This window comes from Hevea brasiliensis, chromosome 5 (assembly GCF_030052815.1).
Source record: "Hevea brasiliensis isolate MT/VB/25A 57/8 chromosome 5, ASM3005281v1, whole genome shotgun sequence".
Classification (NCBI taxonomy): domain Eukaryota; kingdom Viridiplantae; phylum Streptophyta; class Magnoliopsida; order Malpighiales; family Euphorbiaceae; genus Hevea; species Hevea brasiliensis.
Window position 1 is genome coordinate 3,068,780 of NC_079497.1, and position 60,948 is coordinate 3,129,727.

Below are 60,948 nucleotides of genomic sequence, written 5' to 3' on the forward strand. Positions count from 1 at the left end.
AATATTGGAAAACTCGGTTCATGCCTCTTCTCAACAATCCAAACAAACCCTACGGGCTTAGTTGACGGCACTACTGCCACCACCACAAAACACAACCCCACCCTTATTCAATGGTAAAATCTATTTTTCAAATGCATAATTTTAATTTTTATTTTTACGTATTTTAAGTATTCTAAAAAAATAATACTTAAATATTATGGACATATTTGAAAATTAAAAATTAGTTAGTTAAATGGTTTGAATAAATTATTATGGCCAAATCAATACATTGCTTGTTTTGTATATCATTCAATCAAATTAAATTTACGTTATAAAATAATTATTATTGTTGTTGTTGTTGGTTTGCAGCATAAAGGGAAGACAACATCCTTTACTGAACCAATGAGATCCATTATGACCTCTCCTGCTGTTTGGTACACTCAAACTCCAGCTGCTGCAGGTGTCTGCATGTTGATTGTGAATTAATGGTATAGTTTGAAGTGCTTCGGTGATCTGTAAGGTCTTAGAAATGGTAAACATATAAGGATTAAAATGAAACTTGAAGTATTTTTTAAAAAAAGAAAAAAGAAAAAAGTTGTTACCACCGACAAAAAAAAGAAAAAAAATTATATATATATATATATATATATATATATATTAACCGTGTTCAATTATTAAGATTTACTCTTGTAAGAATCTGTATTACTAATGGATTAATATTAGTAAAAAGTTTTACTGAAAAAAGGTTATGAATTTATTTTAAAAAATGAAGGTTTATTTATAAAAAAAAGTAAAACCTTACCGCGTTTTAATAATTTTATTTAATCTTTTCAATTTTGGTAGAATAAGTCAAAATTTGAAATTTTAAAAACTTAGTTGCATTTCTATCTAATTTCTTTCAACAAATTCTGGATCCAATCTTATTAATACGCACAATCAACTACTTTCCCACTGAAAGAAAAGTTAGCAATTTTAAAATTTTATAACCCTATGATTTCATGCAACACATAAACAACTTATACTATTATAAAATACTTAGATTTGGTCATAAAACATATATCTTAATTGCTAATAAGTCTAATTACCATTAGGAAAAAAAAAGGCTTAAAATTAACTGAGTTAAAGATTAGGAATTGTACCCATTGGGTGTAGAATCACATCTAAACACCTAATCCAGGAAATAGAGACCACCAATTATTAGCCCTCTAACTTATCCATACAAGCAAGGTGATCAAAGCTCCTTGATTCAACCAAAAACCCCTTGAATCCTTTTCCTTTGATTCGGCCAAGAGCAAAAAAGGAGAGTTGTGGGGTTTTTCTTGGTTCTAGGTTAATGAAAGTATGAAGAAATATTTTTTTAACACTTAATTCAAGAGTAACTACTTCTAAAGTCTCTTGAAATTAAGCAAAAAGCAAGAAAGAAGTTTGGCTATAGAGAAGGAAGATGGTTCGGCCAAAGGAGAAAATGGAAGAAGATAACTTAATTTTGTCTTCTTTCTTCTCCTTTTATTAATTTCAATTTCCTTAATTATAATTAAGCTAACAAGTGTCCATATTTGATTCATCAACCAAATGAGTTTTCTAATCTCCATTAGTCCACTTGTCAAACTAAGATAATTAGGAAAATTAGAATTACAATTAATTAGTATCATTTAATAATTAATTTAATTTTTCTTCTCCTTTTGACCAAGTCAAACTAGTCAAAATTTGATCAAATCAAAATAGTCAAAATTAACCATAATTAATTTCTCACTTAATGGTTAATTAATCAAGTTAATATTTAAACACTTTAAATATTAACTTGAATACTTCTATTGATAAATTTAAGTTCATTACTAATCGCAATGAGAATGATCTTAACTCTTTAATAGTATTGGAACTATTCCAAATTTAAAATAAAATTTTCTTTTCATTTTTAGTTCTCATAAATCATGGTTGACATCTAGCATTATGTACCATAACTACCTAATTAGTTATAATTTAATCCTTAATTCATGAACCTTAATTATACATACCGTGTACTAAAATCTCTCTATTATAAAATCTCGATTCTAACCAGAGTCATGATTTATGTCAAACTCTTATGCTTAGAATCATATGTCCTCATTTTAATTCTAATTCTTGATTAATGAGACTTTCCAGTCAGAAACTCTTTTTTGACTTGGTCTATCTATTCTGTCTAGGAACTTGACTTATCAAGAAAATTGAAATACATATAGGATTTTATCTCTATTTATTTAGGGTAATGGATCTCATCTTGACTAATACCTATCTCTATATATAACTAGTCGGAGCCAACACGTGTCCATCTACTCATACCTAGTACAAGTATGAAAGCAACACAAACTCAAACCACCTATATATAAGATAACTGTATTATATTAGGTCAAGGGATTATATGCGATATTATGATCTATATGACTATGTATTAATAAAAGTAAACTCTATGTACAAATCATATTTAAGTCACTGGTTCAACCTACTTATCTCATAAGTATCCACCATATTTGTCATATGGCATCAAACCCACCATTCCATCCCATTAGTATCCCATACTAATTTATGGAAACAAATAAAGATGACAATCTATCCAGATAAATCATGTCCAATGAGGTATCATAGATTGTGAATCAAAATTTATAACACTTATACTAGAATATTCTGTCACTCATATTCTTAACGCCTTAAGAGTGGAACATCTAACAAGCTGTTAAAGAACATTTTCAATTAAATATAAACAATTTATATTGAAAGAAAATATACATGCCATTAAAAGAGAATAAATATTTACAAGATATAATTTCATGACATGCTCTAAGGCATGTTATTAACACCTATTTCATTTCATATTTATGGAGCATTAAATTTCTTAGTTATTTGATCAAATTAAATGATTTAGTCACGTATTCTTTCTCCTCACTACTACCAAATCTCATCATTATTTGATAATTAATGGTTATCAAAATAAATATGGAAAAGTTGATAAATATGATAATGTTAAATTTTCAATATAAGTCTAAAAATAGAGTTCAAAATTCAATTGGCAAAAATTGAAGAAAATTTTAACAACTTTTAAAAATTTGCCGACTCTATCGGGATTGAAAAGATTGAATAAAATAGACAAAATACGATAAAGTTTGACCTTTTTCTTTTTTTTTTTAAAGAATAGGCAAAAACAAATTATTTGTATATAACTTTTGGAAGAAGATGAAATCCAGCTCTACATCTCTCCACCCTTTAATCTTAAATTCATTATTTAGTCTTCAAAATGTGAAAAAAAAAAAAAACATATCATAATTTAATTTATTTATTTTTTAATGAAAAACAAGTTACTTAGAATAATTTTTTATTAAAATTTATCATTAATAAATTAAAATCCATACATTTCACTTTTTGTAGTAGTTTAATCTTTGTCGCTCTGATATTTATAATAATTTAACTCTCTAAATTTAGAATAATTTAATTCATTAAATTAACTAACAATTAATTTTAATAAAAAATTATTATGTTAATTAAAACATAATTTAAAAATTAATTTATTTATTATTAAAAGTAAATAAATAAATAATAACTTTATCATATTTTAAATATTAAATTATAAAATATTTTAAAACTAAAGTGATGATCGATATTAAACCACTCTAGTTAATATAGGTTTTGTAATGGAATAATTTACAATATAAATATAATTAGTTGTTTATCTATTGTTTATGAAAAGTTGAAACTTATATGAAAATAAATTTTAAAATTATTAAGTTAAATGTTTATATATAAATTAATGTGTTTATTATATATATATTTGAATTAATTTTATATAAATTTTAATATAAATATTTAAATTAATAGTTATTAATCTCATTTTTGTAAGAGACTCGTTCTCATCCAAGTTGACATAGTTAACCAATTTAATTAATTTATATACAGCTTCAACAATATATAAAATTAAAGAAAAAAAAAAGGCTAAATTGAATTGCATGCATGCACGTTCATTATTTTTTATGACAATTTGATGAATATTTGATTAAAATATCAAGTCGGCTTTGTGCCCTAATAAAAACACTCATGTTTTCCAAGAAAAACTAAGGAAAAGAAGCAACTTGCCATATGGGCATATTGCTATGTTGTCAAACGTGGATCCATTTACTATGCCACCGTCTCCGCAATTCAAATATCTTTCTTTTTTAATTACTAAACTCCGTTTTATATAAAAGTAAATTTAATAATTATTAAATTAAATATTTATATAAAAATTTATAGATATTTTCATTAATTTTATATAATTTTAATACTAATGTTTAATTTAATATTTGTTAAATTTATTTTCATATAAAATTAAATTCAGTTATTGCAAAATTATTAGCCGCCTCTAAAATAAAATAAATTCAGGAGCACGTTCGGTTATTAATAATTGTTGGCTGGCTTTATATGAATTTTTTTTTTTTTAGACCAATAAGAAAATCAAATTGAAAAAATATAAACACATACAGTGTGTAATTAAATGTTGACTTTTTTTTTTATTCATTATGTTGACCTGATTTTGTAGGATAGTTATTTGGCTGAGTATCACAGCTCACAGTCACAGCCCCACAGCTCTCACTGGATCCGATCATGATTCAAATTCGGTCTGAAATCAGATCACAAAGTAGGTTTTTATTTTATTTTTAATTTTTAATTTTTAAATAGAAATTTAATTTTAATAATGAGAAGAAATTAATATTTAAAAAATAAATTTTCTATCTATTTTTTTTTAAAGATAGATTTTTTAACAACAAAAAAATGTTTTTTTAATAAAATAAAATAGCAATTTCTTGTCATTTTCTGAATAAAAAGAAAGAAGAGGAAGAAGAAGAAGAAGTGACTAACAAACAAGCAAAGGAAATGGTTATTCTTTTTATAAATATTATCCACTAATAGTTGGCCTCCTCTTCTTCTATTTATAGATTTGATCACACTTCAATGGTGAAGATTCTATAAAATCTTTATTTTTTTTTTGTTTTTTTTTTTAGATTTTCCTATTTAAAAGAGTATTATTAATTGGTGAAGGATCCCATGAGAAATATTTATTTTCTACTGTAAAATAGTTTTTTATGATTTATCTTAGAAATAAAATGTGATTAATAATATAACCCTTTTGTTTAGTTAATTTTAAATGTATATTTGATATTTTTTAATTTTAAAATTATATATATATGAGAAAAAGTTTAGATAAGTCTCTGTACTTTCAATCAAGGTCAAATAAGTTTAAAATAAAATTTTGAGTCAAATAAATTTTTATTCTTTTTAATTAAGGCTAAATAAGTCATATTTAATAAAATATTTTTTTTGTTTTTAATTAATAAAATATTAAAAATAATAATTTTAATATTAAATAATTTTTATTCACCATATTTTTTAAAATTTTATTTTAATTAAAATTAATAAATAATTTTTAATATTTAAAATTAAGAAAATAATAATATCTTATAATAAAAAAATATTTTATTAAATGTGGACTTATTTAACCTCCTAGGAAAGCACCTATTATTCGGGTCAAAACTCAATTTTAAATTTGTTTAACTCATTGTTGTAAGTATAAGAGTTTATTCAGATTTTATATATATATATATATATATATCTTACATCCTGAAAATAGCTGAAGTATTTTAAGCTTTAAAACTCATTGATGTGCATAAAAATTTTTTGAAAGAAGCAAGACAATGTCGTAGAAAAAGTGCTTGAGCTCTGAACTTTTTATAAATACCACATCTATCCAATATTCATGCCGGCATCCCTCCCTCCCTCCTTCCCCCCTTCTCCCTCTCTCTTTCTTTCCCTTTCAGTGGGAGAGCTTGCGAGTCCAACTTTGAATATTTGCCTATTAGGATCTTGTTGTTTCTTTCTGCAAGTTCTCGCTTCTTCTCTGTCATTTTCCCTGATTTTGTTTTTTCCTGTAAGTTCTTCAATGCTCTGTTTCTTGAGAGGAAAATTGGAAAAGAAATGATGCCACAGTTCTCATTTTCCTTGAGAATATGATCATAATTTGGTAGTAGTAACCAATAATAATGTAATAGTGCATATCTATATATATTTGTTCTTTCTTTCTGGGGTGGACTTGGCTGCAGTTGCATCTGCATGCAAAACTATTTTAACTCTTTTCTTTGTATTGCATTATATGGGAATAGCAAAATATGAAATGCTTCGTATTTTCCTTCAATCTTCTTCTTCCACTTTTCACTGTTTGATAGCAGTTTTGAATTGAGTAGTTGTTCAGGTTTTGTGCATATATTCATGAGCATTTCAATGAGTGAAAAAATATGTTGCAAATCCTCTGCCCTGAAATAAGTATTCTGATGCAGTATTCCTGGCCTTGTTCTAGTTACAGAGATGGCTAGAATTCCCATCTTCTTGGCGGGGCTTCTTCTCTTATGGGGAGCCTTTGCAGAAGCAGAATACATAAAATATAAAGATCCAAAGCAACCCATAAATGCTCGAATAAAGGACTTGATGAAAAGGATGACACTAGAGGAAAAAATTGGCCAGATGACTCAGATTGAACGCAGCGTTGCATCTGCTGAAGTGATGAAGAAGTACTTCATTGGTAAGCATCATCATTATTAAATGAAACAACTTAATACAAAAAATGGAAGCAGAGATAAAGAATCTGTTTTTACTTTCGTCAGGGAGTGTATTGAGTGGAGGAGGTAGTGTTCCAGTTAAACAGGCTTCTGCAGAAACTTGGATTAAAATGGTGAATGATTTTCAGAAAGGTTCTTTATCAACCCGACTTGGAATTCCTATGATTTATGGAATTGATGCTGTTCATGGCCACAACAATGTCTACAAGGCAACCATTTTTCCTCATAATGTTGGACTTGGCGCCACCAGGCAAGTAAATTTGACTCTCTGCCAATTTCTGATAAAGCTGTATGCTATTTATTCATTTCTCCCTGCTGGTATTTAGTGCTGGCCTCTAGTTTGTCTTTTTGTTGTTTTGGCTAAAGGGTTTACGGATTTAAGCTTATAAATTTTAAGTACGCTGAGATTCTGTAAAAAGTATGAATTTTTTGGTCTTCTCTGCGATCTCATGAGGATATCAGTCTTGTTAACAATCAGGGACCCTGAACTTGTCAAGAGGATTGGGGCTGCAACAGCACTTGAAGTTAGAGCGACAGGCATTCCTTATGTTTTTGCACCTTGTATTGCGGTAACGGTCCAATCCAAATAATAATAGTTTCCAACTTATCAAGAATCATTATTTCATCACAAAATTCTGATCTATTTCACTAACATTGTACAGGTTTGTAGAGATCCAAGATGGGGTCGATGCTACGAAAGCTTCAGTGAAGATCCTAAGGTCGTTCAAGCAATGACTGAGATAGTACCTGGCTTACAGGGAGAAATCCCTGCTGGATCTAGAAAGGGTGTTCCCTTCGTTGCTGGGAAGTAAGAATTTTGTTTCTTCACAATTTTTAGATGGCAGATGCTAAGTCTTTACCCACTTTCAATTGGTAGACCCAGATTCAAGTTTCCACTACCCTAATCTCCTACTTAAAAAAAAAAATTGAGTGTTGTTTTTCCTAATTGTTAATGATGGGTTTTCACATAATTTTAATAATATGTTTGGATTAGAGGTTCAAGCTTGGTCGACCAACATGTGCTTTGCTCAATGTCTAGATTAATCCCCTGGTTTATTATATGGGATATCTAATATATTCACCCTTATCCCTTCCTGTGTTTATTCTCCTATGCATATCATTAATCAGAAAAAAAGAAAAAGAAAGCCTCACTCTGCTAAGTTTGGTGGGAGTCTGCTGGTCCAATTCCTTGATTTTCTTCAGGATAAGGCAGATTTTATATATTGAGTTCCCCTTCTTCAATTAGATGAATAAATGTCCCATAATGTTATCTATGAAAGCAACTTTTTTGGACTTCTGTGTTAGGTTGAAGACTTTGTTGCAAGGTCCCTGTCTATGTTTTTGAACTTCAATTTGACTAAAAATTTATTGGAAAAATTAAAAAAAAAAAAAAAAACAAATAAGCATAGTGGAGGAAAGTTTTTCTGTCTTGTTAGAATCATTCATCTCATATCAGTTCCACTGAATATCAATTTCCCAGGTTCCAAACAAAATTTACAATTTGCTTGCCCTAATTTAGCTGTTAATTTCTGGCACCTACTTGTCACAGAACAAAAGTTGCTGCTTGCACCAAGCACTATGTTGGTGATGGAGGAACGACAGATGGGATTAATGAGAATAATACAGTAATAAGCAGACATGGTTTGCTTAGCATCCACATGGCTGGTTACTACACCTCTATCATCAAAGGGGTGTCTACTGTTATGGTCTCCTACTCTAGCTGGAATGGTGTTAAAATGCATACTAACCGCGATTTGATCACTGGCTTTCTCAAAAACACTCTTCGCTTCAGGGTAGAAATTTTTTTGAAGTTCGTCATCATTTTCATCTTAACTAGTTTTGAAATTAAGAATTTAAGAGTTGCATGCAAATATTATGGCTTGCTGCAGGGTTTTGTCATCTCAGATTGGCAGGGAATTGACAGGATCACCTCTCCACCCCATGCTAACTACACATATTCCATCCATGCTGGAATCTCTGCTGGAATTGACATGGCAAGTCATTAGTCTGAAAGCTTTTCGCTTTATCTGATTTTCATCAATTTGTGGCAAATTAGATATTCTAATACTTGTTAATCCTGCAGATCATGGTTCCATTCAACTACACAGAATTTATAGATGGCCTAACAGACCAGGTGAAGAAGGGCATTATTCCAATGAGCCGAATTGATGATGCAGTAAAGAGAATTTTGAGAGTAAAGTTCATGATGGGTATATTTGAGAACCCAATTGCAGATGAGAGTCTAGTCAACCAGCTTGGAAGTCAGGTATGGATTGTTCATCTTTCAGTACTATATAATAGGCAATCAGATTCAGAGGACAGAAATGTACTTAACCAACCAACAGGAACACAGAGAACTGGCTAGGGAAGCTGTAAGGAAATCACTTGTGCTGCTAAAGAATGGTGAATCTGCTGATAAACCATTGTTACCCCTTCCCAAGAAAGCTTCAAAAATACTTGTCGCTGGCAGCCACGCGGACAATCTAGGCTATCAGTGTGGTGGATGGACAATTGAGTGGCAAGGACTCGGTGGAAACAACCTCACAAGTGGTAAAAATCTCAACTTTCTCTCATTTGTCTCCTCATTAAATTGGCATCTGAAAGCTTTCCCTAACATCAAGTTTTACCTGACTATTATGATGATGAACAGGTACCACAATCCTGACAGCCATAAAAAATACTGTTGATCCTAGCACCGAAGTTGTGTACAAGGAAAACCCTGATTCACAATTTGTCAAGTCTGGCGAGTTCTCCTATGCTATAGTTGTAGTAGGAGAACACCCATATGCAGAAACACAAGGTGACAGCATGAATCTGACAATAGCTGAACCTGGTCCGAGCACCATTCCGAATGTGTGTGGAACTATCAAATGTGTTGTTGTTATTGTCTCTGGGCGTCCTGTAGTAATCCAACCATATATGAAGTTGATGAATGCTCTTGTTGCTGCTTGGCTTCCTGGAACTGAAGGCCAGGGTATTGCTGATGTTCTATTTGGTGACTATGGTTTCACCGGCAAGCTTTCCCGTACATGGTTCAAGACTGTTGATCAGCTGCCTATGAATGTTGGAGATCGATACTACGACCCTCTTTTCCCATTTGGATTTGGCCTCACCACCCAACCTATCAAGCCTTAGCTTAGATGCTGATGCGAAGGTGCTATTCAAATGAGAAGAACAGCAGCGTTTTAACAAGAAGGATAAAGGGATGCTGACGGTACTTTTTGAAAAGTTAAGAGTAGGCAGTCTTCTTCTTCAATGAACTACTCTGATTCTCTGTAACTCTGAATTATGGAATGAAATAAAACATCTCCTTTTCACATTAATTTGGTTGAATGATAACTTTTCACTATAGGCAATGGTTGCCAAAACAAATCACTTCGTACGCTTCCCTGTCATGCAGAGATAAATTGTCTAACCTGATGGTTAAAGGGATCCTGAAATGCCACAATGATGTTAAGCAGAAGGGGAAATTCCAAACATGGAAAGGAAAATAATCATGGATTGCAAGTATAGATAAACTTATTCAAGTGTTCAAATACAGTATCACTAAATTATGTACAATGTGAGATAACAATAGTGCAGACTGCAGACACAGTGGATCATGAAGTGAATGTACTCTCTGAAATGACTGGCAGTACATATATAGGACTGGAAATAAAAAGCCAATATTACAGTAGCTTTATCCATCACGATTTTATTCACACACCATACATCTGAAAAAACTTATTATTACAACAGCAAAAGTAATCGTTCTCCCATAAAACTGCATATCCATAAAAACACTATATTACAATGGGTGAAGAGAAATGAACTGTATAGCATTATGCCCAAGGGGCTATTTGGCATCAGCTATCTGCGCGTCTTTGTCCTTATCAAGAAACAGAACTCACATTCTCAGCTTCTTTTATCTGCCTCAAAATGTCAGCTTTTTTCTCAAGGAGAGCTTCAATTTTTCCATCAATCTTCTGTAACTTCTTTTTCAGACTGTCAAGGTCCTTGCTTTTACACTTATCACCCTTTTTTCTTTTCTTATCACCATTCTCTTTCTTTTCTTTATCTTTCTCTTCCTCTTTACCGTCCTTTGCCTTATCATTCTCCTCTTCCTCCTCTTCTCTCACTTCTGATTCTATTTGAATCGCCCTTTTGACAACTTCAGCCTCGCTCTTTGACTCAATAACTTCATCCTTGTGTTTCTTACCCTTTTTCTCTTCCTTGTCCTTCTTTTCTTTCTTTTTCTTATTCTTCTTCTCTTCTTTCTGTTCACCTTCCTCTTCTTCTCCCTCCTCTGTTTCATCCTTGTGTTTTTTCTCTTTCTTCTTCTTCTCTTTCTTTTTCTTCTTCTCTTCCCCTTCATCATCTTCTTTTTCCTTGTCTTTCTTTTTCTCTGTTTCTTCCACAAATCCCTCACCTACCTTCTTCTCTTCATCTTTGACCTTATTTTCTTTTTCTTTCTCTTTCTCTTTATCTTTCTTTTCTTTCTTGTCTTTTTTCTTCTCTTCATCCTTCTGCTTGCCCTCCTTTACATGCTTCTTATCTTGCTCTTCCTTAATACCCAAACTTTTATCTTTGATTTCCCTTGTCTCTTTTTCCTCCTCTTCTAAATCTTTATCCTTGTCCTTCTTCCCTTTCTTATCTTTCTTCTTTTTCTCATCTTTCTCCTTGGCCTCCTCTACATGTTCTTCCTTCTTCTTTTTCTTCTCTTCTTTTCCCTTGTCTTCCTTATCTTCTTTCTCTTCTTTTTTCTTAGACTCTCCAGCTTCATTATCTACCTCTGACTCTTCACCTAAACTATCCTCACCATCCTTTTCTTTCTTCTTCTTCTTTTTCTTTTCCTTGTCTTTCTCCTTCTTCTTGTCATCTTCATCATCACCCTTCTTATTCTTCTTATCTTTCTCCTCCTTGTCCTCTTTCTGCTTTGGCTTTTCCTTCTCTACTGATTTGGTCTTCAATTCAAGTTCAACCTCATTTTTCTCTTCCTTCTCATCTTTTGGCTCTTTATCCTTGCTCTTGACTTTGACATGCATTTCCTCCTTTTTAATTCTTTCAGCTACTTCAACAGCAGCTTCAGATTTGCCTTCCATCTCAGGATTTTTGTGAAATACTTGAACAGTAAATGAAAATCCTTTCTTGTTTAAGTTAAGGTTCCCTGAAAAAAAATGCAGACCAATTAGGAAGTGAGACATCAATTCCAAACAACCTATGAGATAACTTTAAATGAATATTCAGCAGCATAGGATAAACAAGACTAATAGATAGATCAAATGAAACTAATCATTTGATGGGATCATTACAAACAAAAAATATGAACCTCACACAAGGACACAGATACTGAGGTTCCCTATTCAACCCAAAAACAGGACCTTGTCATTTTGCCTGCCTCCAATCCAAAACCAAATGACAGGAATTACTGGTTCCCTTTTTCTATTGCATGAGCAACAAGGACAAATGGAAAGATGGTAGAAGGAATATGCAATGGAGAGAAAGAAAAGAAAAAAAAAATTCCAGAAATGCAACCACAAGCCAATAAGAGATTCCTAGTGTCAATCTTTCTCTAATTCAATTTACACTATTTATTAGAAAAAGAAAAACTCATCAACCAGTAATTAAGCAAAAAAATCATCCAAAATGAAAGCAAAACGTTTGTTCTTCTTATCCTCTGTCACTCAATTACCTGAGACAGAGAATGATTCCATATTGATGATTTTTTTTTTTAGACACTCCTCAGAAATTATAATTTCTTAATTTTTTTTTAAAAAAAAGAGAGATGGACATAAATCATATAATCAAAGCAAAACAAGAATCAAGAAATTGGCTAAAGAAACAATCTAATATATTAAGGGATCAAGGGTAATATATATATATATATATATATATATATATATATATATATATATATATATGTAGGAAATGGATCAAATCAAGAAAAACTCAGAAAGCAAAGAACAGAGGGAAGGAATTCGTACCTTACTTTTCTAGAACAGAAAAGAATTCCCCTGGCGGTGGCTTTTAATAAAAGAGAATGATCCAGAGAGTTTCAGAGTTACCCCTTCCTGCATATACGCCAATAACCAAGCGTGGAAACAAGAACCTGTCGCAGACTATTTATATAGAGCTGGAAGTATGAAGCAAGCAGGCACCCATTTGTAATTTCCTCTTCGCCCCTTCTGCCGGTGATTGTTGACCACCTTTGATTGTCTCGCCCTTGGTTAGCACTTAGCATATTCTTTGAAAAAATAACGTTAAAAATATAAAATATAATTAAATCATAATTTTCAGCACAGTACAGATAAATTTACTTTCTTCATTAAAAATGCTATTTTAGGTTTCAACTGCTAAAAATAAAATGAATGAGAGTTGTCATACTTCCTACACATTCTGTCTTTTGAAAAAAAAAAATTAGTCATTTACTCCGCACAATTTATTTGTTTTTTTTGTTTTAATATATAATTTATTATTTATTTTTATAAAATTTTATATTTTAAAATCATAATATAAAATTTATTCTTAGTTAATCATATTAAATACAATTAAAAATTTTATTAAAATTTTAAATAATTATATTCTCATTAAAATTAAATTTAAGTTTTATTTTTAAAATAATTATCAATTATTTTCTTCTCAATATTTCTTCATAAAAATATAACAATATAATATTTTTATAATATAATTGCGTTTAAAAAAAATTATATATTATTAGAAATAGTTTATCCATAATCATTATAATAATAAATATGCTAAAAATAAAATTTTAAATATTATAGTAATATTCAAGAAATAATAATAATAATATATAAAATAATTTCTTAATTTATAATTTACATTTTATTTTTTAAGTCCTAAATTTGTTCTTCTAATTTTGAGTTTTTTATATTTATCAGTAATTATAAATTTTCATTATAAATGAATTTTATTTTAGATAATTTTCTTTTACATTAAATTGTAAATTTAATTTAATTTTTTAACTTTTATTTATGTGTGAAATCAATTATATTAAAAATATTATTTTATATTATTATATTAGTTAATTAATTATGTTAAAGTAATTAGTTGTGAAGTTGAACATTGATCATTTAAATTCTAGAAGGAATATAGACGTTTTACATTATGCGAGAGGCAACTTTCTTTTTTCAGCAGATTAAAGGCAACGGCTACTCCTTACTCCTTAGTCCTTAAGGAAAGATAAATAAAGTTTTTTTTTTTTTTTTTTTTTTAAAAATGCAAATAAGAGTCCATTGCATTATAAGGCCTCTAAAGTCAACAAATACAACCTGAGCCTACAACATAACACATGAAGAAAACTTGTAGGCCCAAAGATCAAGCCCAGCACAAAAACAATCTAAATAAAGAAAAGCATGCTGATGACCAGAGAGAGATTCAGAAGGCAGCCGAACTCCGGGACCACGCCAAAGACATACAACACTCGCTCCGCGTAAACACAATAAGGCTCCAGGAGGATGATGCGGTGGAACTCACTGGCTTCTCAGTCTTGTCTAGCCTTAAGGGACAACTTTTATCAGAGAAGAAGGAGCTTTAAGTTTATAGAGATACCATCACCACTGCACAAAAGTTCCTCCCACCTTGAGCTGAGGATTCGGTTCAACCAAATCGAATTGAACAAAATCATCAAAACTGAATTAATTGAATTATTATATTTTAAAAATCGAATCAAATTAAAATGAATAAAAAATTAAATCAAATTAAACCGTTTTATTTCAATTCGATTCGATTCGAATCGATCGATTTTGAATTTTGATGGGTTTTTTAATTTATACTTAATTTTCAAGTTATTTGGTATGATTTTAACCTTGATTTGAACTTAATAACCCTTAATCAATGAAATTAAATAATTTATATATATATAATTACATATAATTCATTAATTCTCTATAAAAATAAATTAATTTAAAATTTAATAAAGCAATTCAGTTCGATTTGGTTCAACTAATTTTTTTTTTAAAAACCAAACAGAACCAAAATAATTAAAATTTTTAAAATGTAAAATTGAATCAAATTATTTTAAAAATCAAATCAAATCACTGAATTAAAACGATTCAATTCAATTTATTTAATTCAAACCGAATAAAACTCACTTGATTACCCCCTACTCCCACTGAGCAGAGCAAAATATTATGAACTCAAAAAACAAGCCACTCAAAACAAGGCTCCAAACATAGCTCCCTTAAAAATCACCATGAAAAATGAAGTTCTGCAATTCAAAGATCAAGAGCACAAAGCTATAGACAATTGAACTGTGGTGGGAAAGAAAGCCCACAATGGAGCCGAACAAGATGCCTTTCTCTATCGGAAGGTACAGGGGGAAGTTCACCGAAAAGAAACGCACTCAATGAAGACTCGAGAGAACTGAAAACTAAGTAAAACTAGGGAGAAAATTCTCTCTCTAGAAGTATAGAGAGTCTTTTTCTTTGCTTGTAAATGAAGTACAGTCTTCTTTACAATTGGTGTACACATCTAATTAATTTAAAAATATTATATTAACTAAAATTATAATAAAATTTTCTATAAAAAAATATATTATTAATTTTTTATTGATTAAATGCATAGACACCTTAATATAAATAAAAATTTTCTCGAATTTTCAACAATTTTCAACCCAAAAACAAGTGTTATACAAATAGCTGTCGTATATCATTTTCCCAATACTTAATTAATTAAGTCACATTAAGTCGCCAACCATAGAGCCCTCCACCAGCTATACATTGTATCAAATTCCCTAATCCAGCAGCCAGTTTTAACTTAATGATATTATAATTATTTTTTAATTTATAAAAATTTCAAATTTTAATTTTAATTATAGTTAAATAAAAAAAAATTCTGCCAATCCAATAGATAAATAACACATTAAATAAAAAATAGATAAATGCAAATAAAAAAAATAATAATTTTCATTGTATTGATGTATAATGTAAACCCATAAATCTAAATGTCAAATTCATTATAGATAATTTATCTCATCTCAGGATCTGAATAGTTTACAAACTATTAAAAATTTATAATAAGATTTATGTATTGCTTGTAGTTAATAGAATATAAACTCAAGATAGAATGTACTAAGAATTAAATTTTTAATTGTTGAATTATAATTTTTTTTTATTATAATAATAATTCTTATTATAAAACACTCTATTCTTTACATTTTCAAAGATGGATGATTGGTGAATGAGTTGGTTTGACTTGGCATCAACACTAAATGCCACCATTTCTTTAATTTTTTTTTTATTTGATTTATATGGCTAACTAATATTTTATGCCTTAAGTGCTCACCAAGGGTAATTTTGATTTGGTGGAGGAAGGAATCATTTAGGTATGGCTACTAATTATTATTATTATTATTGTGGGAAAATTATATTTTTAAGCATTGATTTTTTTTTAATTATTTATAAATTGAAATGTGGGAAGGTTTGAAAATTGCTTCTGCCACAATTGGGAGAAGCGGAAGGCGTATCAGACATCTCTGTCATCGAACATACCTTTGATATTGATTTAAAAAAAAAAAAAAAAAAAAAAAAAAACTTTGATGTGGCACATATCTTTGATATTATTTGCTAATTTAGTTTATTTTCCTTAGTCTTTTTATTTATTTAAAAATAATTTAAATTTCAAATAATTAGTATTAAATAATTCTTTAATGTTTTTTTATTACAAAAAAAATGTTCGATGGTCTTAAATGTAAAATTCATAATTCACAATTAAATTAAAAAAAGTCCACCGTCTTAATTACCGTTAAAGGGACCCGCAAAGGTTAACGGTTGGATCTGTTTAATTTGTGTGCAGCGTCGCAGACGATTTGGCCCCTAAAAGGGAGCTGCCGGGCTTCGCGGTCTGGTTGTCACCTTTCTATCTCTCTTCTCCCTCTCATTCATTTCAACCCGAAAACAGCTATCAATTTCTCTCTCTACAGTGGAAAGAAGAAGAACCCAAATTAAGAGATTTTCTTTCGTTTTTCTACAAGTTAAGACCTGGTTTATGTTTGCTCTCTGTTTTTTCATAAACCAGGTCCTAACCTTCCCTAATCAATCAATCTACACCTCTTCTCTTCTTCACTTTTTTATCTTTTAAGAAAAAAAAAAGAGGCTTCTTTGAGCTTATTCTTCCACAATGAACGACCTTCTATCGGTAATTTCTCCCTTTTTTTCTTATTTTTGTTGATTTTGTTTGTTTGTTGTTTGTTTTATTGGGTTTGTCTTGATCTAAAGGGTTGTTTCCTTTTTTTGATTCTGATAGCTTTCTGAATTGGACCCATTACCCACGGAGTAAACTGAGGATTCGATTATGTGTTTTGTTAGTTAAAAAGTTTGAATTTCTTTTTTTTTTTTTTCTTTTTTGCTGAGACAGCTGAAAATTTGAACGAAACTCAAAAAATTTATTGTTTGGAACTTCGGAAATGAAACATAGGAGCAAAGCGTTCAAACAGTTTGATATTAAAGATTTGCTTGCATTATTTGATCTGATCTTTTGTAATTTATGAAGATCTTGATTCTATACTTAGCAGCAGTTATGTTTTTCACATTATTTTAAATTGAAATAGTGTTTAGACTGATGTGGGTGCCATACTTACTATTGTGCTTTCAGCTTCTGTACATGTCGGAGTTCACTGTTTATATCTAGACTTGTATTTGCATTACTTGGTATTTTACATCATTATATTGCTCCTGTTTTACTAATAAGGCACACCCGGTGGCTTTTTTGTTAACGATGATCGAGGATTCACAATGCTAATGAATGTGTTAAACCCCTGAAAAGCTAATCATACGCCAGGCTATTTTCTTCACTATTGCGTATTGGCTACCCGTTTACTCTTTCCATGAATGTGATCACTGAGTATCCTTGTTTTGATATTATCAAGTGGTCATGATATTTTGCAGATGGCATTAAGGGCTATGCTAGGTTGAGCTGGATTTTCCTGTAATGACTTGGTTAATTTTGCAGGAATCTTTTGAGATCCCTCGTGGTCAGGGTTCTAGAGGTGGCGATATTGAAATGGGAATGAATTCTGGAGATTTGGGCTTGGAAAATTTCTTTAAAAAGGTGCTCAGTAATTCTCTTTCATTCTTCATGTATTTGGTTGTACGTTATGTGTTCCTGCTAGTATTTATTTATTTATTTTTGATAGTATGATCAATCTGCATGAGGACATCTATTTTTATGTATTTTTACAGGTTCAAGAGATTGAGAAACAAAATGAGAAGTTAGACAAGCTACTTAAAAAGCTCCAGGTACAAGCTTTCTTTATTTTCGTTTCATCTGTTCTGATTTGCACAGTCCTAGTAACTTGAGTAGCCTTTTGGCAAGTTCTGTATCTCTCTATTGCAATGGATGCAACTAACACCTGTTATGATAAATTAAAAAAAAAAAATAGCTTAAACTATGAAATAATAATTGCAGTTTACAGAGTGATTAGCTACATATATGGACACCCTTGCACTGTAGTTGGAACAAAGCTTAGTGTGCACGATCATAAGGCTTTTTCAATTTATGGTTATCTTAAAAATAATCTAAATCTAACTTTGTACTTCTGTATAGATAGTGAGGAAGAGTTGAATCTTGCAAATAATGCCTTAGATGACTGAAAATTTTATCATTATTATCTTTCAAATTTGTTTGCAGGATGCCCATGAAGAGTCAAAGGCTGTGACTAAAGCTCCTGCTATGAAAGGTTACTATCAGTTTGCATTTCCATTGATAATGTTGCATCTGGAATTTTCTTTATAAATGCAGATGTACTACTCCCTTTTGTTTTGCAAACCCAAATCAGTTATCTCCAAGTGTAAAAGGGGCTAGAACCTAGAAAGCCTCGAGTTAGTTGCAGACAACATATGCTGATGTTTGTAAATGCATTCATTAATTTTATGTGTGGATCAATCTTTTCACTCTTACCTTATGATTTATTTTCCTCCTTGTCCGTCTCTTTTGTGGTTTAGTTCCAATGCATCTTCTCATGTTTATCATCAACTTAATATTTATCTGCATTCTTTTGAACCTCAAAAATTAGTAATTGGTCTGGTTTTCATCTGCAGCAATCAAGCAGCGGATGGAGAAAGATGTTGATGAAGTTGGAAAAATTGCTCGTTCAGTAAAGTCCAAAATTGAGGAACTTGACAAAGAGGTAAATGACTTTCTGCTTTTTCTTTATTGATTTATATCCTCCTGATGGCTCACAACATCTTTTTGTGGTTCAGAATTTAGCAAATAGGCAGAAGCCAGGATGTGGAAAAGGAACAGGTGTAGACCGATCAAGAACCTCAACAACTATGTAACTTACATTCTAACTCTGCTTTCCAATAATTTTCTTTTCTTTTCTTTTTTTTTTTCCCTGAGCTGCTCGAATTTTTATTGCCACTTATGACACTGTTCAAAGCTTTTCGATTATCACCATTAGTTTTCAAATATTATGAGAGATTATATGTAAGGATGATATTCATCTCAATTGTCAAAGAGGTATTTTGGGACACAAGGAACATGCATATTTCCTAGTTCAGATTGTCTCTCTCTTTCTTTCTTTTTTTTTTTATATTCTAACCTTTTCTGAACTTCTATTTTAATGAAATCTGAAATATAGCCATACATATGCGCACTCATTTTTCGTGCATTGGTTATTAACCATGGCAATTAAGTAATTCCTCTTTTTTTAAGACTCTAAAAATGGGTTACATTTCGGTTCTTCTTTTGTATGAAACTTGTATGAGACTTAAGAAGTTTCCTGTAAATGCATAATTAGCTGAGACCTGAAACCTATAAAAGAAATGTTGGTTCTTATATTAGGTTGAATGCAGTGAAAAGAGGGCATTTAAACGTTATTTTTTACAGTTCTATAAATTATACTCTCCTTTACAGGAGAACTTTCCAATTAAGTGGGCATAATGGGATTGTTTTGATCAAATAACCTGATCTGACTCTAAATCATTTTGCAGGGCCTTGAAAAAGAAGTTGAAAGACAAGATGGCTGAATTTCAGGTAGCAATATAGGCAGTTAGACACACAAGTGTGTGTGAATTGAGGGTCTTTTACAGTTTCACTTCCCTACCTATTTGTGGTCCCAATTTTTGACTTATTTGTAAATTGTGCAGAATCTAAGGGAAAATATCCATCAAGAGTATCGGGAGGTTGTTGAGAGGCGTGTTTTCACAGGTTTGAACCTTTCACTTGTTCCTCGTCTATGGTTAGTATATCTACAAAATGATGCCTTGTATAATATATGATGGTGACTGTTCCTATTTCTTGGTCTCCTTGGTTTTCAGTGACTGGCACTAGAGCAGATGAAGAGGTGAACTTTTTGTGGTCAAAACATCACAAGCAAAATTCATATTCTTTGTCCTCTTTTTTTCCCTTTTAATATATAAAGAGTAAAGCAGCATTTCTGAAACCTTTGGTATCTGTCCAAACCCTCACATCCACTGCCCACCTGAGCCATGCTTAGGTGCCTGTGACTTCATATTTTAGTAAACTCATATTTTAATTATTGAACATTGGCAGACAATTGACAGATTGATTGAAACTGGAGATAGCGAACAAATTTTCCAGAAAGCAATTCACGAGCAAGGGCGAGGCCAGGTTTGTTGCTTGTTTTTTCCTTTATTAACCTGTTTCTTTATCTCGCATGTTAGCTCTTTGCAAAGGCTAGGGGAGAAAATTCTCTCTTAAAATAACAATTCCTTTGTATTAAGAGCAATCTTTAATGGTGTATAAACAGTTTTGGTGAGGCTTTCTTCCTACTCTAATGCCACTAGTGAGTGGAATACTGAACTGACTCATAAAGACTATTTAAATGGTTCACTTTTTCCTTGTTTCCCATCTTCACTCGTACTCTATGTTTGTTTATTTCTTTTTTTTTTCCCCCAGAAAAAGAAAGAAACATTTTTAGGATGCTAATTATGAATTGTGCGTATGACTTGTGGTTTATCTAAACATCAGATGACTATAAATGTTCATGCCTAATTTCATTTACATATTCTGAGCATGCAGATAATGGATACTCTGGCAGAAATTCAAGAACGCCATGATGCTGTTAGAGATTTGGAGCGTAAGCTTCTGGACTTACAACAGGTATTTCATGATTATAATTTTATGTCTTTGTACTGAATTGTTGTTTTTTTTAAGTCCAATGATGCAGTCTGTTTTGATTTCAACATTAATTTAAATCACACAACAATTTCAACAATTTAATACACACACGCACACAGAGCAAGCGGAACACACCATTCAGTGTTAGGTACTGTTATCAGAATCGGTTGACAGCCTAAAACCTCAACATAAAATAGAAAAAGAAAAAGAAACTAAGAAATAAAGAAGGAAGATTAAAGATGAAATTCCTCAAAATAGGCTCCTACACCAGGCAACAAAGTCTTCTTCTCTCAGAACTCCCATCTTGGCTAGCAATCTGCAACAGAACCAGGAAGGTCTATTAGTTGTGGTCAACTTTTTCAGTAGACCAACTGAGATTTGTGGCATCTTGTAGTATAAAGGTAAAAATTTGAGTTTGCAAAACGTAGTGTTTGTAAGGTCCTACATCATGCATTTTCTTTCTGGTAAGAAGGATATCCACTTAAAATAAAATTGCTAGGATACCCTTGTTTCCATCAATAACTTCACTCCACAAACATATAATTGCTAAAGAGAGGCTTGTCACCAAGTTTCCATAAATAGCCTTTGCTAAAATGGGATCATAACTATGCAACTCCACTCCGAAGATGCATTGAAACTTAGACCTATGTGCTCCTGTTTTCAAGTAGGCATAATACATAAGCATGTTATTGGAGCACTTGCTCCTGTAATTCTAGGAAGGGAATTGTTGAAATGGAGCATTTTTCCTCATTACTATAACTTCTTGGAATAGAATTATCCTTGTGGATGTTTTGGGGAGCTACATGTGTGCATGTGCACAAATCAACGGGCTCTGTTAAAATATGTGAGAGAGAGAGAGAGAGAGAGAGAGAGAGAGAGAGAGTAATTTAGATTTTCTTTTTTAATTCACTCGTTGTGCAGGTTTTTCTGGATATGGCAGTTTTGGTGGATGCACAAGGGGAAATGTTAGACAACATAGAATCACAGGTAATTGCACTCGCTTTTATTGCCCAACAGCTTTGACAAGTGAAGAAAGTAAAAGAAATTCTTAGAAACATATCATGGATCATAGCTACAATGCTGTGCGATAATAACTAGAATATTATACCTCGTGATTTGAATCTTTGCCTTATCTCCTATTTTCTAGGTGTCTAGTGCTGTAGATCATGTGCAGTCAGGGAATACTGCTCTCCAAAGGGCAAAGAAGTTGCAGAAGAACTCCAGGAAATGGATGTGTATTGCCATCATAATCCTTCTTATCATTGTTGCAATCATCGTTGTTGCTGTAATCAAACCATGGAGTAGCAACAAGGGTGCTTAGTGCCTATGCTAGTTGTATATGTATAAATGTGTCAGAACATCAACTTTTGGGCCTCATTCCGGCAGTTTGTTGAGTTCATTTACAAATTCAGCTTGCATCTGTTAAATTCTATCATATTCTTTGGACTCTTGGAGATAAATGTTCTAAGCCGGTTCATCACTGGTGTTTGCAATCTCATGATCCTTTTTCCACCCCCTTCTCCCCTTCCTCTCCTCTCCCCTGCGCGCCTTCACATGTTTATTGCTAAATTTCCTATTATGGGCACACTGGGCTATTACTTCCTTGCGAAAAATCTAATCATATCAGTTGCATGTGAAAATATGAATCTAGATGCTGGGTATATTTGATTATTTCTTTTATCCCTTCGATTATTTCTTTTATCCCCTTGCCCTGCTGATTTTTTTTTTCCTTTTTGGCTCTGATTTCCTGAGTCGAGTGCTCTGACTGCACTGATATGTCATGTATTTCCTTGCATTGATTTGCAATTTTACTTACAATTTTGGACGTAGAATTGGCCTATTGAGGCCGGCAGCATCCAGAAATATAAATCGAGGGCAGGACATTTGTTAGCTTATATAATTAACTGCCGTACCATTCCAGTTCTACTACTAGAACTAAGAATGGAAATATGTGCAATGGAAGAGCTATTCTTAGTGCAGCGCTGCTGTCCAACCAATATATGCACTTACTGATTTCGCTCGTTTTTCTTTTTTCAAGATGCATATTATCAGAATCAGTTCCCACTGTCCACTGGGATAATAAAGTTCCAGGGTGCAACTGCAATTTGACTGCTTAAACCTATAATAATTCTTAAAAACAACAGGTTACTGACCTTGAATGAAGTGCCTCACCATTTTCCATCTTATTCTATCTGCATTTTCTTCAACCCCTTGAATTTGCAATATCAATGCTATAACTGCTGCATATGAAAAATTCTGTACATCGAGTCAACAATGAAGCAGCATTATAATTATAATAATGAAAAAATTATCTTAATTGACTTCCTTTCGAGACAACTTTACACTCATGGCAAGAAATGGGGGTTTACAAGAAACAGAACAAATCACTACTCAAAAGATCAAGTGGAACTGACTTCAAGCTGCCATATTACAACATCCACTCCAGCCTCCCCACGATTAAACATCTTCAATGATGCAAGATCATTTTGAATACTGGCTGCAATCAACTAGTCTGGACCACATCGATCATTCTCGCTGCTGTGGTGTTCAAAAAGTATGCTGCGTGATTCTGTGACTGAATGAGTCCTCAAAATCTACTAAGAAAGAATAAATCTGAATTTATTTCCCTCAAAGTGCCCAAAGTTGGAGCTGTGACATGAAAATGATCTTCGAATGTCATCTCTTCCCCAAAATTTCTGATTCCAGAAGATACGGCCAAAAAGCAAGTACCAACTTCACAATAGAAGTCAATATCATTTCCAAATCTACTTCTAGTCGTTAGGGTCCCATTCATCATCCTGATCCATAGGCAGAGTCAGACTACTCCGACCACCAGTGTCATCAGGTTCTTTTTGAACCACCTCATTCTCATATTCAGATTCATTATCATCATTTTTAGCACCTTCTGTCCCCACTGACTCTGAGGGAACAGCTTCCTGTCCATGCTGCATCCATTCTGGGCATTCATCCTCACCTCCATATAGGTATCGGCCATCAACACCTTCTAGCGGAGTTTGAAACTCGGCAGATGAAATTCTACAAGAGCATTCAGGGAGGGGATGCGAAAGAAATGACAAGGGTTTCGACAAAAGGGATTGCCTGATTAGGCCATCTTCACCCAAGCTTTTGTTGAGAAGTTCCCTCACTGAGAGTGTCCAATTATGCTTGGGATGATACATATCGTTGCGGGTAATGTTGAAAAACTTTGCAAGGACTTTCCTGTTTGAAGAACAAATAAACTATCAGAAAAGAATCACAAAGATCCCATAATTACCGTGGTTCATAAAAAATGGATAGATAAAATGAGAAAAAAAGAAACACCCAAAGTTGTGATGATGGAAGCTAATTTTAGTAATTAAAATACACAAAAAAAAAGCTAAAATTGAAAATACTGTGCACTTGAAAATGTATTTCTTAGACATCTAGATACATCAATTGCATTCTTTGTTGATCTTCCTACTCCCTGTCATATAGCATGCCATGCAATGATGCAACACAGCACTATAGAAATTCAGCAAAATGAGACTAAATTCATATTTAACTTATAATTAAGAACTTCTTGTGCTAAAAGAAACTTCATTACAACATATGCAAACAGAGAACAGACATTTAGACATTTGGAGGACCATTTAGTCGACCCATGGAAATCAATCAAATAACTGGTAATTTACGATCCTCCTCAGAGATTCCTAAACATAACTTGTACGGTGATTTATCTACATTAACTGCCAGCTTAAGCTTGAAACATATCAAACTTGAATCAATTTCCACATTCAACATCTTTTTTAACGAATTCAAATAGTTTCAGGCCCATTTTACCAGTCTGGTCGATATGTTCTAGAGGCAGCACTTTCATATAGCCGCTGTCCCATGACCAAGCTTGAGAAATCTGGCCACCCACTTCCATCATTATTAAAACCAGGAAAAAATACATCTGCTTCCACAGAGACGATGTAATCAAGAGCATCCCAGAGTAACCTGTGTGCCTGCCTTCTTAAATCCATTGGTGAAGGGTCTGGTTCAGATTCAGTCTCAGTGATCCAACCATACCAGCCTTCTTTCTCATGTTGATAGATGGGCCGGTCTGGAGGTGGAGGAAGAGGCCGAGGCCGAGGACCTGCCCTCTTCCATTCTTCCTTAAGTTGTTTCTCACTTTTGGGAGGAGGTACTTGAAAGGAATCTTCAGAAAGAGGTCTCTCAGGACCAACCAAGTTGAACAACTCTTGCTTGCTGCACACTGAAGTGCGATCTACCACATTAGCAAACATGGCTCGAAGAGGGATCAGAACACGTTGACCACCAAAGGCTTCAGAACCTGCCATGTATATTGTAGTTTTGGGTGGATAGCCAATTGCTCGGAGGAGAAGTCCAACCTGCAGAATTTTCAAAGGCAATACTAACAAAATAAACTTCAAAGATAACCACCATTGAGCATATGAACCACAATGTCAGAACTTAAAAAATAATTCATGCAGCCCAAGACATTTGCACAATCTACTTTTACCTGGGAGCCAAGAAAATCTGGTAAAGGCAAAATAAAAGCTAGCAGATTGTGGAAAGACTGGCAAGAGCATGATAAACCCAGCATCTAGACTAGCTTGGCAGAATAAAACTAAGGATCCTACTCAAAATACCCATTAATATGGACTAAGACCTCAGCCTTTATAGCTAATTTCAAAAAAAAAAAAAAGAAAAAAAAAACCATCACCTCAAGATTTCAAACATCCAAATGCCATTACCATATTCTTCTATAGATAACTATAAGCATGACTAGGACAACCACCTCTTTGGCTCAAATCAGTTAACATGTAGAACCCTAACAAAATATTTAGCATTTCAATTAAATTATTTTATTTTCTGTTTGAATAACTTCTGGACAGCCAAAAACTAAATCTAGTGTTAAATTGATAACAGTGTGACATCAACATTTCTCCCAACTCGATGGCATACTTCCTTCCATATTTAACTGATGGTCACCTACTAAATAACACCTTTATCAATGAATTTCTAAATCTTCACCTACCAACTCCAGTACATAGTATAAAGATTCACTTTGCATAGCTTTTGGTAAGGAACAAAATAAAAATCTTGGAAGCAATGCTATCAAGATGATCAAAACCATTCTATACAAAAAGTAAGATTGCATAAACAATCTGGATCTGATAGTTTAAACTTGACTATACCTCTTCCGGCATGAGAGGGCATGACCCATTTTCTCTATGCAAGTGTGAATCTACACTAAGTTCTTCATTAAGGATTCCTCGGTTGATCAACTGTGCCCTTCGATATTGTATGAGTTCAGTGTGAACGTCCTACAAGAATTACAAAGTCACAATTAATATGGAGCTAGGAAAATTGAGAGCAGTGATCAAATATATTGAATCATATTTATAAGAAAAAACACAAACATATCTTAGCAAATCAGCGACATTAGGTGTTGACAATGAAAAAGAGGAAAGGCTTAAACCACTAGCCTGAAAAAGTTCTGCACAACCATGATATGCCAATGTGTCCCTCAACAAACCAGGGTGAAATGCAAGGAAAGGTTGACCCCATGCTCTTAACCTACAGGAAAAATTATGAAACAAACACATCAATAACTGCACACAAACACCAGAAATGGATCAAGTAACAGTTATAAATGGGATTCCACTGGCTCTTTTTCTATGGAGACATGTTAGCTGAAGTTCATAAATCTTATATTTGCAAGCCAAGTACCCTTGATTTCAAGATGATCAACATTGTATAAGTTTCTCTCATATAAATACAAGTTGCATATCTCATTTTTCACTCATGTATAATAATGATTCTAGAAGAAAGACAAGGGGAGAAACTATACCTATCAACCATCTGGTGACCAAGCAACTGAATTTCCTGCCTAAATTGGAGAGCATGAAACGCAACTCTGCATCGAAGCCTCTGAAACTCATACATGCTAGGTGGAAGAATTGACTGAAGAAAAATATAAGCCATCGTGAATATAATAGTAGAAGATAAATAATAACTCCTAATTGCGGCATGCACACTTGAACTCCATGCCTCAATTTGGTCAATCACCATTTATATTGCTGCAGACATTAACATTTGAAAAGATGGAAAATTGAAACACTCAAGACTAAGGACCAACCAAAAGAGAAAAGGAATCAGTCTCACCAAATAGCAATGAAATTTCCATAAGAGCCAATAAGGAGGTGGCCATCCAATGGGGCAAAAATAATGAAAAAGCATTCAGGCAAGGGTAGCCAATAAATCCAACATCATCAACAACAATGCAGGATACTGTTTCCTGCCCTCAAATTGGGCATAGCCTACCATTAGTGTTTGGTGACACTGTAAAGTGTATATGGTGTTCAAAAGACACTACAAGGGAGGTTGGGGACCCTGACTTGATCTAACAATTTGAATCAGTGAGTTGCAACTCGTTGTAAAGGCACCCAATATGAAAAATGCTAGGAGTCGTCAAAAATTGAATGGATTAGAATAGAACAGATAACCTAAACCGTCATTCATTTGGCCTTGCATTATTCTAATACGATGTATTGCAGCCTGATATTAAGAAGATGCTTAGTTTGGCTTATAAATCGGTCAAACCTACTTATAAGTAGAAAGTTAAAGGTAGAATAATGTTTGTCTTATAAATTTTTTTTTTTTTAAAAAATCATAAGTACCCCTTCTAATTATCAACTTATTCTAAAACTACTCTTTGACCAAATGAAAGACTTTATTATTCTAATAATTTTAAAAAATACTTGCACCATCCTTGTCTTAACAAACTCTCAACTATTTAAAAATACCACATACCCTTTTTAGTCATTTTGACAAATTAAGTTATTTTTGAACACCTTTTAACTAAATACTTAAACTACTTAAATGTAACTTCTTAGTATTGTTGCCAAAGACTCAACTATTTATTTTTAAATTGACCTACAAGTTAAAAAGTACATTTTAAGTGAAACTTTAAAAATAAGTAACCAAACCAAACACCTTCTAAGACCTTCATTATCTCCAGAATTAGTAAGCCAGGCACAATTGCAAAACACTATAACCTGTGTAATCCTTTAAGGAAAAAGTGGTTACTGTCAAAAGTGCAAGTGAGAATAGACACTAGGAATAAGATGGTAAGCAGGTGACAAAAAGACAATTCTGCCATAACTTCAAACAACCAAATACTTTAATGTGGAAGTTGCAAAAAGTAAATAACGGACAGAAATGTTCTCATGTAAGAAAGGTACAAGGTTCTTGTTAATTGAAGACTTATTCTTTCTCAAGAATAGAGGTTTTTGTTTCTTTTTTCCTTATTTATTTTTTTATGCTAACAAATAACAACTCAATGATGAATATATAAATATATTTAACTACCTGTAGGCATCCTCCATCAGCAAGCACCAATCCAATAACCTTGGCTTTCTTCAACTTAGGCAGAATTTCTTTGATATAAAAATTTGGAGAAGCAGTACTTTTGGGCTTAAATGTTGGGAACTCATTCCTTTTCCTAGCTGCCTTCAAATTGTCAGGCAGGCTCTTCACAACGATTACATCCTTTTTGAGCGATGCAATGAACTGCTCCTCATCATAGAGATAGGAAAAACTCTTGAATTTGTTACTGTATGAAATTCCAGGGAAAAAAGAAAGAAAAATAAATAAATTTTGTAAGATTTACTAATGCCACCAAGGGAACAGACAGAAACAGTTAAATTAGATGGCAACAAGATACCTAATGCCTTTTGAACGAAGACTTTCTTGAAACTCTGGAATGACAAGAGTAGCATTTAGAAGCCTGGATATGGTGACAAGATCACAGATCTAGAAAATTAACCAAAAATGTTATAAACTCCCACTAGAAATTATAGTTCATGTAACATTTATGCAATAAATGAATCATACCGAAGATCTTATCTTCTCAAATCCACCAAAAATTTTTGCATAAATATAACCATTGTTCTTTTCATTTGGAACTGCAAAAAAAAAAAATAAAATAAAATAAGAAAAAACTTAGAAACACACAGAAGAAGATCAAAGGATCATCATACAATAACAAACAACAGACCACCAAAAAAGAAGCATTTTCTTGTTCAAAGAAAAGTGGTGTAGGGCAAAGATTGAAGCCTTGTGGAAGAGATTTGTTCTCTCTCCAAAATTGCATATTATGGTGAAGTGTTATGAGGTTAAAAGTATTAACTAAAGAAATAAAACTGCTTTTCATGAGATCTTGACACATGACTGGCAGCCTAAAGAACATAAAGCACATGATAGTTCACAGGACACACCATGCATGACCATCAATGATGGAGCTAGGTCACAAGCAAGCCCCTTTGGGGACATTTTGAGCTTCTTACATCTCTGAGGCATTTCCAACTAAAAACAATAATCTCCAAGGCAACATGTTGATCATTCACCATCAAATGCTTAAACAATTCTGCCATGTATTCAAGAACAAAATTTCCAGCACAATTCTATAACCTGATGGTCACAAATCTTAAATCTACAACACATCAATAAATTATTTGCATAATTTGAAAATCAAAATGACAAAACGGTTTCAGTTGCTAACCATATGATCTGAATAACCAAGTTAGGTACTTAAAAAACAAAAGTAACAATTGCTATCAAAAAATAGTTAGCATAGAAGCAAAATCTACAAAATTTTGAGAATGAAAATTCATCAGATTCACATGAAATTTGATGATAACAACCTATCATGGTAAACAGACTCAAGTATTGGTGCATCAACCAAAAATACTGGCACTTTAATTGAATTAAATCCTACAAATGAAATTTCCCATCCAAAATGTGCCAAATAGTTTCCAACTACAAACCGACCCCACTCAGATGATAAATTTACATAAGCCTTTCTAAATCAAACAAAGCGGTTGAACATAATTAATCATGGGTCACTTAAAATGCAATAAAGCTAAATGGAAGCCATTTAATTTCCGAGAATTATGAGGTAGGTAGTTGTCCAGTACACAAGATAGCGAATGCACTGCCATCTCGACCAAAGCAGTTCAACATAAAGAAACAAACACCAGTAACAAACTTAAAAAAGAAAAAAGAATAGACAGCTTGAAACACAGCCAAATTACCTGGGTAGCTGCTTCTTGGGTTGGCATAAGGCTGCAATGACTCTAAGGACTTCACAACCCCCCATAACTTCTTATTTCTAATATATCCAACACTCTGCAAATGACCAAAAACACATAATCAAAATGACGAAATAATAGAACACAGATGGATAGATAGATGCCAAAAAAAAAAATCAATGCAAAGCTGACCTGCGTCTCTGATAAAGGAGGGAAATCGAGACCGGACTCCTTCTTTGGAGCATAAGATACCAAACTGGAGCTCGAGAACTTGGTTATAGAGAGGTGAATGACAAGAGATCCCGTCGATAGTATCAGCACTAACAAAGCTATCCATTTTATCTTCGATTTGAATACCATCTTCATTCATACCAACCTAATTTTGTATTTTGAAAACGCTTGAAATCCCAATAATAATATCTACATTCCCAATCCAGAAAAAAAAAAATTAAATTAAAAATTAAAAAAAATGGAATTCCTCCAAAATACAAAGAAAAAACCGATACAATCGTAAGCATTTTACCTGTAAAAGCTAAGACTGTAAGCTTTACAGTCAACGGATCTCAACGCAAGCTTTAGCTCAAAACATAGGATTATTATTTATTATTATTATCTTTTCTTGTTACAGTTACAGAAGCGTAAGAGATTTGGCAGACTGAGATTTGAAATTCCTTTTTTAATTTCTTTGGTCTTCTCGGAGAGGAGATTCCGGGGATTGGAAATCTCGAGGAGAAGGAATTGGTTTCTTGAGAGAGAGAGAGAGAGAGAGGGTTACAGTGAGACTGTGTGTGCTTGAAGGGGAAAGAAAATGAAAATGTAGATTTGTGAAGAGAATATAGAATGCATGTTTAGGAAGCTGAAAATACATTTGGAGAGAGAGAGATTCTGTAATTTGCTATATTGTTTTTTTAGTAAATAAATATTTAGTTACAATATTTTAATTAATTAATTAGATGATCCTTAATTTTATAAATTAAAATAATTAATCCTTAATTATTGATTTCGATAAGTGAAAAGTCTTTCCCTCTATAAATTAATTATTTTTCCGTTAATCAAGGCAAAAAGTTTAAGGTAACATAAACATTTTAATACCAAAAACACTCAATAAAATAAGAGAATTTTAAATTCTAAGTAAGCAAAAAGAAAAAAAAAATGTAAGTATATTCTCTTCCACCGCCACCACCATCACCACCTCCTCCTCCTCCTCCTCCTCCTCCTCACCTTTCAACCACCCAGCCCTTCAGCCCTTCTAAAATATACTAAAATTAGTTGGATAAAATTTCTTTTAATTTTTAAAATTTAGATTAATTAATTTAGAATTAAAGATAAAATAATTCATAAATTTAAAATCTAATCGATTAGTAACTAAGTGCCTGCTTTGGTATTATACCAACATTACTTTTTTTTTTTAAGAGAAATAATATATTATTTTAAATATTATTAAAAAAATAATTTAAAAAATTTATTTTATTATTTTAATATTTTTATTATTAAAATTTATTAAATTTAATTTTAAATTATTTTTTATACTCTAAATAATATATTTTTAAAAAGCGATTTTTTTCGCTAATATCAAATAGGCCATAAATAATTGATTATCTTTGTATGTCATATTCATTCCATTTTAAGGGCAAATTGATGATTTAGATGGAAAAAAAATTTGTAGCGAATTTTAAATATAAATACTTATTAATGTAATTTTCAAAATAAAGTGATCAATTAATTATTTATTTTTTCATATATTTTGAAAATTTTTGAAGGAGACTGAACTTGTCAAGATTTGAACATTAATCTTTTGGATAATAAAGTAGACAATGAATGAGCTGCCACTCTAATGGCTTGCTAAAAAAAATTTCTTTAAATTTTAATAATTTGTGAAATTTACCAATGAGTCATATTTTTAAATTATGATGAACCAGATTTAGATAAGAATTCTCCGTTCCCACCAACCACCCACAGTATGGTTTTGAAATTTTCTTTTATTTAAAATGCTCTTGCATAAATGTGCTACAAACAAATGAGATCACTGTATCCAATTTAAGCTTTCAAGCTCTCTTAGTCTCGAAAAATCAACAACTATATACAAATAATCAAGGTCATTGGAATTCCATTAAATCCTGAACAGAAAAATGTATTGTCATTGATTGGGAATCATAGAAGCACGTCAGGACACCCTCACAGAACTTCGTCGGAGCCACAATTCATAAATAACCATGTAGAAAGCATCATAATCAACTGGGGGAACGTGCCATTGGAAATGTTTTCGCACCTTCAACACATTATTTTGTAACATCCGATATTTGTCAGAGCTTATTGCTTTAAGGATTTTCTTAAGCAATGGAATGTCTAAAGTGGCAACAACAACTGAAAAGCTCTTCCAATTTAGAACGTCCGTAAATGGAAGGTCATAATGGTTGGCGATAATAACTGGGACGCATCCATAATATAGCGAATCCGCGATGCGAGCTGTGTTTACTTCAAAGCCTTTGACGTGGAGGCAGAACTTACTCCCCAGTAGCTTGTCAGCATAAGGTGTTGTGAGCCGGCCAAAATGGACAGAAATCTCAGAGTCATTTCTCCAAACTTGAAGAAGCCTTTCACGGACAGGTGAGTTGATTGATCCAGCAAAGAATGCAAGCTTCTTCCTGTCAACATATATTACTCGATTGAAGTTAGGTACGTTTGAATACATCCAGGTAAAATTAAAGCAATGCAAGATTACTCATGCAGTGGCAATGACAATTCGCTGTGCATGTTATCAAATAGATAGAAGTTTCCTGCTAAAAGTATATGCTCATTGGCATACAGTAAAAAAAAATTGCAATCGAAATAAATTTTCTTATCTTCACCTTTTTGATGAAGTAAGGTTAGGAGGATCTTCTTGCCTAGGCCAAACTTGTGGCAGAGATGCATCCTTGTGAGCAATGTGACCAGAAAGGAAATAGCTTGAAGAGCAGACAACTTGAATGGCATTAAATTTCACATCCTCTGCTTTCTTCATTGCTGACCGTCCAATGGAATGACAAGCAACATAAAAATGGTCAGCTCCACCAGTCCGATTCCAATATGGATACTTGTGACTTATATTAAAGATGTAATCTCTGATGAAATCCTGGATACCTCCTACACCAATTCTAGGGTCATGCCGCAACCTTGCAATGGAGAAAGGCAAAAAGAAAAGATCTGCCTTTGTTGGATCCTTCGTGATGAAGTGGCTTTTCATGAGGACTTTCTTAAAGTAACTTTCGCTGGCATAATTGCCCCCAGGTTCAAAATCCACTGGCAACAGTGCATTTGCAAATGGATCATCTCGCCTGTGAGGATAAACGTATATCTTAAAGCTTCTATTCATTTGTTTATAGTCTTCCAGAAAGATATCTCTATCATGGAACACCTCGTTATTCACATAGATTCCTGAATCATAAAAACCAAGAGTTTCCAGATGCTGGTGTTAAGAAATAAAAGTTTGTGTATATGGACTGGGCTTTCTTTAGCCTCCCTGTAACCCACACATCAGAAGTTGCTTAAGCTCCAAACCAATCATAAGGTTCAATTAATAAAAGAGGTCCACAACTAAGAGAATAGGCAATAGTACACCAAATTTAACTACTTCATTCTCTAGATAAGTGCTACATTATTTCAAACTTCTAATTCACCTAGGTTTAGGATACATTCCAGGCAGAAGGTCCAACTGCTACATGCATCATTGATATATTTTACATGTAAAATAAAGTTGAAACTTGAAAGTTTTTATATTGGAAATATTAATTACAGGAGTTCTTGACTTTGCAGAAAGCACTGGAGAGAGAGAGAGAGAGAGGAGGGGCGGCATGAGAGCAATACACAAACAACACGGTGTAATCTCAAATTTTACTTAGTGTGACAGACAAAACTTATTGTGATGCACTAAGATCAAACAGTATTAGACCAGCATTTTCCAAATTGGATGGCCTAAGCCCTCAGACTACATTATATATATGAAGACTTCAAGATGACTGCAGAGAGAATTAACACAAAGATTTAACCTTTGTTCTAGTATATCATTGTTAATAATGGTTTTTTCCTGCGAAATGTATGTGTGTGTGTGTGTGTGTACCTATATAGATTTTGGGACCATAAAACAACATTGTTGACTAACATGGCTACGCCTTTAACATTGATAATGAAAGAACTCAAAGCTAATAATGATGCACCCAAAGGAAATAAGAGAAGGGAGGAAATTGTCTTCTGTATATCAGATTTAGGCTCCTATAACTATATAGAGACTATAAGATAATCCCACTTTGGTTTCTGATTACCAAAATATTATTCTGCTACATTTCTCTTAAGACTTTTTTTCAGTGCTCTAACTTGGAATCTTATTTGGAATGTTACCGAGCGCTTTACCATTATGAAATAATTTTTTCAAGAACACTTAACTGCTCAAATTTCTTAATGAATAGTTGATTCCTACTTAACCTAAAAATCACAATTGAGAAGAAACTGGACCTGCAAATAACTCCCTCCTGCCAATTTTTGCCGGTCTTTTCAATAACGGCTCGAGGATACAAGCTCTTAATTTGCAAAACAGTCCAGATTACAAATGAAGACCCCCACCTAAATCCCCATTCATCTTTAGATAATTGAAGTGTTTGCTCATTTAGAATTTGGAGCAAGTGAATTTAGAAGCCATACAAAGATTTACATAAAATTGAAGCTTAATGAAATATTCAGTCATAGAAATGCAAACAAAGATTCCACCCACAAACTATCCAAAAACAAATGTGTGCTTACAAATTTGACATACCATTAAAGACCAATTGAAGTTTGGAAGAACGTTGACTTTTATATCCACCATCATCGTTCTTCTCCAAGGGACTAATTCTGGGAAAATGAACAAGTGGGGTTTTAGAATCATTGTGAAGTGGAAGTGGGATGTTTTCTTGAGTGTTTGATGAGGACCCAGATGACAGATGAGGTTTCAGGCGAACAGTAGAAGGGTGAAGATGACCGGAGAAGAGAATAGAGGTAGTAGAGATATAAAAGATAATAATGAGAGAAGTAAAGAGAGCCAAGCAAGTGGGTATGAAGAAGAATGACCTGAATGAAGGGGAAAATCGGCGGTGACCGAGGCAGTAGAGGAGCAAGGAACTGTTGGCCATGGAGAGAGTTTCGAGCCCTCTCTCCAGAAGGCAGCACAAGCTCTTTGCATAGAAAAATCCACGCAAAAAGACAAATTTCTATGGGTCTTGTCTTTTATTTTTGAGGTGGCTTGGTTTGGCAACTCAGTGGAATTTATTAGTTAAAAATTTTACTTTAAATATGAAATTATGAGTAGAATATATTTATTTATAGTTTATTTTTTATTTTAAAATTATTTTTTAATTAAGTAAATAATAATTACAGTATTTTATTATATTTTATTTTTAATTGTTTTGATTAATTTATTTTTTAAATACCTTATAACTATAAAGTTATTTTATTAAATAATTATTTATTTAATTTTAAATTAATTTATAAATTAAAATTTAAAATTTATGGAGCTGGGACAGGTCTTCTACAGGAAGAGTGCCCGAAAGACCCAATTTTATACTTCAATTTAACGGCAAATTGATGTCAATTTCTTGTTTAGTGTCTAACCATACATTTAATAATTTATCAATCCTAATGAAAAAAAAAAAGCAAAAATTCGGATCCTTTATTGTCTTGCCATTCGGATACTTTATTGTCAATATTTAAATGAGAGAAAAAAATTATTTTTTATTTATATATTATTTTATAATTAATATTTAAATTTATATGTTTTAGAAAATAAATGAAAATTTTTTTAATTTTAAATTCATTCTTGTCTTTTTTTTCCTTTGAAAATTTATTATTTGATAATTATATTTTAAAGATGTCACGACCCAACCTATGGGCCAGCATAAAACCCCCGAGGCCCGTAGTAAGCCTAACTATTCCTCAACCTAACTCTAAGGCCCATTTGGGCCCAATTTCAAGAGTTCAACCGGACAGAGTCCGGCCATAAAATGGACCATACAACGGAGAGTTTTTGACTCATTCGACCTGTAAACACAATATATAATCATCTGGGGAGCTCAGCTCACTCTCCATATAATCATGATGCCATAAAAATAAATAGGAGCTCGGCTCCTTCATCCAGTCCAACATACATGCATTTAATAAGTTTACGGGTCTAATATGGTAATTATATTACACACCCAAATCAAATAAATATTTACAACACATGCAAAATTCTAGGAGTTAATAGAATTATATAAATATTACAGACATTAATAGACGACCTGCGAGTAAGAGAGGCAGGTTAGAACTCAATAAGAAATCTCCTGTATGCTAGAAAAAAAATGTGAACAGGAGTAAGCGTTCGACTCAGAGAGTAAAATATCAATTTTAACCATAATCTCTATAGCTATCTAAAGCTAATACGCCCTGTGAAGTGAAATGCAACATCGTCAATATTTTCACATCATAACAGTAAAAAGGCAATTTGAAGCACTCACACACCCGATGACGTCAAACAATACATATACGGGAGCTGATCCCCTGTACAGCCCTCTTAATCCAACCTCTGCCAGCAAAGATTTCAAGCCGGACTTTTGCTTAATAAACCAAATACGGGGTCCCAGCGAATCTCTCAAGCCGTGTCTACCCCGAAGGACCGGGTCCCAGCTAGTATCCCTCAAGCCGTGTCTACCCATCTTGTCCATATCCAATACCATACCACACACACGCCAATGCATGCACACTGCTCCAAATTACCACAAACAACACCCATGGCAATTCATCAATTAAGAATGCAATATAAAACGTGTCTAGCGTTTAACTACATAGAGATATACATATAAGTGATGCATGAGCATACTTGAACATATAATAATATTGAAATTATAATTAAAATTAATATTTTACTCACAGACTTAACCGTAGTCACAATGGGGGCTGGGTGGAGGAGGAAGGCTGTCCCGACTCACCTGATAATTTTATTACAATTATTTAATATATTTTACTCAATACAAGCTGAGAAAAGACCAAAGATGTCTTAAGTCGTGCCGAAAATCTAGCAGAGTCTCCCCTATACCGAGGACCTATCCAACCTGCAAAAGGGCTTAAAACGCACTTCTATATTCACACACCATACACCTATAACTCAATCACATCACACAGCCCCTCCTGGACCCATCCAAACAGTCATCAATCACAATATGTAAAATTACAGTTTAGTCCTTATAATTGATCCTTTTGAAAAAACTACCCAAATAAGCTCTAAAAATTCTAAAACTTTGCCCCGCGGTCCTTAGCAATATTAGTAAACTAATGCAAAAGGAATTATAATTTTTTAAGCTACCACGAATATTTTATGGATTTTTAATCCCATTCAAGCACTAGATAATTAAGAAAATGTCAGGTTCGGGTTTACCTATGCCGATTCTGATCCCGGGGACGCACTCGGGACATCTGACAACGGTGGGGTAGTCAAAGTCTTGACCAAATTCCAAAACTTTTTCGGTAGCTTGTCTGTCTGGCCGGAAATTTATAGGCCTGGGCAACTGTTAAATTTTCGTGAATTGAAGGTATTTACACGAAGCCCACAACATGGGAGTTATTACATAATTTTTACGAAATTTTATAAGCTCATTTATTGCTCGAAAAAATACTACAAAATTTTGTAGGACCCACCGAAAAATGGTGTTAGGAAATTTTGAAATTTATATTTCCGCGAAGCTCTCGACGAGTAGAGCGCTCCGGTACTCTCGATTTTCTCATGGGGTTCACGATTTGTGAGAAATATAGCCCAAAAATCAAAATGGGCTAAAACTTTCCGGACAAAAATTGGACAAATCGCTCGATAGATTTTGGTATTCTTAGTGTCTATGGAAAGCTTTCAAGGTGTAGATGTGTTTTGGCACAAGACCCGGCTCAAACGGTGCCTGGATCGACCGGATTTTGGCTGGGAAGCCGAAACGGCGCGCTGCTCACTGGGTGGTTTTCGCGTGCCTTTTTCGGCATTTCAGGCGGCGACTGGCAAGGGAGAGGAGCTGAGGTGGTGCGCCGGCGATGGGAGGAGGGCTGGGTGGTGGCTGGCCAGCATGGGGAGGAGAGAGAAAATGGGAGAGAGAGAAAAAGGGACGGGAACGCGCGGGGAGAAAGGAAAAAGAAGAAGAAGGTCGGTGTGATTCGGCCGATCCGATCCGGTCTGGTTCGATTTGGTTTGTCCGATTTAGGATACAAAATTTTAAATTTTTACTCTGCTTTGGGACCGAAAACGAGACCCAAAAATTCAGAAAAAATTATAGAAAACTCAGAAAAATTCGTGGAGTCCAAATATATTTTTAGTTTTGCTACGTGGTCTTTAAATTAATTTTTAAAAATCATCAAAGTTTTATATTTTCAGAAAATCGAACCCGATTTCTAAAATCAGAAAAATTTTAAATAATTTTCTAAAATTTAAATAAAATAAAATATTAATATTTACCCTCAAAATAATAAATTTAAAAATTAGGAGTGTTACAAAAGAAATTAACTATTTATTCTTTGTATTTTAAAAGATACATTATTTAACTTTTACATTTTGCTTATTTTATGCTATTTAATTTTTTTTTTTATCAAATTTTTTGTTAGTCTAATCAAACTATTATTTAATTTATCTATTTTAATAAAATTAATTAGTTCGTCCTCATATTTTAAAAAATATAATATTTTGAAAAAAATATAATATTTTGAAAAAAATATTCTTAAATAAAAATATAAATTTTACTACGAGAAAACTAAATTTTACATTCATTCAATTTATTGGAATCATTTTTGTGTTTCCTATATTATAAAACAATTTTCCTTTATTATTAAATATCTAAAGAGATTGATTAACTTTTTTACTCAAGCATTTGTATCTTTTTTATCAAAAGAAATAGAGAGAGAAAATGAGGGGAAAAGAGTGTGGATGTATAGGAGAAAACATATAGAGAGAGACAAATAAGGGAAGGTGGGAGAAAAATAAAGAGGAGAGAATTAGGGCAATTTAGGATAAAAAAATAATTATGGAATTAAATTGCTAATTGAATTAATTTACAAGAAATAACTAATGTGTTTTTTAAAATATAGAGACTAAGTAATGATTTCACCAAAAAAATGACAAGGACTAAATAATGATTTCACTAAAAAAAGATTAAATAATAATTTAATTGACATTGACTAATAGAAAAATTAACAAAAAATTAAATAATTTAGTACTAGTAAAATATAAAATTAAATAGCATATTATTTTAAATATTGAGACTAAATAATTAATTTTATTAAAATATATAAATCAAATAGTAATTTTTTTAAAAGTTAATTATTAGTTAAAGATTAAAATGTGATAAAGAGGAATTAAAATGTTACAACAATGATAAAAATTCAGAAGTGAAAGTGTTTAAAATAATAAAATTCAATAAAAAGCCATTGAGAGGTAGTTTAATAGATTTTTTTTTTTTAAATGGGAAGATTTTAAGTTTTCAATCTTTTTATTTATCTATTTTAAAATGATTTAAAAGAAAATTAAATTGAAAAAAATTGACAAAATCAAAATTTAAAATGTTTTTAATATATTTTCTAAAGTATAAGAATTAAAATATTAATTATAACATGATATAAAAACAGAAAACAATTCATAAAAAAGAATAAAACTATAAGAAATGAAATTTTCAGTATGAGATCAGTTTTAAAATTGTAGTACCCAAATTAAAATGAGGGATTAGAAAGGAAACTATGGGTGTATCAAAAAATTAATTAATAAAAATGAGCAACAACCAAAATATTATCATGGTGATAACGATGGATATATCCATTCGATGGTCCCCATAAAGAATCATCAGAAGGAAGAAATTAATTTCTGACATTTTCTCATATCATCAACTGGTTCTTGACCTTTAACCAACTTAATGGCTGTTTTTTTCCTAATAATATACGAGGAAAAAAAAAAAGAATTAATGGGCAATTGAAATAAAAAGGTGAAAAAGAAGGGTAGGTCCAAGAGCCGAGTTTCTCAACTGGAATGTTCGGTCAGCCACTCGTCTGATGAGCACGTGACATAAATATATATATATACGTACGTATGTATACCATAATAAGTATCTTCTTCTGTTTTATTTTCTTGCTGCAAATAAAAAATTTCTCTGTCAATTTCCTCTTAATTAAGTTGTCAAGATTCCATTATCTCCATCCACAAGTAATCGGCTTTCGATGGAGCTGCATGTGATACAGAGAAGCTAGCATATTGATTTCCTACTGCTACAAACTAACCAAGAATCTTGGAGAGCTTCACAATTCCCAGGTTAGTTTACAGTACAGCTTCATTGATGATTGGTTCCTTCTTCTTTATCAAGCTTTTGGTCATGGAAACTGGGTTCTCTCTTTCTTTCTTCTTTTTTTCTTGATTGTAACTTTGTCATTAGTAACTCTCCATGATCACTTCATGTTTTTTAATGCTTATACATGCTCGATACATTGCCTCTCTGCTTCTAATTACATGTCTATTTACTTCTTCTTCTTCTTCTTCTTCATATCATAGCTTGCTACTGTTTAGTTTTTCTTCTTATTTCTTCTCTTATATAAAGTTTGCTTTGCTATTGGATTAATTGATCAAATGTCAAATTCCTCTAACCTTTCTTACAAGAAATATATTTCTCTTTGTTGCTTTCATGATGGAGTTGACTACTCCAATCTTATTACAATGCAGAAAAGTAAGAGAGAGAGAGAGAGAGAGAGAGAGAGAGAGAGGAGGAGAGTCACTTATGTTATAGTGGGATTTTGTTTGAAGGAATTGAAGAGGTGAGAATTCGAACATGTGAATGATATATTTTAACCATTGAATCAAATTAGACTTTGATTGTTAGTGGGTTTTTGGGTGGGAATTACAAATGCTTGTGGAATTGGTACATGGTAAATGTCTCTTTCGGGGTGGAAAGCAACTATTGAAAGGTTAATATTGTAATGTTATACCAAAACAATGCACAAATATCATGGGGTCACCCAAAGGTCAAATAGGGAGCCATGCTCCACCTACTCAATTTTTTGCAGCAACCTTCCTTTTCCATACCATTCATCTGCCCTTCATTTCTTAAGCAAGATCAACAACCTCCTTATTAATTACTTCACTTCACTTGATTACTTATTTATTTTTTTCTTTTACCAAAAACCAAATGTTAATTTATAATTTCTTATTGTTGCAAGAAGATTAGGTGTTCTTTATATTTAATGTTTGGCTTAATTGTACTTATTTCAAATGTTCAATTTAATTCATTTTCAATTTTTTATCGAAAGTAACTTAAAATTTACAATTTAAACTCAATTTAGATCAAAAATAAAAAAAAATTTAAATTTCTTTATTTTTTGGGCTAAGTCAAGAAATCAATAAATTCAACTTAAAAATTATGAAATTAAACTTCTTTATTTCGGCATCAGTCAAGAAAAATTAAACCTTAAATTGAAACTTATGGTTAATTTGGACAAAAAATAAATAAACTAATTGAATATTCTCAATAAGTACAGAGGTGAAATTGAATATTTTTTTCATTTATATTTTGCTTATGCATTTCTTTTTTTTTAAAAAAAAAAAAAACTCAGTAGCATTTTTAAAATCTATTATGAACACACATTTTGAAAGTGCCCTATAACTTACATTTCAATTCAATAATTTGTTGGTCTTAGAAATAGAAACTGAAAATTTACTCTTGTTATTTGATTATAATTTTCTTATTAAAATTAATAAATTAATTTCAAAATTTTAATCATGTTTCCATATATTTTTTATAATTTGAATTTGGGTAAAATTTAATTTAAATATGTACAAGTTATAAATTTATCATTCAAAGTTAAAGTGAAATGAGATAACATCCATTTCAGCTTTTTATCTTAAGGCTAGCCAAACATACCCTTTTATATATATATATATAGAGAGAGAGAGAGAGAGTTAATTAAGATTTATAGAATTCCAACTCAATACTCAAAGATCAGTAATTAAATAGATATTATATATTAAGCAAACGCAGGGTAATGTTTTTTGGTGTCACCTAAATTTCAGTGAGAGTCTAAAGATGGGAAGGAAAATCAATGTTTGAGACTCTAGCTTGAAGTTTTGCAGGAACTAACCTTGCCAAATAGTACACATATGTTGTAATAATAATAATAATAATAATTTTCCACTTTCATTGATATCAAAACTTTAATTTTATAAGACTTATTATAATAAATAAAAAAATTCTTGCTTTTATCCAAGAAAATATAAATAAAATATAGAAAATTCAATTATGGGTATTAATTATGTCTTTAATTCTATGCTATTTTTTCTTTTATAGCTTATAAAAGAAGGAAAGAGAATTCAAATTTTAGGATCTTATTTGATGTTGTTCTCTTATTATGTGGGTATATATAGAATGATAGACTTGAGTATCAAATTATTAGTTAACTATCACTCTGATGCTTAAGTCAATAATTAATAGGAATTGAACTGTGAATGAATAGGATTGATTAGATTAACGTGCATACTCGATGGCTCTTATATAGGCTTTGGTATAAATTCATGTTATGATCAAGAGCTTGTCATTGAGAGGGAATAAGAGTCCACTTTGTCTAATAGTTTATGGCAATTATTTTGGAATTCTTATCTTTTAATGTGATCTGAGCATTCCTAAATATACTTGGGCGAGTAACTCTTTACTCGAATGTTCAAGTATTCTGTCTGAGTACCTTGCGGTTACTCGAATCGACTTTGGGCATGGACACTTATTAGTTGATTATCCATTAATCGTTTTTTGGTATTATTTTGGTGATTGTAGTATCATTATTATTAAAATTAAGAGGTATATGTAGGTGAAATTTGTTAAAAAAAAATCCTATTGGTGTGATATTATAATTTTTCCAAACAAAAAAATAAGTGCTGTGGGTGAAATGCATATGCATATCATGTGCAAAGGTTTGGTGGTGGGTACTGTTTGGTTTGCCTTTTGTGGTTGTACCGAAGCTATATATATTTGTGGTCGTGTTTATAGTATGCTTTTTCTTGCGAGCTTGCTGCTTCCATGCATATTGTTTCTTTCATATTTTACTCTCTATTGATTTTATCTCCAATAGTTTCCTCTCTCTCTCTCTCTCTCTCTCTCTCTCTCTCTCTCTCTCTCTCTCTCTCTCTCTCTATATATATATATATATAGAGTACTCCACACTTCAATAACTTAAGTTTCAGCGTTTATTAATTATTATGCATATATGATGTTCATCATCATCAAATAATTTAGTTTAACACGAAAACATGTAAATTTATATATATGAAACAAAATTTTATAATAAATTTATTTTTTTTTAAAAAAAAATTTATATTATTTAAATTACAAGCTATCGTTGCGAGCGTTTATTTTAATTGCTTGTTGAGTTGAGTTGAGTTTACAAATTTAGATCTAACTTATACCCTGATCCTCATAAGTCCAATATATTGAATTTATTTAATATTATCGAAGATATAAAATTATTCTTGAGGCTTTTATCTAAAATTTTAAATTTTTAGTTCGAGTATTTTTTAAAATAATATCAATTTCTCAAATTAAAATGTCAAAGTCTTGACTATCCTTATTTATTAATTAAATATTTTAACACAAATTAAAATGGGACTGCTTATTTACTCTTCAAGATCTAGTAGACATTCACACTTAATACGTATTATGTAGAAGTGTGTTGGATATATAAAATCATTTTTAAAACCCTCAAAATTAAACTTTTAAGTAGGTGATTTCTTGAAAGTATTACCATTGATAAAATTACTTATATATATATATATATATATATATATATATATATATATATATATATATATATATAAAAGGTACTTTTAATATATAAAAAGGAAAGATAAAAGTACCTTCTTATTAAATATGTTATATAAGGTCTCGAGTTTGAATTTTGTGAATGGAAAAAACTACGTTAAGAGAATTTCCTTTTATATGGGTCTGACAATAGCTCGACTCCGAAAATAGTTGGGGCAAATATGTCATTAGATAGGGAGTTAATAGACAAAAAAAAAAATTATTGTGCAAAGATGACTAAAATTAATTATTTAAAAATAGATTCAACATGATTTACTAAAAAAATTATAAAAAAAAAAGATAAAATTAAGTTTTTTTTATTCAAAAATCAGTTTTAATCATTATACAAAATAGGCGCTAATCTCAACATGATCTTCTAATTTGATGCATGAGCAATAACAACACTTTAAATGCATGAGCAATTTATATGAGATTAAATAGTAGTAATAATAATAATAAAATAACTAAAACGAGCAATAAAAGAGTCTTGTGCATATATAATTGTGAAGTCTAGAGCAACCTGCTAATGGTTCAAGACATTAGAATAATCACTCAACTATGTGCTATTCTCCAACAACGTCAACAAGACATATAACTATCATTTCCGATCAGAAAACAAATTGTCCAAACAAACAACGTCTTTACAATATTCAAGGAAATTACTCTTACGAGCATATACAACTGCTCTTGTGCACATAAATCGCATGCATGTGCACAGAGCTTTGATCTCTAAACACTGAAAAATTAGTTATATCAGTAGATGTAGAGCTAAAGACTATGCGATTGCCCACATTGTGGGCTATTTACATGAATGTGAAAGAAACAAAAAACACTTAAATAACATATATTAAATATATAATTGCATGTGTACTTCTTGAATGCAATCAATCTTCACATTTACGTGGAATTTGCCTCGCGAATCTTATATACTATCTACATAAGGAGGAAATTTAGGTAATGCATCACTATTGCATTAAACAATCGCACGTGTGCATGCATGTTGAGAGAGAGAGAAACAGAGAGAGAAGAATGTAAAGTCACATTGTAATCTGTATAGCAAACCAATATCTTTAGGTCTTCTATGAGGTGTAAAAGGACTTAACACGTGCAGTAAACAAAGTCCATCTAAAGGTACTACTGCTACGTACATACATGTTCTATCAACTTAACACCAGCCATTTATATGTGTACATGCAGGAGTCGGTAGAAGCACAACAACTAGGAGAACAGGTGCACAAATAATACACAAATTAGATGATAGCTCGTTGTCAAACCCGGCCATCTGATTTTGTTACTGCACTTTTGTTTGCAAAGGATCATCAGCAGGCTGGACATGGCTAAGTTAAAGCAGCATCTTCGTCACCTAAGGCAGCCATTGAAGATGCAACGTCAGCTTCCCAAATGGCGGTATGATTGAAAGTTTGTGCAGAGGAAACAATGTGTTGAAGTGAAGGCGGAACCATATTAAAATGCTGCTGCTGCTGTTGAGGTTGCTGTTGTTGATTAAGCAAGAACAGATTTTCATTTTCATTGATCAAAGAATCCAGAAATGAAGAGAAAGTATCCTCATTTCCATTTCCAATGTAATTATATTCTGCATTGCTTTGTCCTTGATCACTTTGTAAACCCATAACTAGAGCATCACAATTCGGCCGGTTATCGTTACCATCTGCCACAACCATTGGGTTTTGATAATGATCCAGGTTAGTCATATTGAAAGTTTGGCTCACTTTGGTAGCTATAACTCGATAGGTCCTGCCAGTTTCTTCTAAATCAACAGATGTCGGCCCGGAATTTTGGTTTTGACCTTGCGGAAATTGGGACGAATTAGGGTTAGGGTTCAATGGCTTGTGGGTCCTTGGATCAATCCCTTGGCTAATCAGCTTCTTGCTGAGATGGGTATTCCAGTAGTTCTTAATCTCATTGTCCGTTCGTCCTGGAATCCTCCCAGCTATCAAAGACCACCTGAAACGAAAATTAAAAATTAACCCAAAAATTTCTAAGTGATCATTAATCTTTATTAGTAATTCATAAATCAAAAACCTCGAAAGGAAAACAAGATAAAACGAAGACTAAGGTACTTTGAAATCTAGGAACCAGTAAACAGAAGTTGACATTGAAAAGCAAGATTGATTGCATATATCTCATCAGCTTCTTGAATCATCGTGAACTTTTACCTACCCACATATCTACCTACTCAGAAAAGAAAGGGAGAGAGAGAGGTGCAGACGTGCAGTACAGTGAAGAACCAAAATGATACGCTAGAACAGAAGCTAATTTTGAAACTTTAGATAATTTGAATAGGTTTAAGAATCTAAAATTATAAGATCTTTAAAACGAAAAACTCGATAAGATATTAGAAAGAAAAGTGACAACTGATAACCCATCTCCAAAAGAAAGAATCGAAAAAGGCACAAACCCTAAAGTTCTAACCGTTCAAATTCTGAGAAAATCTCTAAAATAATGGACGCCCAAAGGTGTCTTGAGAGAAGTGCACAAGGAAAACCCTAAAAAGCAACCGAAGGAGGGAGAAGAAAACGAATAAAATACTGTAACTTGTTAACAAAACAATAAAACAGCTGCAGATCTTGCAGTCAGAAAAATAAACAAACAAAATTAATAGTTCAACCGGCTCCTAATCCATACGATCCAAGCTTATGTATATACCTGTTACCGAGCAATCTATGAAGCCTAAGAATGAGATCTTCCTCATCTGGAGCAATACGTCCTCTCTTAACAGAAGGCCGGAGGTAATTCATCCACCGGAGGCGACAACTCTTTCCACATCTAAGCAGCCCTGCCCTCTTGGGAAGCGTACGCCACCGTCCAGCGCCTTCCTTCTTGACGTAGTTAGACAAGAGCTCGTCCTCTTCTGGAGTCCAAGGCCCCCTCTTTATTCCCACTTTGCTACAGCATGGTGTAGTAGCAGTAGTAGTCGCCTTCCTGGGGATAGGTGAAGATGAAGAAGACGGGTTCCTCATAGTTAATAATTAACCCTTCTCTGATCCTTTTCTCTGCCACTTTATTTGAATCACCGCGGGATTCTCTGAACTCGCGTTGCTTTCTCAAGAAATCAGCTTTTGGTGGGGATGGTGGATATGTATGATTTATAGGTGAAGGAAACGTAAAGGCCGAAAAAAAAAAAAAAAAAAAAAGTGGAACCAGGACCAAGCCGAGGGGACGGTAAATGTTTTTTTTTTTAATTTTTAATTTTGGAAGAAACCTTACCTAAGTTTCCAATACTTGGTTAACTTTTCTTTAATAGTTAACTTTTCTTTAAATGAAAGGGTAAATGTTAAAATTAATTAAATATTTAGATTTTATGAACAAAATCTCTAAATAAAACTGTCTATATAAATATTTTCCTTTATAAATTATAATTTTAGTAAGTTATTTTTTATGATTATTATAAAAATTTTAAAAAAAAATTATTTTCACTATAAAATAAATATCTTTGTAAATGAAATTATAATTAATTAGGCATGAGGGCTAAATTCATCCCAATCTAATATAGGTAAGCAAATTGTGCAATTGAGAAAGTAAAATTATTTATGATATTTTATATATCAGAAATTGTTAATATATTTAGATAATTTTGAGTGGGGCCATACCTAGCAACCTAGGAACAAGAGCTATATGTCGTGTCCTCCTCCCATTTATGCATCTATGGTTAGTGGGGTTTGATTCTTCAAAAAATACCCCACCCACTCACCCACCCACTAATAGGGTATAGTAAGCAACTGATAAATAAAAAATCTGATTAGTCTGAATGAATCCAAATTTAAATGGCTAATTTTATATATTTAAATATTAATGATAATTTAAAAATAATTATAAATTAAAATTTTAGTTTGAAAGATTACTGAATAATTTTGTCGCTCAAATCATTCATGTACACTTTATTTACGTATTTAAAATAAAAATTTATTGGTTTGTTTAAAAATAGGTAATATTATTTAATTTTTTTTTAAAAATTATAAAATGATATTATTTAAATTAAAAAATTCATATATATATATATAATTTTATAACAATAAAATAAAAAAAAAAAAAAAAAAATAAAAAAGGCATATATAAGACAAAATTAGAGTTGAACATCACTGCTGAATTGTCTGTCTTCAAAAGTGCTATTAGAAAACAACATTACATCGCGTACAGTACATGCAATGAGTGAATCTAGGCACTATTCAACTGTTCATTCTTACATCCAAAATTGAATGTTGGTAATTCCACGACAAAATTTATACACCTGGTTGGCTCCTGCTTGCTTAAGCATTCGGACAACATGGTAATTAATATAATAAAAAATATATATATACATATTTATTTTGAGGATAATGTGAACTTTTAATCTTATCCGTTCCCATGCAAACTCCCTAATCTAGGGCCCAGATCATGCCTTAGCTTTCGTAGTGTGGTTTGATTGGTTTCATCATTTGACCTTTAGTTGACCATCCTGGAATCATAGTAGATTTATTCTCTTTTATTTAATATAAAATTAATTTCATATAAAAATAAATTTTATGAACTTGAGCTTATTGACACTATTCTCTTCCTCTTCAGGTCTGAAATTTTATCCAGAAAATATTCTTGATTTGAATAATGTGAGTCCGAGTAACGTGTGCAACTCAAATCCGAGTCAAGTGACCATTCGACAATCGGTTACTTTGTACTCCGTGATTACTATTTGGGAAGTTGTAATATCAATTATACCCTTATTTATATTATAAACAAGTTTTACTATTTTTTTTAAAGAGTGAATATTATTTTTATATATTTTAAAATATTATATAATTTTTGATAATATGATTTTTTAAATAGTGATAAGTCATTGAAAATTATCATATAAATAAATATAATTATTATTCAAAAAATATTTTAAAATAAAGGGAATTGATTTTTTGTATATAATAATTTTTATTAGGTTATGATACTAATTAAATTATTTTAACATTTTTCAGGCATTAATGCATAGACAGACACAGTAACTAAAAAAAAAAAAAAAGTAAAGCACAGTGTTTTGCGTGCGTACGTGGCACTTGTTAGTTTGTTGCTTGTCCACACGTGCACTCCCCTTTATTTAGGAAGAACTAGAGAGTCGCCCGCACGTGGCTGTTAGTAATTTTATCTAATAAAAAAATTAATTAATTTATTTTATTTCCACCTTTAATATTGGGAAATAAAATAATATTTTCAATTTGTTACTAATTACTCTATATTTAATTTTGTTACTTTTTATGTAAATTAAATTTATCATTTCACATTTTTTAATGAATATTTTAGAATATTACAAAAAATTATTAATTAAATAATAAAAATATAACAATTTAATAAAAATGCTGATTAAAAGTATGAAATAATTTGATATTTATTTAAATTACATGATATTTTTATTATTTTAAAAAATAAAAAATTTGTGTCCTCTTAATATATTTTAAAAAATATTTAAATATTATTTTTGTTAATAATATTAATATTATTTCAAGGAAAAACATCATTTCCCATAGTTCGTAAACAGAAATGAAGCTGAACATATTTTCTTTTAAATTATATATAATTTTGCTAACAAAAATTTGTTAGGAAATTGTGGAAACCAATCATTTATTTTACTGTAAATTTGTGTGCTATTAATTAGTTTATATATCAAAATTCTTATTCAAAATCATAAATAATAATAAAAATTATGCCATATTTACTTATAATTATTATTCATAATTATAAAAAAAAATCATAAATTGTAACTTCATGTGACACAATAAAATAAATTTTATTTTTAAATAAATTATTATTTGACATAAATTTATAATTTTAAAATATTTAACTATAATTATTCTTTTCAAAAAAAATTTAATTATTCATATTTTCTGATAATTTTTATTAATCAAAAATAAATATTTTAAAATTATCAAGAAATCATGCATTGCGAGTATATGATAATTAATTAAATTTATAATTTTAAAATATTTAATTAAATAATTATTAATTAACACATTAGTCTTTTAATTAATTTTTCCATATTTGTTGCCCCAGACAAGGAGTACCCTCTTCGGTGTAAGAAAGCCTTTAGATTTCAGGGGCTTTTAGGTCTTTACACATCAGGTCATCTTTTATCCACAATGTTTCGTATAGTACACTCAAGTGCTTAGTGGCACACATGACACATCTGACACAATCACATTAATGATGCCACGTGTAATAATGCTATTTTTTGGTCCCATGGTTCAGCTCTGGGCTGGACAGCAGAATGACACTCTCTATTCTACATCAAGATGGCTGAGAATGGCAATACATCAGTTTTTGCTAGGAAACTCGATTCGATTCAACATTTTTGAGAATTATATAATAAAGTTTGAGATGAATTTAAATTTAAAAATAATATTTATAATAAATTTAAATTTTACATATTAAATATTATTTGAATTTGTTTATATAAATATTTAATGAAATATAAAATATATATTTTTATAATAATATTTATAAATTTTTATATATTTTATTTTATATAAAATAGAATTTAAATATTTTATGATATTATTAAAATTTTAAAATATAAATTATTAATTAAAATAATATTTTATATAAAATATTAATTAAAATATATAAAATTAAACGGATTCGAATTTTTTTGGGATAATAATAATCAAGTTTAAGACAGATTCAGGTAATTCAAAATAAATTTTAAACGAATTTCGAATGAGTTCAGATTTTGATAATATTAACCGAGTTTGAATTCGGATAGGGTGATTTTTGCTAGTACCCTACACATTATTCTGATATGGTCGTTGGTCGGCTTAAAATTCAGGTGAATAAAAATTGAACCATATAATTTCCATTGATTTCTGTTTTAATCTATTTAAATTTAAGGGTTCAATTAAAAAAAATTATTTTTAAATTAAATTTTAACCTAAAATTAAACTAATTGATTTTAATTTAATTTAAAAGTAATTTTAATTGATTTAATTTTAATTTTAATTTTAAGTATTTATTTATTTTACAACAAATATTTTATTAAATTTTTTTTATATTTTCTAACTTTTATAATTAAAGAAAAATTTAAATATTTTTTTAAAAAATAACTTCAAAAATAAAACTTCATTATTTAAATTTTGATAATCTAATAAAATTTCATTATCTAAATGTTTATAATCTTACTTGAAATATAGAAATATTTATACATAAATAATATAAATACATACTATAAATTTAATAAAACATATTTTTATAAAAATATTTTTTAAAAAAATATTTCCCATATATATTATTTTGCACAAAATAAACGAAATTTATAAGATAAATCGATTTGCTTATAATTTTGAACCAATAACACCGGAGGCACCAATTCCTATATTCATGAGGATTTTTTTTTAATTATGAGCTAACTATAAAAAATTTCATGATATTTGATTTAACATATAATTTAAATTTTATTAGATGAGACAAACCGAACAGAATTTCACTTGCGAGAAACCACTTGCGTGGCAGAAATTGATTGGAGAAACTGCACACAACAAAGCAAAAACCAACTGGAGAAAAATCCCAAACCCAAGCTTTAACAATTCCCTCTGTATTCCCTTTCAATCTTCCCTCCACCTTTTTGTAGCCGCTAGAAGAAAAAACCTCACAAACTCAAAAATTCCATCCATCTCCCTATCCATGGCCGCTGATCCAACTCAGTTGCAGCGACTCGCCCTCCTTCTCGGGCCCGACCCCTTTCACTTGGAAAACCTAGTAAACCACCTCATGTCTTCCTCTAATGACCAACGTTCTGCGGCTGAGTCACTCTTCAACATATGCAAGCAAGCTCACCCGGAATCGCTTCTTTTAAGACTTGCTCAACTCGTCTCATCCTCCGCCCATACCGAGGTTCGCGCCATGTCTGCTATCCTCCTCCGCAAGCACCTCACCCGGTTGGCTGGCAATGATGACTCGTTCCTCTACCCGAGGCTCTCCGAGTCAACTCGGTCCGCCATTAAGAACATACTCCTCTCTTCTCTCCAGCGAGAGACTACAAAATCGATAATTAAAAAGATAAACGATACGGTTTCAGAGCTCGCTGCCTCTATTTTGCCGGATGGCGGGTGGCCTGAGCTGTTGCCGTTCATGTTCCAATGCGTGACCGCACAGAACCATAATCTCCAAGAATCGGCGCTTTTGATTTTTGCTCGATTGGCTCAGTTTATTGGCGAAACCCTAATTCCTCATTTGAGTACTCTTCATGAACTGTTTTTAAATTGTTTAAGTAATTCAACGAGTGCCGAAGTGAGAATTGCGGCTTTAAACGCAGCAATTAGTTTTATAATATGCTTATCGAACAATAACGATCGCGAAAAGTTTCAGGATTTGTTGCCATTAATGGTGCGGACTTTGACCGAAGCTTTGAATAGCAAACAAGAGGCAACCGCCCAAGAAGCCCTTGAATTGTTGATTGAATTAGCAGGGAGCGAGCCTAGGTTTTTGAGGAAGCAAATAGTGGAAGTGGTAGGGTCCATGTTGCAAATAGCGGAGGCAGAGAGTTTAGAGGAAGGGACGAGGCATTTGGCAGTTGAGTTTGTAATTACACTAGCTGAGGCGAGAGAGAGGGCGCCCGGGATGATGAGGAAGTTTCCTCAGTTTGTGCATAGTCTGTTTATGGTATTAATGAAGATGTTACTTGATATAGAAGATGATCCTGTGTGGCACAGTGCAGAAAGTGAGGATGAGGATGCTGGGGAGACTAGTAATTATGGGTTTGGGCAGGAGTGTTTGGACAGGCTATCGATTTCTCTTGGTGGAAAAACTATGGTTCCAGTTGCTTCTGAAAATTTTCAGGGCTTCTTGGCAGCTCCAGAGTGGGAGAAGCATCATGCTGCACTTATTGCACTTGCACAGATTGCTGAGGGTTCCTCAAAGGTATAAAATTGTGGTTATTTATTTGTAATTGGTATTAATGAAGGCAAAAATGAAAATGCTAAAGGATGCGAAAAGGACTAGTGTTTGGTTTAATCTTTGAATCATAAGTTGGTTGTGTTTGTGTAGGTATTTGAGAAGATTTATTCATCATTCTCTTGCAATGAGTGTTCCTATATTTTCTTTCTATTGATGCAGGTGATGTTAAAGAACCTCGAGCAGGTAGTTTCTATGGTTTTAAACTCATTCCAAGATCCCCACCCCCGTGTCAGGTGGGCTGCTATAAATGCAATTGGACAATTATCAACTGACCTGGGCCCTGATTTGCAAATAAAGTACAATCAGCGAGTGCTTCCTGCTCTAGCTGGAGCAATGGATGATTTTCAGAATCCTCGAGTTCAGGTTTGTGCATCTGTTATGTTATCATGAATTTAATATTGATTTCAGATTGTGAATGGTGTATTTGTAGTGCCAATTTTTTACTTGTCTCCCTAAGATATCAACCTAAAAAAATATTATCTCCATCTAAGCAGACATATTTGGTTTTTTGCTCATGCATATTTGTAAAAGAAATGATATATATGGTTCTGCTTAATGCTTGAGTTGATGCTTTGTAATAATATCTGGACTAGGTCATTGGTGCATACGTAATGAAGGCATAAATCATGTCTGATGGCATGAAAATAGTAACAAATTTTACATTTGTTTACTTTTAAGATGATTATATTAATTGGTTTGCTACCTACTATACTGTATAATTTAAATTTTGAGTCATTTTCTACAATTTTGGGAAATTATATTTTCCGTTTATTATGTTTTGTAGTTTCTGTGAATATTTTTCAGTTGGTTAATAGTTTAATTCATTCCTGTCCTTTAGCTTTTTCTATTTATTCTCTGTTTATTCTATACTTCGCTCATCTTCCCATGTGCTAATTCAGCAGTATTTAGGTATCATATTTCCTTTCTTGTATGTTGCAGGCCCATGCTGCTTCAGCAGTACTTAATTTCAGTGAAAATTGCACTGCAGATATATTGGCGCCATACTTGGATGGAATTGTTAGCAAACTTCTTGTACTCCTCCAGGTACATGATTGTTTTCCTCATCAACCTCAGTCCTGAGCATGCTTTGTTTTCTATCCATTTTTATGTAATGATGAGGATAATGGACAAAGTGCTTAAATGGAATTTTGTTCAAAGTTTTTCAAGCTCTTTCTAGTAGTTGCTTGGATGCAAGGAACTTTATAATGCCTTAAGTCTACCTGGTCAATTCATTTCCTTTTTTTGGCCCATGAACCCTGTAATGTTATTTTTCAGAAATTGCACTTTGTGCTTTTCCATTTCTGGGTTTCCTTTTCTCAGTTGTTACTTGTTAGTTATGTGTTGATCTTTTTCAGAAGATTTTAGTGCTCATTTTGTATGTGCTGAGTTATTCATATGAAATCCAGACTGGCAAGCGAATGGCGCAAGAGGGTGCCTTGACAGCTTTAGCATCAGTTGCTGATTCATCACAGGTACTTTGTTTATCTAATTAACTTGGAATTTATTTTTGCTTGCTTTCTTCTGAACCACTGTGGGTAGAATGGTTGAAGGAGGCTCTGACTTAGAGCTAGATGTGTCAATTTTGATTCCACTGTAAAAATTGGGAGACACTGTCTGTTGATTACTTGTGTATCTTGATTGCAGCAGAAAAAAAAAAAAAAAAAAAAAAAGGAGAACATGATTTTTTCTCATGTAGTATTTTGTTTTGACAGGATCAATTTCAGAAATATTATGATGCTGTTATGCCTTACCTGAAAGCTATACTGGTGAATGCAAATGACAAGTCTAATCGCATGCTTCGTGCAAAAGCTATGGAATGCATTAGTTTGGTTGGGATGGCCGTTGGAAGGGATAAATTTAGAGATGATGCGAGGCAGGTAATGATGGAAAACACATTCTACACACATATTTTTGTTATGGGAGTTATTGTTGAAAGGAAAATTTTACCGTACAGTCATACGACCGGCTATGTTATATGGTAGTGAGTGTTGGCACTGAAGGAGTCATATGCGTCTGAGATAAGAGTTGCAGAGATGAGAATGTTAAGGTGGATGAGTGACCATACTAGACTAGATAAAGTCCGTAATGAGAGTATTAGAGAAAAGGTAAGAGTGGTGCCAATTGAGAATAAGTTGAGAGAAGGGAAATTGAGGTGGTTTGTTCATGTGAAACGTAGACATATGGAGGCTCCAGTTAGACAAGTAGAGCACATTAGGTTAGAGGATAGAAAGAAAAAATGAATAGACCTAAATTCACTTGGAGAAGAGTAGTACAATATGACCTAGAAGTATTACACATTTTTTAGCATTTAACCCAAAATCGTTTAGAGTGGAGAAAGCGAATCCATATAGCCGACCCCAAATTTTTGGGATCAAGGCTTAGTTGAGTTGAGTTGAGTATATTCTCCGTTTTTTGCATGTGCTTCTATGGATACCTTGTGTTAAGCAGTCAAAGCAGTCCTGTCAATCTTCTCCTATGTTGAATTTATGCCCAGATTTGCTTATACGTGCAGTCTTACTCTTGATTAGGAGTATAGGTCCCCTGCAGTTTCAGGGTTTTGCCCTAATTTTTGGCTAATTGTCACAACCATTAAAATTTGTAAACTTTTTATGGAAAAATAATGGCCTTGGTGTTTGTTTTTTTTCAAGGTTATGAATGTCTTAATGTCGCTTCAAGGATCTCAAATGGAGGCAGATGATCCAACAATAAGCTACATGCTACAAGTATGTTTTAACCAGTTGAAGATTTGACTTGATATTGCAGTTTTATGATTCTCTTAATTTTGTTTGATTTTCTGGCTAATGTTGCTGTGTGGATATTGTAAAAAACCTAATTGTGAATCTTTTTTGCAGGCATGGGCCAGGCTTTGCAAATGCCTTGGGCAGGATTTTCTTCCATATATGAATGTTGTCATGCCCCCTCTGCTTCAGTCTGCACAGCTTAAGCCTGATGTAACCATTACTTCTGCAGATTCAGATGTTGATATTGATGACGATGACAGGTTTTTCTTTCTGTTCAGATTGAGATTATAGCTTTTAATTTCATATGCATAATTCTGTCACCTTATTTTTACAATGATGCTCATTTTTCTTTTCTTTTTTGCGCATTTGCCTGTTATCTAGATTTAAATGATTTTAAATTATTGATTTTCCTATGTTATTCTTTACTGTCACTATAAAATACAGATAAAACAAAAGACGCCAGTTGACTATTGGATAAAGTAGGTTAATTTGAGAAGACAGATTGAAGTGGTTTTTGGTACTTTATTTATCACTTTTTTTAGATACTCTTTCTGGACTGGAATAGTAAATGCCACTTGAAACTCCCCTCTTTTTTAGGCGAAAATACTTAAATTAATGTGGTGCCCAACTGCATCATTCCAGTAAATGTGAAAAGAGCATTTATCTATCACTTTTTAAAACTTTTTGGTTGCCATCTTCATCCTTTGCTCATGGAAAATGTAGGCTTCCTTAGAAAAATAACATTATTATTTATTTCTTAATGTATATCGTCACACCTAAATCCTAAATAGATGATATATTCACTCTCAAATAAATATGTTCTTGCAAACTCCATTTTTCTCCACATCTCCCTGCGTAGTCCAATAGTTAATTTGTGTTATGTCTTGCATAAAGCATTTATGTGATATTGCCTGGTTTCATTTGCTATTATTAAAACTCCTTTGGGTCCTGACTCCTGAGAGGGAAAGCGGGGGTGAGGTTTTAGGACATATGCTTTTGTTCATGAGTGATAGATGTGATTGAAGTTACTTATTGGGGCCTTTTTTCCCCTTCAGCATTGAAACAATCACTCTTGGGGATAAAAGAATAGGGATCAAGACTAGTGTTCTGGAGGAAAAAGCTACAGCTTGTAACATGCTTTGCTGCTATGCTGATGAATTGAAGGAAGGATTTTTCCCATGGATTGATCAGGTTCATATTGCTTCATGCTATTTGTGGGTGTCTCTTCTTGGGCTTTCAGAGACTTTGTTAATCATCAAACAATGTGTGAAAACTGCAGGTTGCTACTACATTGGTTCCTCTCCTTAAGTTTTATTTCCATGAAGAAGTTAGGAAGGCTGCTGTTTCAGGTGCTGTCTAAGCTTTTATTAATTCCTAGTAGTACATATATGTACGCACAAACACATATATTCATTTTGTGGAGCTGTTCAAAACTCTTATATTGTTTTATTTATCTTGCTTGTAGCTATGCCAGAACTACTACGTTCAGCTAAGCTAGCTATAGAAAAAGGTCAATCTCATGGACGTAATGAGTCATATTTGAAGCAACTGTCTGATTACATTATACCAGCTTTGATGGAGGCTTTACACAAGGTTTTTACTTTCGTTTATCTCATAATCCTCTTGAATATGTATATTCAAATGTTCTCTATGCATGTATGTAATTGTGTATGTGTATGTTGGGGTGTTGGGTTTGCCCAACTAAATAAGCATTTTGTGTTTGCATATGGTCTTGCAGGAGCCAGAGGTGGAAATTTGTGCAAGCATGTTGGATTCATTGACGGAGTGTGTACAGGTTTGTGACATTGATTTATGATGGAGTGCTTATAAATGGACCTGTAAGCTAATGCGTATAATGTTGTCAATTTTAATATATTAGACGCTTGATTTCTTAAATCCACATCCCAGAGAGCTGGTAGGTTGCCCTTTTAACTAGAATAAGTCTTAGGTTCTCTGTGGATTTGTGCTTTGACTTGAGACATCATGTCTAAAGATTGCTTTTGCCTTTTGTTTGTTGTATTCTTTAGTGGCCTGAGGAATTTTTTAAAGCTACAGGGGCTTTTTATGTTGCTTTTGGCCTGCTTCCTTTGATATTTATCAATCAATTCTCATTTTTCTGCTTTCAGCTTTCTTTGTTTTTTTGTTGGTATTTTAGTGGTTGTAGTCATATCTTCTTGCTTTTCAGACCAACAAAACATTTTATTTTTCAGGAATAAGGTTTCTCTTTGAGCTGGAGATCTTATGAAATAGTTTATTTTATATAGATACTTGTCATTTATTCTGCACATCTTTGGTATTATTGCTGGTTATGGCAACTGTTTGATTATAATTCACAGAAGGATTTATTACTTTTCCTTTATGCTGACCTGCATTGTTATGAATATACTGATCTTAACGTAGAGTTTCACCTCAGGTTTCTGGACCTATTTTAGATGAAAACCAAGTAAGGTCCATTGTAGATGAGGTGAAACAGGTCATCACAGCCAGCACAGCCAGGAAACAGGAAAGAGCAGAGAGGGCCAAAGCAGAGGACTTTGATGCAGAAGAAGGGGAGTTACTTAAGGAAGAAAATGAGCAAGAAGAAGAAATCTTTGATCAAGTACAATTTCTAAAAATTAATTCTTGGATTTGGGCTTATTGATTTCTGGGTTTTATACTTATTTTAGACAATAATTAATTATTGTTCTCATTTCTCTTATTCAAGGTTGGTGAATTATTGGGCATGCTAATTAAGACATTTGGGGCCTCTTTCTTGCCTTTCTTTGATGAGCTTTCATCTTACATAACGCCTATGTGGGTAAGTTCTTCCTTAATGCTGCATACTCTATGTTGCACACCCTTTCCTGTCCCTTAAGACAAGGCACTGCTTCTTAGATGTGTTTCAGACAAGGCCTCTATCAGACTGGTTACTTCTTCAGTAAATGAATATTTTTCATATATGACATATTTGTTTTATTTTTTCCAGCTAGCAGATTGTCTTTGTGAGTTTATCCTTTTAACTATTTTTTGGTGGGTAAGGATGCTACATATAGTTTACTAACTTACCAAGTGGTGGTAAACTGTTAACTTTTTTTTTCCTCAAGCCCTCTTGAAATAAATGCTGGATCATTTGACTTGTGGCCATGCGGTGGTCATCTGAGCATGAATTTGTTTGGCCAGTTGAATAAGACTTTTAGTATTTGAATTAATCTCAGAAATCTATGGATTTAGTGTTTACTTGTTAGCCTCTGGTTTGAAAAGATTTGCCTACTTTGTTCCTTCAACAAATGATTTTAGTAACTAGCCTCTGGTACAGTGACAAAATCTACTTGACTTCAATCTTGCTGATTGGATTTTTTATCCTGCAGGGTAAGGACAAAACAGCAGAAGAGAGGAGAATTGCCATTTGTATATTTGATGATGTTGTGGAGCAGTGCCAGGAAGCAGCTCTTAAGTAAGCATTTCCTGCTTTTCTAGATACTATTGTCGACAAGGTTTTTGTATGTGCTTAATACCATGTGTTGCTGGAACAGATACTATGATACTTATGTTCCTTTCCTTTTGGAGGCCTGCAATGATGAAAATCCAGATGTTCGCCAGGTTTGTGCTTAGTATTTCTTTGTTCTGCATCTCTTGTGAATATGGTTTTTCTTACTAAATGAGTGCCAATTGCCTTGCAGGCAGCTGTTTATGGGGTCGGTGTTTGTGCAGAGTTTGGTGGATCTGTGTTTAAACCACTTGTTAGAGGTAGTTTGTTGATCAGTTGCATATCTGCCTTTCTTCTTGGCTTGCTGCCTTCACACGTCATAAAGGGACCTTTTTTTTTGGTCTTATATCTTCTTGCAGAGGCTCTTTCTAAGTTGAATGTCATAATAAGTGATCCTAGTGCACATCTTTCGGACAATGCTATGGCGTATGATAATGCTGTTTCAGCTCTTGGAAAAATATGCCAGTTCCATCGAGATAGAATAGATTCAGCACAGGTATTTATATTCTGCTGATTTATATGCTGATCATGCTTTCTCAATCACATTAATTAATTGGTTGAGATTGAATTAAATTCTTGAATCTTAGATGTATGTTTCTCCTGGAATACCTCTGGCTATTTCCAGAATCGAGTGCTGATATATTACCAGCTGTTTCTGTTGCGAGGGCATTAATCAGTGATCGGTATCTAGCTTTGGTTGTTGGGTCCCCTCCACCATCTGGGGTGGTGGTGTATTTGTTTAATTTATGCGTGATGATCACAAGCCATAGATTTGGCCCCATGCTAATATTCATTGATTTTTGTGTTATTTTAATTTTTTATGGTTTGGCTTATTTTAATTTTTTTATGGTTTGGCACCTGTCTGATGCTCCACAAGGGGAAGAAATTGCCAATGCTGGATGTTTGTGACATTTCTCCTATGGTTTCCTCGTGTTGTTTGGCAGGTAGTCCCTGCTTGGTTAAGCTGCTTACCGATAAAAAATGATCTAATCGAGGCCAAGCTTGTCCACGACCAGCTTTGCTCAATGGTTGAAAGGTAAAATTTTGGGACTTTTCAATTGGTTCCCTACATATTTTGCCTGATATTTTGTTCTATCTCTTCCTGTCTACTTCCTTATCCAATTGTATTCAGTGCATATACTCATTGCAAGGGAAAAATGTAACTGTTCTCAGGTCGGATAGAGAACTTTTAGGATTGAACAATCAATATCTTCCCAAAGTTGTCCATGTTTTCTCTGAGGTATAGTCATTTGTTATCTACTTGCCTTAATTCTTTTTTCTTATTATTAGGAAATCTATAATATTTCCCTTAATTTCTGCTTTTGTTTTTCTAATTAGTTGCAATACTTGCTGTTGTAGGTAATATGTGCAGGTAAAGACTTGGCAACAGAGCAAACTACCAGTCGAATGATTAATCTATTGAGGCAACTTCAGCAGATGTTGCCGCCTGCCGCTCTAGCGTCAACCTGGTCATCCTTGGAGCCACAGAAGCAACTTGCTTTGCAATCTATTCTGTCTTCTTAGTTTCTCAGGAGATGTTGGAATGTCGTCATTATTTCCTTGTTGAAGCTGCATTAAGTTGTCCTTAATCCCTTTAATTTGTGGGTATATCATTCTTCGTCTTCAGGAAGAAGCTGTGTCCGGTCGATTGAGTTCCTTTTGTGTTGGTGGGCATGTCATTGTTTTTGGGGGATGCATTTGTGTATACTGTGCATATTATTATGTGTTAATATCTTCCTTTTTTTTTTTTTTTTTTTCCATCAACTGCTCTGTAAAGAATTTCTGTAGAGTGATTCTTCATTTGATGTGAGGGCGAAAAATAGGAAAAGTTTCATTATGCGTGTATTAAGAGTGCTTTTCATTGTTCGAGTGGTAGGAACGAATAGAAAGTTCGTGGACATCCAAGTTGGCGTGGCTGAGGTTGTGGCTTGTGAGCGAGGCAGAGAATGATTTAATATATATATATTTTTTGAACTGAAGTGAAATGATTTAATATAGTGCATAAAAGTTATATATATATTTTTCATTTGACAGGAGTGTATATCCTACTCAATTTTATCTGTGTTTGTACTAATGACGATTTCAATACAAGCTAGCTGAAACATAATTTTATGTTTGGTAACTTTCTTTGTTCCAAGTTAGCAATTTGGCTGCTGTGCATGATAATTTTCATGCTGTTCTAACTTCGCTTTTATAATTCAATGTCTTACACACTAGTTCTGAGTAGTGCAC

At 32.3% G+C, this 60,948-nt stretch overlaps 7 protein-coding genes and 1 long non-coding RNA gene across 12 annotated transcripts; 4 read left to right on the plus strand and 4 right to left on the minus strand.

Moving 5' to 3' along the window:
* Window positions 1-5,750: 5,750 nt before the first annotated feature.
* On the plus strand, window positions 5,751-9,916 carry LOC110668929 (uncharacterized). Its single transcript, XM_021830342.2, has 10 exons — window positions 5,751-5,908; window positions 6,335-6,556; window positions 6,639-6,843; window positions 7,072-7,162; window positions 7,256-7,401; window positions 8,143-8,386; window positions 8,483-8,587; window positions 8,677-8,859; window positions 8,939-9,143; window positions 9,244-9,916. The coding sequence occupies exons 2-10, from the start codon at window positions 6,343-6,345 to the stop codon at window positions 9,726-9,728; spliced, it is 1,878 nt and encodes a 625-aa protein (XP_021686034.2). The 5' UTR covers window positions 5,751-5,908; window positions 6,335-6,342; the 3' UTR covers window positions 9,729-9,916.
* A 290-nt stretch (window positions 9,917-10,206) lies between these two features.
* Window positions 10,207-12,716, minus strand: LOC110668928 (uncharacterized). Of its 3 annotated transcripts, none has more exons than XM_021830340.2 (2): window positions 12,557-12,716; window positions 10,207-11,739 (listed from the first exon to the last, which is right to left on the minus strand). In XM_021830340.2, the coding sequence occupies exon 2, from the start codon at window positions 11,672-11,674 to the stop codon at window positions 10,466-10,468; it is 1,209 nt and encodes a 402-aa protein (XP_021686032.2). In that variant the 5' UTR covers window positions 11,675-11,739; window positions 12,557-12,716; the 3' UTR covers window positions 10,207-10,465. The 3 variants fall into 3 exon arrangements, with proteins under 3 accessions (XP_021686032.2, XP_021686033.2, XP_021686031.2); XM_021830341.2 differs by having other exon boundaries at window positions 12,562-12,709; XM_021830339.2 differs by lacking the exon at window positions 12,557-12,716 and adding an exon at window positions 12,265-12,460.
* Window positions 12,717-16,424: 3,708 nt separating this feature from the next.
* Window positions 16,425-22,165, plus strand: LOC110668922 (syntaxin-132). Its single transcript, XM_021830323.2, has 13 exons — window positions 16,425-16,727; window positions 17,541-17,639; window positions 17,771-17,827; window positions 18,219-18,267; window positions 18,629-18,717; window positions 18,791-18,864; window positions 19,523-19,565; window positions 19,679-19,739; window positions 19,850-19,875; window positions 20,085-20,162; window positions 20,574-20,654; window positions 21,594-21,659; window positions 21,820-22,165. Exons 1-13 carry the CDS (start codon window positions 16,710-16,712, stop codon window positions 21,991-21,993), a joined length of 915 nt encoding a protein of 304 aa, XP_021686015.1. The 5' UTR covers window positions 16,425-16,709; the 3' UTR covers window positions 21,994-22,165.
* Window positions 22,166-22,940: 775 nt separating this feature from the next.
* LOC110668921 (protein EMBRYO SAC DEVELOPMENT ARREST 30) lies at window positions 22,941-30,619 on the minus strand. Its single transcript, XM_021830321.2, has 11 exons — window positions 30,276-30,619; window positions 29,945-30,172; window positions 29,756-29,849; window positions 28,557-28,627; window positions 28,387-28,475; window positions 28,032-28,275; window positions 26,512-26,624; window positions 26,147-26,237; window positions 25,856-25,984; window positions 24,492-25,045; window positions 22,941-23,891 (listed from the first exon to the last, which is right to left on the minus strand). Exons 2-11 carry the CDS (start codon window positions 30,116-30,118, stop codon window positions 23,444-23,446), a joined length of 2,007 nt encoding a protein of 668 aa, XP_021686013.1. The 5' UTR covers window positions 30,119-30,172; window positions 30,276-30,619; the 3' UTR covers window positions 22,941-23,443.
* A 1,094-nt stretch (window positions 30,620-31,713) lies between these two features.
* LOC110668937 (probable glycosyltransferase At5g03795) lies at window positions 31,714-34,990 on the minus strand. 3 transcript variants are annotated; one of them, XM_021830361.2, is made up of 4 exons: window positions 34,832-34,990; window positions 34,539-34,615; window positions 32,602-33,166; window positions 31,714-32,397 (listed from the first exon to the last, which is right to left on the minus strand). In XM_021830361.2, exons 1-4 carry the CDS (start codon window positions 34,891-34,893, stop codon window positions 31,917-31,919), a joined length of 1,185 nt encoding a protein of 394 aa, XP_021686053.2. In that variant the 5' UTR covers window positions 34,894-34,990; the 3' UTR covers window positions 31,714-31,916. The 3 variants fall into 3 exon arrangements, with proteins under 3 accessions (XP_021686053.2, XP_021686052.2, XP_021686051.2); XM_021830360.2 differs by having other exon boundaries at window positions 32,602-32,755; window positions 32,873-33,166; window positions 34,539-34,984; XM_021830359.2 differs by having other exon boundaries at window positions 34,539-34,982.
* A 4,886-nt stretch (window positions 34,991-39,876) lies between these two features.
* LOC131179858 (uncharacterized) lies at window positions 39,877-45,262 on the plus strand. Its single transcript, XR_009148742.1, has 2 exons — window positions 39,877-40,061; window positions 44,782-45,262. It is a non-coding gene; the product is annotated as an uncharacterized LOC131179858 (long non-coding RNA).
* Window positions 44,617-46,678, minus strand: LOC110668915 (transcription repressor MYB5-like). Its single transcript, XM_021830314.2, has 2 exons — window positions 46,252-46,678; window positions 44,617-45,549 (listed from the first exon to the last, which is right to left on the minus strand). Exons 1-2 carry the CDS (start codon window positions 46,563-46,565, stop codon window positions 44,922-44,924), a joined length of 942 nt encoding a protein of 313 aa, XP_021686006.2. The 5' UTR covers window positions 46,566-46,678; the 3' UTR covers window positions 44,617-44,921.
* A 4,442-nt stretch (window positions 46,679-51,120) lies between these two features.
* On the plus strand, window positions 51,121-60,695 carry LOC110668926 (uncharacterized). The gene is made up of 20 exons (XM_021830333.2): window positions 51,121-52,473; window positions 52,669-52,872; window positions 53,449-53,553; window positions 53,916-53,981; window positions 54,222-54,386; window positions 55,158-55,232; window positions 55,362-55,510; window positions 56,306-56,441; window positions 56,530-56,599; window positions 56,716-56,843; window positions 56,989-57,045; window positions 57,664-57,849; window positions 57,955-58,047; window positions 58,598-58,683; window positions 58,763-58,829; window positions 58,910-58,976; window positions 59,076-59,212; window positions 59,661-59,752; window positions 59,890-59,956; window positions 60,076-60,695. Exons 1-20 carry the CDS (start codon window positions 51,238-51,240, stop codon window positions 60,238-60,240), a joined length of 3,351 nt encoding a protein of 1,116 aa, XP_021686025.2. The 5' UTR covers window positions 51,121-51,237; the 3' UTR covers window positions 60,241-60,695.
* The last annotated feature ends 253 nt before the right edge of the window (window positions 60,696-60,948 follow it).

Bases quoted from the DNA above. Each gene is read 5' to 3' on its own strand.
- LOC110668922 (XM_021830323.2), top strand. The intron at 17,640-17,770 runs GTGCTCAGTAAT...GTATTTTTACAG, and splicing joins TGGAAAATTTCTTTAAAAAG to GTTCAAGAGATTGAGAAACA. The intron at 17,828-18,218 runs GTACAAGCTTTC...ATTTGTTTGCAG, and splicing joins AGCTACTTAAAAAGCTCCAG to GATGCCCATGAAGAGTCAAA.
- LOC110668937 (XM_021830359.2), bottom strand. From the start codon at position 34,893: ATGGCCAACAGTTCCTTGCTCCTCTACTGCCTCGGTCACCGCCGATTT. The intron at 33,167-34,538 runs GTATGTCAAATT...TTTATGATTCAG, and splicing joins ACTTCAATTGGTCTTTAATG to GAATCTATGTGAATAACGAG. The intron at 32,398-32,601 runs GTGAAGATAAGA...ATATGTTGACAG, and splicing joins AACCTTACTTCATCAAAAAG to GAAGAAGCTTGCATTCTTTG.
- LOC110668926 (XM_021830333.2), top strand. From the start codon at position 51,238: ATGGCCGCTGATCCAACTCAGTTGCAGCGACTCGCCCTCCTTCTCGGG. The intron at 56,442-56,529 runs GTTCATATTGCT...TGAAAACTGCAG, and splicing joins TTTTCCCATGGATTGATCAG to GTTGCTACTACATTGGTTCC. The intron at 57,850-57,954 runs GTACAATTTCTA...CTCTTATTCAAG, and splicing joins AAGAAGAAATCTTTGATCAA to GTTGGTGAATTATTGGGCAT.
- LOC110668915 (XM_021830314.2), bottom strand. From the start codon at position 46,565: ATGAGGAACCCGTCTTCTTCATCTTCACCTATCCCCAGGAAGGCGACT. The intron at 45,550-46,251 runs GTATATACATAA...TTTTCGTTTCAG, and splicing joins CATAGATTGCTCGGTAACAG to GTGGTCTTTGATAGCTGGGA.
- LOC110668921 (XM_021830321.2), bottom strand. From the start codon at position 30,118: ATGAAGATGGTATTCAAATCGAAGATAAAATGGATAGCTTTGTTAGTG. The intron at 28,628-29,755 runs GTAATTTGGCTG...TTTTTTTTGCAG, and splicing joins CCCAAGAAGCAGCTACCCAG to TTCCAAATGAAAAGAACAAT. The intron at 26,238-26,511 runs GTATAGTTTCTC...TTTTTCCTGTAG, and splicing joins GGTCACCAGATGGTTGATAG to GTTAAGAGCATGGGGTCAAC.
- LOC110668929 (XM_021830342.2), top strand. From the start codon at position 6,343: ATGGCTAGAATTCCCATCTTCTTGGCGGGGCTTCTTCTCTTATGGGGA. The intron at 6,557-6,638 runs GTAAGCATCATC...TACTTTCGTCAG, and splicing joins GATGAAGAAGTACTTCATTG to GGAGTGTATTGAGTGGAGGA. The intron at 8,588-8,676 runs GCAAGTCATTAG...TTAATCCTGCAG, and splicing joins TCTCTGCTGGAATTGACATG to ATCATGGTTCCATTCAACTA.
- LOC110668928 (XM_021830339.2), bottom strand. From the start codon at position 12,286: ATGGAATCATTCTCTGTCTCAG. The intron at 11,740-12,264 runs GTAATTGAGTGA...ATTTTTTTTCAG, and splicing joins GGAATCATTCTCTGTCTCAG to GGAACCTTAACTTAAACAAG.